Raw genomic sequence first — 72089 nt, 5'->3', positions numbered from 1 at the left:
GAGCTGAATCGAGTCGAATGGAGAGGAAAAGAGACAAATCGCGATGAATCGAGTCAATTCCAATAGATTAGAGTAGCGCAGAGTAGAACAGAATAGAATAGTGTAGAATGGAGTCGAACAGAGTAGACTGGTGTGAAATGGTGTTGAATGGAGCCAAATAGAGACGAATGAATTAGAAAAGTGTTGAATAGAGCCGAACAGGGCCGAATAAGGTTGGAACGAGCCTAATTAGGCTGAATCGAGCCAAATCGACCCAATTCAAGGCAAGTAGAGCTAAATCAAGCCGATTCAAGCCTAATGACAGGGAATTGCGTTCAAATGCATAGAATCGAATCGATTAGAGTAGAGTAGGCTAGGAGGGGTTAGAGTAGAACACAACAGAAACAATAGAATACAATTAAGTAGAGACGAGTACGATAGAATGGAGTCTAATAGAGTTGAATAGAGCCGAACAGAGCTGAATGCAGCTGAATCGACCAAATTCTAGGTGACTCGAGACGAATCATGTTGAATCGGATTGAAATGTGTCGAATCAAATCAAATAGATTCGTGTAGGGCAGGTAAGGTTAGGGTAGGGTAGGGTAGAGTAGAACAGAACAGAAGAGAAAGAATAGAGTAGACTAGAGTCAAATAGAATCGAATAGTGCTGAAAAGACAAAATAGAGCGGAAAAGAGCCGATCAGAACCGAATCGAGTTGATGGCCCAGAAACAAGCTGAATCGAGCTGATATGACCCAAGTCAGGTTGAATCCCGTTCAAGAGTGTTGAATAGAATAGAAGAGATTAGGGTAGGGTAAGTTTGGGCAGGGTAGGCTAGAATAGAATGCAGTAGCACAGAACAGCATAGAAGAGAACAGAACTGAAAGAATAGAATAGGGTCAAGTACTGTAGAGTAGAGAAGAGTAGAGAAGAAGAGAGTTGAATATTGCCAAATAGAGCCATATACAGCCATATAGAGCCAAAAAGAGCCGAAGCGATAGAAATCAGGACGAATCGCGCCGAATCCTGCGGAATCGTGCCATATCGCGTCGGATCCCATCGAATTGCATTCAATCCCATCGATTCAAGTCAAATCACATCCAATCGATTAGAATAGACTAGATTAGAGTACAATACAATAGAATAGAGAAGGATGGAGTAGAATGGTGTAGAATGGAGTTAATGGAGTCGAAAAGAGATAATAGAGTTGAGTAGAGTCTAGTAGAGCCGAATAGAGCTGACTAGAGCCGAATGGAGCCGATCAGAGCTGAATCGAAACGATTGGAGCTGAAGGGGGATGAATGGAGTGCCATGGAGCCGAGTTGAGCCGAATCACATTGAAATGCATGGAATCGAATCCAGTAGAATAGACCAGAATAGGGTAGGATAGAATAGAGTAAAATAGAATCGAAGGCAGTAGAAGAGACTAGAAAGAACACAACAGAATAGAGTAGAAAAGGGTAGAGCAGAGCAGAATAGTGTAGAGTAGAGTAGAACAGAGTCGAATCGAGCCAAATGGAGACGAAACGAGACAAACCACGTAGAATCCCATCGAATCAATTCCATGAAATTAGAGTAGGGAGGAGTAGAATGGGGTAGAATCCTGTGCAATGGAACCGAATGGAGTCCAATAGAGTAGAGAAGAGGTGAATAGAGCAGAATAGTGCTGAATAGGGCCGAGGAGGACCGAATCGAGCTGAATGCAGCCAAAAGGAGCCGAATCCAGTGAATCGAGCCTAATCGAGCCAAATCGAGCCTAATCGAGCCGGATCGACACGATTCGAGCCAAATGGAGCCGAGCGGACACGAATGGAACTGATTCGACCCGAATCGCGTCCAAATTCGTCGAATCGAAATGAACAGATTAGAGTAGGGGAGGTTCAGTAGGGTAGGGTAGGGTAGAATAGAGTAGAATGGAATAAAACAGAATAGAATAATAGAACAGAACAGAATAGAGCAATACAGAACAAAGAGAGAAGAGTAGGCTAGAGTAGAGTAGAGGGGAATAGAGTAGAGTCGAAGAGATTTGAACAGAGCCAAATCGAGGCGAATCGCGTCGAAATGGGTTGAATCGAATCCAGTCAAATGGGTTAGAATAGATTAGAGTTGGGCAGCATAGGGTAGGGTAGAATAGAGTAGAATAGAACAGAAACAATACAATAGAGAAGAGTAGACGAGAGTATAATAGAGTCGAATAGAGCCGAATGGAGAAATCGCGTCGAATCGCGTCGAATCAATTAGAGTAAATTAGAGTGGTGTAGGTTAGGGTAGAGCAGAATAGTGTAGAATGGTGTGAAATGCTTAGAATAGAGACGGAAAGAGTAGGAAAGAGTCGAATAGAGCAGAATAGGGCCAAATAGGGCCAAAGAAGGCCTAATCGAGCAGAATCCAGCAGAATCGACGCAATTCGGGCCAAATCGAGCCGAATGGAGTGAATTGGAGCCAAATGGAGCTGATTCGAAGTGAAGTGAGCTGATTCAAGGCCAATCGCGTCGAATCGCGTGGAAATGCGTGGAATCGAATCGAATGAAGTAGATTAGAGAAGGGGAGGGGAGGGGCTGGGAGGGTAGAATAGAATAGGATAGAACAGTACAGAATAGAAAGAACAGAATCTAGTACAGTAGGGTAGAGCAGAGAAAAGTAGAGAAGAGTAGAGTAGAATTGAGTCAATTAGAGTTGCAGAGTCAAATAGTGCAGGATATGGCTGAATAGAGCCAATTCTAGGTGAATCGAGCCAAATGGAAAGAAAACGAGAGGAATCGCGTCAAATTGTTTCGAATCGCGCCGAATGGAATCCATGAGAATAGATTAGAGTAAGGCAGGGTAGGGTAGAAGAGAATAGAGTAGAATGGAGTAGAAGGGAGTGAAAATGGAGTCGCATAGAGACAAATAGAGTAGAAAAGAGTCGAGTCGAGCCGAATAGGGCCGAATAAGGCTGAACCGAGCCGAATCGAGCCGAAACGAGCTGAATCGAAGCGATTTGAGCCAAATGGAGCTGAATCGAGCCGATGGTGCCGAATCGAGCCGAATCGAGCCGATTCAAGCGTCATCGCGTCCAAAAGCATCCAAATGCTTTGAACCGAATCAAATGGAATAGATTAGAAAAGGTTAGGGTGGGGTAGTTTATGATAGGGTAGACTAGGGTAGACGAAAGTAGACTACAGTATAGTAGACAAGAGAAGGCTAGAGTAGTAGCCTAGACTAGTCAGCTGGACTAGTCAGCAAGACTAGTGGCATATATCAGTAGCCTAGACAACTAGCCTTGAATGGTACCTTTGCCTTGACAAGTACCCTAAATTAGTCATCTGAACTAGTACCCTAGCCTGACTACTAACCTTAACTAGTAGCCTTGCCTTAACTAGCACCCTTAACTAGTTGCCTTGCCTGACCTAGCAGTCTTAACTAGTACCTCTGCCATACTAGTATGCTGAACTAGTAGGCTTGCCTTAGCCACTAGCCTTAACTAGCACCCTGGCCTTAACTAGTGCTATTAACTAGTACCCTTGCCTCAACTAGTAGCCTTAACTAGGACTCTTCCTGTAACCTGTACCCTTAACTAGTACCCTTGCCCTACCTATCGTCTTCACTAGTACCCTTGCCTTAACTAGTACTCTTCACTAGTCAAGTGGCTTTAAGTACTAGCCTGAACTAGTACCCTTGCCCAAACAAGTCCCCTTAATTAGTGCTCTTATTGAGTACCCCTACGTAGTAGGGTACGGTACGGTGGGGTAGCACAGGGTAGGGTCGCATACGGTGGAAGAGAGAAAATAGAATAAAATAGAATAGGACAGCATAGGTCAGGATAGGTTAGTTGAGTGTAGGGTATGGTAGAATAGCATAGGATGGAAAGGAGAAAATAGAAAATGAGAATAGAATAAAACAGAAGAGAAAAGAAGAGACTAGATTAGGATACAGCAGGGTGGGATAGGGTCGTGTAGAATAGAATAGTGTAGAACGGTGTGGAATGGAGCCAAATGGAATCGAAGAGAGATGAAGAGAGTAGAGAAGAGTTGACCAGAGCCAAATAGCACCGAATCGAACCGAATCGAGCCAAATCGAGTCCAATCGACCAGGTTCGAGCTGAATGGAGCCGAATGTGCTGGAACGAGCCAAATGGAGACAAACAAAATGAGCCGAGCTAAATCGAGCCAAATCGCACCTAATCACATCCTATTGCAGTGAATCTCGTCGAATTCCATCAAATCCTACCCAAACCCGTCGAATCTCATGGAATCTCACCAAATCCCGTCCAATGGGGTCGAACTGAATGGAATCGAATTCAATGGAACAGATTAGAGTAGTGTAAGTTAGGCTGGGATTCGGTAGGGGAGGGCACAGAAAACTAGAATAGAGTAGAAGAGAAGAGGATGCAAAGAGTAGAATGGAGTAGAGTTGAGTAGAGTCAAATAGTCAGAGTTGAATAGTGCAGAATAGAGATGAACAGATCCAATTCGAGCTGAATCGAGTCGAATGGAGAGGAAAAGAGACAAATCGCGATGAATCGAGTCAATTCCAATAGATTAGACTAGCGCAGAGTAGAACAGAATAGAATAGTGTAGAATGGAGTCGAACAGAGTAGAATGGTGTGAAACGGTGTTGAATGGAGCCAAATAGAGACGAAGGAATTAGAAAAGTGTTGAATAGAGCCGAACAGGGCCGAATAAGGTTGGAACGAGCCTAATTAGGCTGAATCGAGCCAAATCGACCCAATTCAAGGCAAGTAGAGCTAAATCAAGCCGATTCAAGCCTAATGACAGGGAATTGCGTTCAAATGCATAGAATCGAATCGATTAGAGTAGAGTAGGCTAGGAGGGGTTAGAGTAGAACACAACAGAAACAATAGAATACAATTAAGTAGAGACGAGTACGATAGAATGGAGTCTAATAGAGTTGAATAGAGCCGAACAGAGCTGAATGCAGCTGAATCGACCAAATTCTAGGTGACTCGAGACGAATCATGTTGAATCGGATTGAAATGTGTCGAATCAAATCAAATAGATTCGTGTAGGGCAGGTAAGGTTAGGGTAGGGTAGGGTAGAGTAGAACAGAACAGAAGAGAAAGAATAGAGTAGACTAGAGTCAAATAGAATCGAATAGTGCTGAAAAGACAAAATAGAGCGGAAAAGAGCCGATCAGAACCGAATCGAGTTGATGGCCCAGAAACGAGCTGAATCGAGCTGATATGACCCAAGTCAGGTTGAATCCCGTTCAAGAGTGTTGAATAGAATAGAAGAGATTAGGGTAGGGTAAGTTTGGGCAGGGTAGGCTAGAATAGAATGCAGTAGCACAGAACAGCATAGAAGAGAACAGAACTGAAAGAATAGAATAGGGTCAAGTACTGTAGAGTAGAGAAGAGTAGAGAAGAAGAGAGTTGAATATTGCCAAATAGAGCCATATACAGCCATATAGAGCCAAAAAGAGCCGAAGCGATAGAAATCAAGACGAATCGCGCCGAATCCTGCGGAATCGTGCCATATCGCGTCGGATCCCATCGAATTGCATTCAATCCCATCGATTCATGTCAAATCACATCCAATCGATTAGAATAGACTAGATTAGAGTACAATACAATAGAATAGAGAAGGATGGAGTAGAATGGTGTAGAATGGAGTTAATGGAGTCGAAAAGAGATAATAGAGTTGAGTAGAGTCTAGTAGAGCCGAATAGAGCTGACTAGAGCCGAATGGAGCCGATCAGAGCTGAATCGAAACGATTGGAGCTGAAGGGGGATGAATGGAGTGCAATGGAGCCGAGTTGAGCCGAATCACATTGAAATGCATGGGATCGAATCCAGTAGAATAGACCAGAATAGGGTAGGATAGAATAGAGTAAAATAGAATCGAAGGCAGTAGAAGAGACTAGAAAGAACACAACAGAATAGAGTAGAAAAGGGTAGAGCAGAGCAGAATAGTGTAGAGTAGAGTAGAACAGAGTCGAATCGAGCCAAATGGAGACGAAACAAGACAAACCACGTAGAATCCCATCGAATCAATTCCATGAAATTAGAGTAGGGAGGAGTAGAATGGGGTAGAATCCTGTGCAATGGAACCGAATGGAGTCCAATAGAGTAGAGAAGAGGTGAATAGAGCAGAATAGTGCTGAATAGGGCCGAGGAGGACCGAATCGAGCTGAATGCAGCCAAAAGGAGCCGAATCCAGTGAATCGAGCCTAATCGAGCCTAATCGAGCCTAATCGAGCCGGATCGACACGATTCGAGCCAAATGGAGCCGAGCGGACACGAATGGAACTGATTCGACCCGAATCGCGTCCAAATTCGTCGAATCCAAATGAACAGATTAGAGTAGGGGAGGTTCAGTAGGGTAGGGTAGGGTAGAATAGAGTAGAATGGAATAAAACAGAATAGAATAATAGAACAGAACAGAATAGAGCAATACAGAACAAAGAGAGAAGAGTAGGCTAGAGTAGAGTAGAGGGGAATAGAGTAGAGTCGAAGAGATTTGAACAGAGCCAAATCGAGGCGAATCGCGTCGAAATGGGTTGAATCGAATCCAGTCAAATGGGTTAGAATAGATTAGAGTTGGGCAGCATAGGGTAGGGTAGAATAGAGTAGAATAGAACAGAAACAATACAATAGAGAAGAGTAGACGAGAGTATAATAGAGTCGAATAGAGCCGAATGGAGAAATCGCGTCGAATCGCGTCGAATCAATTAGAGTAAATTAGAGTGGTGTAGGTTAGGGTAGAGCAGAATAGTGTAGAATGGTGTGAAATGCTTAGAATAGAGACGGAAAGAGTAGGAAAGAGTCGAATAGAGCAGAATAGGGCCAAATAGGGCCAAAGAAGGCCTAATCGAGCAGAATCCAGCAGAATCGACGCAATTCGGGCCAAATCGAGCCGAATGGAGTGAATTGGAGCCAAATGGAGCTGATTCGAAGTGAAGTGAGCTGATTCAAGGCCAATCGCGTCGAATCGCGTGGAAATGCGTGGAATCGAATCGAATGAAGTAGATTAGAGAAGGGGAGGGGAGGGGCTGGGAGGGTAGAATAGAATAGGATAGAACAGTACAGAATAGAAAGAACAGAATCTAGTACAGTAGGGTAGAGCAGAGAAAAGTAGAGAAGAGTAGAGTAGAATTGAGTCAATTAGAGTTGCAGAGTCAAATAGTGCAGGATATGGCTGAATAGAGCCAATTCTAGGCGAATCGAGCCAAATGGAAAGAAAACGAGAGGAATCGCGTCAAATTGTTTCGAATCGCGCCGAATGGAATCCATGAGAATAGATTAGAGTAAGGCAGGGTAGGGTAGAAGAGAATAGAGTAGAATGGAGTAGAAGGGAGTGAAAATGGAGTCGCATAGAGACAAATAGAGTAGAAAAGAGTCGAGTCGAGCTGAATAGGGCCGAATAAGGCTGAACCGAGCCGAATCGAGCCGAAACGAGCTGAATCGAAGCGATTTGAGCCAAATGGAGCTGAATCGAGCCGATGGTGCCGAATCGAGCCGAATCGAGCCGATTCAAGCGTCATCGCGTCCAAAAGCATCCAAATGCTTTGAACCGAATCAAATGGAATAGATTAGAAAAGGTTAGGGTGGGGTAGTTTATGATAGGGTAGACTAGGGTAGACGAAAGTAGACTACAGTATAGTAGACAAGAGAAGGCTAGAGTAGTAGCCTAGACTAGTCAGCTGGACTAGTCAGCAAGACTAGTGGCATATATCAGTAGCCTAGACAACTAGCCTTGAATGGTACCTTTGCCTTGACAAGTACCCTAAATTAGTCATCTGAACTAGTACCCTAGCCTGACTACTAACCTTAACTAGTAGCCTTGCCTTAACTAGCACCCTTAACTAGTTGCCTTGCCTGACCTAGCAGTCTTAACTAGTACCTCTGCCATACTAGTATGCTGAACTAGTAGGTTTGCCTTAGCCACTAGCCTTAACTAGCACCCTGGCCTTAACTAGTGCTATTAACTAGTACCCTTGCCTCAACTAGTAGCCTTAACTAGGACTCTTCCTGTAACCTGTACCCTTAACTAGTACCCTTGCCCTACCTATCGTCTTCACTAGTACCCTTGCCTTAACTAGTACTCTTCACTAGTCAAGTGGCTTTAAGTACTAGCCTGAACTAGTACCCTTGCCCAAACAAGTCCCCTTAATTAGTGCTCTTATTGAGTACCCCTACGTAGTAGGGTATGGTACGGTGGGGTAGCACAGGGTAGGGTCGCATACGGTGGAAGAGAGAAAATAGAATAAAATAGAATAGGACAGCATAGGTCAGGATAGGTTAGTTGAGTGTAGGGTATGGTAGAATAGCATAGGATGGAAAGGAGAAAATAGAAAATGAGAATAGAATAAAAGAGAATAGAAAAGAAGAGACTAGATTAGGATACAGCAGGGTGGGATAGGGTCGTGTAGAATAGAATAGTGTAGAACGGTGTGGAATGGAGCCAAATGGAATCGAAGAGAGATGAAGAGAGTAGAGAAGAGTTGACTAGAGCCAAATAGCACCGAATCGAACCGAATCGAGCCAAATCGAGTCCAATCGACCAGGTTCGAGCCGAATGGAACCGAATGTGCTGGAACGAGCCAAATAGAGACAAACAAAATGAGCCGAGCTAAATCGAGCCAAATCGCACCTAATCACATCCTATTGCAGTGAATCTCGTCGAATTCCATCAAATCCTACCCAAACCCGTCGAATCTCATGGAATCTCACCAAATCCCGTCCAATGGGGTCGAACTGAATGGAATCGAATTCAATGGAACAGATTAGAGTAGTGTAAGTTAGGCTGGGATTCGGTAGGGTAGGGCACAGAAAACTAGAATAGAGTAGAAGAGAAGAGGATGCAGAGTAGAATGGAGTAGAGTTGAGTAGAGTAAAATAGTCAGAGTTGAATAGTGCAGAATAGAGATGAACAGATCCAATTCGAGCTGAATCGAGTCGAATGGAGAGGAAAAGAGACAAATCGCGATGAATCGAGTCAATTCCAATAGATTAGAGTAGCGCAGAGTAGAACAGAATAGAATAGTGTAGAATGGAGTCGAACAGAGTAGACTGGTGTGAAATGGTGTTGAATGGAGCCAAATAGAGACGAATGAATTAGAAAAGTGTTGAATAGAGCCGAACAGGGCCGAATAAGGTTGGAACGAGCCTAATTAGGCTGAATCGAGCCAAATCGACCCAATTCAAGGCAAGTAGAGCTAAATCAAGCCGATTCAAGCCTAATGACAGGGAATTGCGTTCAAATGCATAGAATCGAATCGATTAGAGTAGAGTAGGCTAGGAGGGGTTAGAGTAGAACACAACAGAAACAATAGAATACAATTAAGTAGAGACGAGTACGATAGAATGGAGTCTAATAGAGTTGAATAGAGCCGAACAGAGCTGAATGCAGCTGAATCGACCAAATTCTAGGTGACTCGAGACGAATCATGTTGAATCGGATTGAAATGTGTCGAATCAAATCAAATAGATTCGTGTAGGGCAGGTAAGGTTAGGGTAGGGTAGGGTAGAGTAGAACAGAACAGAAGAGAAAGAATAGAGTAGACTAGAGTCAAATAGAATCGAATAGTGCTGAAAAGACAAAATAGAGCGGAAAAGAGCCGATCAGAACCGAATCGAGTTGATGGCCCAGAAACGAGCTGAATCGAGCTGATATGACCCAAGTCAGGTTGAATCCCGTTCAAGAGTGTTGAATAGAATAGAAGAGATTAGGGTAGGGTAAGTTTGGGCAGGGTAGGCTAGAATAGAATGCAGTAGCACAGAACAGCATAGAAGAGAACAGAACTGAAAGAATAGAATAGGGTCAAGTACTGTAGAGTAGAGAAGAGTAGAGAAGAAGAGAGTTGAATATTGCCAAATAGAGCCATATACAGCCATATAGAGCCAAAAAGAGCCGAAGCGATAGAAATCAAGACGAATCGCGCCGAATCCTGCGGAATCGTGCCATATCGCGTCGGATCCCATCGAATTGCATTCAATCCCATCGATTCAAGTCAAATCACATCCAATCGATTAGAATAGACTAGATTAGAGTACAATACAATAGAATAGAGAAGGATGGAGTAGAATGGTGTAGAATGGAGTTAATGGAGTCGAAAAGAGATAATAGAGTTGAGTAGAGTCTAGTAGAGCCGAATAGAGCTGACTAGAGCCGAATGGAGCCGATCAGAGCTGAATCGAAACGATTGGAGCTGAAGGGGGATGAATGGAGTGCAATGGAGCCGAGTTGAGCCGAATCACATTGAAATGCATGGAATCGAATCCAGTAGAATAGACCAGAATAGGGTAGGATAGAATAGAGTAAAATAGAATCGAAGGCAGTAGAAGAGACTAGAAAGAACACAACAGAATAGAGTAGAAAAGGGTAGAGCAGAGCAGACTAGTGTAGAGTAGAGTAGAACAGAGTCGAATCGAGCCAAATGGAGACGAAACGAGACAAACCACGTAGAATCCCATCGAATCAATTCCATGAAATTAGAGTAGGGAGGAGTAGAATGGGGTAGAATCCTGTGCAATGGAACCGAATGGAGTCCAATAGAGAAGAGGTGAATAGAGCAGAATAGTGCTGAATAGGGCCGAGGAGGACCGAATCGAGCTGAATGCAGCCAAAAGGAGCCGAATCCAGTGAATCGAGCCTAATCGAGCCTAATCGAGCCTAATCGAGCCGGATCGACACGATTCGAGCCAAATGGAGCCGAGCGGACACGAATGGAACTGATTCGACCCGAATCGCGTCCAAATTCGTCGAATCGAAATGAACAGATTAGAGTAGGGGAGGTTCAGTAGGGTAGGGTAGGGTAGAATAGAGTAGAATGGAATAAAACAGAATAGAATAATAGAACAGAACAGAATAGAGCAATACAGAACAAAGAGAGAAGAGTAGGCTAGAGTAGAGTAGAGGGGAATAGAGTAGAGTCGAAGAGATTTGAACAGAGCCAAATCGAGGCGAATCGCGTCGAAATGGGTTGAATCGAATCCAGTCAAATGGGTTAGAATAGATTAGAGTTGGGCAGCATAGGGTAGGGTAGAATAGAGTAGAATAGAACAGAAACAATACAATAGAGAAGAGTAGACGAGAGTATAATAGAGTCGAATAGAGCCGAATGGAGAAATCGCGTCGAATCGCGTCGAATCAATTAGAGTAAATTAGAGTGGTGTAGGTTAGGGTAGAGCAGAATAGTGTAGAATGGTGTGAAATGCTTAGAATAGAGACGGAAAGAGTAGGAAAGAGTCGAATAGAGCAGAATAGGGCCAAATAGGGCCAAAGAAGGCCTAATCGAGCAGAATCCAGCAGAATCGACGCAATTCGGGCCAAATCGAGCCGAATGGAGTGAATTGGAGCCAAATGGAGCTGATTCGAAGTGAAGTGAGCTGATTCAAGGCCAATCGCGTCGAATCGCGTGGAAATGCGTGGAATCGAATCGAATGAAGTAGATTAGAGAAGGGGAGGGGAGGGGCTGGGAGGGTAGAATAGAATAGGATAGAACAGTACAGAATAGAAAGAACAGAATCTAGTACAGTAGGGTAGAGCAGAGAAAAGTAGAGAAGAGTAGAGTAGAATTGAGTCAATTAGAGTTGCAGAGTCAAATAGTGCAGGATATGGCTGAATAGAGCCAATTCTAGGCGAATCGAGCCAAATGGAAAGAAAACGAGAGGAATCGCGTCAAATTGTTTTGAATCGCGCCGAATGGAATCCATGAGAATAGATTAGAGTAAGGCAGGGTAGGGTAGAAGAGAATAGAGTAGAATGGAGTAGAAGGGAGTGAAAATGGAGTCGCATAGAGACAAATAGAGTAGAAAAGAGTCGAGTCGAGCTGAATAGGGCCGAATAAGGCTGAACCGAGCCGAATCGAGCCGAAACGAGCTGAATCGAAGCGATTTGAGCCAAATGGAGCTGAATCGAGCCGATGGTGCCGAATCGAGCCGAATCGAGCCGATTCAAGCGTCATCGCGTCCAAAAGCATCCAAATGCTTTGAACCGAATCAAATGGAATAGATTAGAAAAGGTTAGGGTGGGGTAGTTTATGATAGGGTAGACTAGGGTAGACGAAAGTAGACTACAGTATAGTAGACAAGAGAAGGCTAGAGTAGTAGCCTAGACTAGTCAGCTGGACTAGTCAGCAAGACTAGTGGCATATATCAGTAGCCTAGACAACTAGCCTTGAATGGTACCTTTGCCTTGACAAGTACCCTAAATTAGTCATCTGAACTAGTACCCTAGCCTGACTACTAACCTTAACTAGTAGCCTTGCCTTAACTAGCACCCTTAACTAGTTGCCTTGCCTGACCTAGCAGTCTTAACTAGTACCTCTGCCATACTAGTATGCTGAACTAGTAGGTTTGCCTTAGCCACTAGCCTTAACTAGCACCCTGGCCTTAACTAGTGCTATTAACTAGTACCCTTGCCTCAACTAGTAGCCTTAACTAGGACTCTTCCTGTAACCTGTACCCTTAACTAGTACCCTTGCCCTACCTATCGTCTTCACTAGTACCCTTGCCTTAACTAGTACTCTTCACTAGTCAAGTGGCTTTAAGTACTAGCCTGAACTAGTACCCTTGCCCAAACAAGTCCCCTTAATTAGTGCTCTTATTGAGTACCCCTACGTAGTAGGGTATGGTACGGTGGGGTAGCACAGGGTAGGGTCGCATACGGTGGAAGAGAGAAAATAGAATAAAATAGAATAGGACAGCATAGGTCAGGATAGGTTAGTTGAGTGTAGGGTATGGTAGAATAGCATAGGATGGAAAGGAGAAAATAGAAAATGACAATAGAATAAAAGAGAATAGAAAAGAAGAGACTAGATTAGGATACAGCAGGGTGGGATAGGGTCGTGTAGAATAGAGTAGTGTAGAACGGTGTGGAATGGAGCCAAATGGAATCGAAGAGAGATGAAGAGAGTAGAGAAGAGTTGACTAGAGCCAAATAGCACCGAATCGAACCGAATCGAGCCAAATCGAGTCCAATCGACCAGGTTCGAGCCGAATGGAACCGAATGTGCTGGAACGAGCCAAATAGAGACAAACAAAATGAGCCGAGCTAAATCGAGCCAAATCGCACCTAATCACATCCTATTGCAGTGAATCTCGTCGAATTCCATCAAATCCTACCCAAACCCGTCGAATCTCATGGAATCTCACCAAATCCCGTCCAATGGGGTCGAACTGAATGGAATCGAATTCAATGGAACAGATTAGAGTAGTGTAAGTTAGGCTGGGATTCGGTAGGGTAGGGCACAGAAAACTAGAATAGAGTAGAAGAGAAGAGGATGCAGAGTAGAATGGAGTAGAGTTGAGTAGAGTAAAATAGTCAGAGTTGAATAGTGCAGAATAGAGATGAACAGATCCAATTCGAGCTGAATCGAGTCGAATGGAGAGGAAAAGAGACAAATCGCGATGAATCGAGTCAATTCCAATAGATTAGAGTAGCGCAGAGTAGAACAGAATAGAATAGTGTAGAATGGAGTCGAACAGAGTAGACTGGTGTGAAATGGTGTTGAATGGAGCCAAATAGAGACGAATGAATTAGAAAAGTGTTGAATAGAGCCGAACAGGGCCGAATAAGGTTGGAACGAGCCTAATTAGGCTGAATCGAGCCAAATCGACCCAATTCAAGGCAAGTAGAGCTAAATCAAGCCGATTCAAGCCTAATGACAGGGAATTGCGTTCAAATGCATAGAATCGAATCGATTAGAGTAGAGTAGGCTAGGAGGGGTTAGAGTAGAACACAACAGAAACAATAGAATACAATTAAGTAGAGACGAGTACGATAGAATGGAGTCTAATAGAGTTGAATAGAGCCGAACAGAGCTGAATGCAGCTGAATCGACCAAATTCTAGGTGAATCGAGACGAATCATGTTGAATCGGATTGAAATGTGTCGAATCAAATCAAATAGATTCGTGTAGGGCAGGTAAGGTTAGGGTAGGGTAGGGTAGAGTAGAACAGAACAGAAGAGAAAGAATAGAGTAGACTAGAGTCAAATAGAATCGAATAGTGCTGAAAAGACAAAATAGAGCGGAAAAGAGCCGATCAGAACCGAATCGAGTTGATGGCCCAGAAACGAGCTGAATCGAGCTGATATGACCCAAGTCAGGTTGAATCCCGTTCAAGAGTGTTGAATAGAATAGAAGAGATTAGGGTAGGGTAAGTTTGGGCAGGGTAGGCTAGAATAGAATGCAGTAGCACAGAACAGCATAGAAGAGAACAGAACTGAAAGAATAGAATAGGGTCAAGTACTGTAGAGTAGAGAAGAGTAGAGAAGAAGAGAGTTGAATATTGCCAAATAGAGCCATATACAGCCATATAGAGCCAAAAAGAGCCGAAGCGATAGAAATCAGGACGAATCGCGCCGAATCCTGCGGAATCGTGCCATATCGCGTCGGATCCCATCGAATTGCATTCAATCCCATCGATTCAAGTCAAATCACATCCAATCGATTAGAATAGACTAGATTAGAGTACAATACAATAGAATAGAGAAGGATGGAGTAGAATGGTGTAGAATGGAGTTAATGGAGTCGAAAAGAGATAATAGAGTTGAGTAGAGTCTAGTAGAGCCGAATAGAGCTGACTAGAGCCGAATGGAGCCGATCAGAGCTGAATCGAAACGATTGGAGCTGAAGGGGGATGAATGGAGTGCAATGGAGCCGAGTTGAGCCGAATCACATTGAAATGCATGGAATCGAATCCAGTAGAATAGACCAGAATAGGGTAGGATAGAATAGAGTAAAATAGAATCGAAGGCAGTAGAAGAGACTAGAAAGAACACAACAGAATAGAGTAGAAAAGGGTAGAGCAGAGCAGACTAGTGTAGAGTAGAGTAGAACAGAGTCGAATCGAGCCAAATGGAGACGAAACGAGACAAACCACGTAGAATCCCATCGAATCAATTCCATGAAATTAGAGTAGGGAGGAGTAGAATGGGGTAGAATCCTGTGCAATGGAACCGAATGGAGTCCAATAGAGAAGAGGTGAATAGAGCAGAATAGTGCTGAATAGGGCCGAGGAGGACCGAATCGAGCTGAATGCAGCCAAAAGGAGCCGAATCCAGTGAATCGAGCCTAATCGAGCCAAATCGAGCCTAATCGAGCCGGATCGACACGATTCGAGCCAAATGGAGCCGAGCGGACACGAATGGAACTGATTCGACCCGAATCGCGTCCAAATTCGTCGAATCGAAATGAACAGATTAGAGTAGGGGAGGTTCAGTAGGGTAGGGTAGGGTAGAATAGAGTAGAATGGAATAAAACAGAATAGAATAATAGAACAGAACAGAATAGAGCAATACAGAACAAAGAGAGAAGAGTAGGCTAGAGTAGAGTAGAGGGGAATAGAGTAGAGTCGAAGAGATTTGAACAGAGCCAAATCGAGGCGAATCGCGTCGAAATGGGTTGAATCGAATCCAGTCAAATGGGTTAGAATAGATTAGAGTTGGGCAGCATAGGGTAGGGTAGAATAGAGTAGAATAGAACAGAAACAATACAATAGAGAAGAGTAGACGAGAGTATAATAGAGTCGAATAGAGCCGAATGGAGAAATCGCGTCGAATCGCGTCGAATCAATTAGAGTAAATTAGAGTGGTGTAGGTTAGGGTAGAGCAGAATAGTGTAGAATGGTGTGAAATGCTTAGAATAGAGACGGAAAGAGTAGGAAAGAGTCGAATAGAGCAGAATAGGGCCAAATAGGGCCAAAGAAGGCCTAATCGAGCAGAATCCAGCAGAATCGATGCAATTCGGGCCAAATCGAGCCGAATGGAGTGAATTGGAGCCAAATGGAGCTGATTCGAAGTGAAGTGAGCTGATTCAAGGCCAATCGCGTCGAATCGCGTGGAAATGCGTGGAATCGAATCGAATGAAGTAGATTAGAGAAGGGGAGGGGAGGGGCTGGGAGGGTAGAATAGAATAGGATAGAACAGTACAGAATAGAAAGAACAGAATCTAGTACAGTAGGGTAGAGCAGAGAAAAGTAGAGAAGAGTAGAGTAGAATTGAGTCAATTAGAGTTGCAGAGTCAAATAGTGCAGGATATGGCTGAATAGAGCCAATTCTAGGCGAATCGAGCCAAATGGAAAGAAAACGAGAGGAATCGCGTCAAATTGTTTCGAATCGCGCCGAATGGAATCCATGAGAATAGATTAGAGTAAGGCAGGGTAGGGTAGAAGAGAATAGAGTAGAATGGAGTAGAAGGGAGTGAAAATGGAGTCGCATAGAGACAAATAGAGTAGAAAAGAGTCGAGTCGAGCCGAATAGGGCCGAATAAGGCTGAACCGAGCCGAATCGAGCCGAAACGAGCTGAATCGAAGCGATTTGAGCCAAATGGAGCTGAATCGAGCCGATGGTGCCGAATCGAGCCGAATCGAGCCGATTCAAGCGTCATCGCGTCCAAAAGCATCCAAATGCTTTGAACCGAATCAAATGGAATAGATTAGAAAAGGTTAGGGTGGGGTAGTTTATGATAGGGTAGACTAGGGTAGACGAAAGTAGACTACAGTATAGTAGACAAGAGAAGGCTAGAGTAGTAGCCTAGACTAGTCAGCTGGACTAGTCAGCAAGACTAGTGGCATATATCAGTAGCCTAGACAACTAGCCTTGAATGGTACCTTTGCCTTGACAAGTACCCTAAATTAGTCATCTGAACTAGTACCCTAGCCTGACTACTAACCTTAACTAGTAGCCTTGCCTTAACTAGCACCCTTAACTAGTTGCCTTGCCTGACCTAGCAGTCTTAACTAGTACCTCTGCCATACTAGTATGCTGAACTAGTAGGTTTGCCTTAGCCACTAGCCTTAACTAGCACCCTGGCCTTAACTAGTGCTATTAACTAGTACCCTTGCCTCAACTAGTAGCCTTAACTAGGACTCTTCCTGTAACCTGTACCCTTAACTAGTACCCTTGCCCTACCTATCGTCTTCACTAGTACCCTTGCCTTAACTAGTACTCTTCACTAGTCAAGTGGCTTTAAGTACTAGCCTGAACTAGTACCCTTGCCCAAACAAGTCCCCTTAATTAGTGCTCTTTTATTGAGTACCCCTACGTAGTAGGGTATGGTACGGTGGGGTAGCACAGGGTAGGGTCGCATACGGTGGAAGAGAGAAAATAGAATAAAATAGAATAGGACAGCATAGGTCAGGATAGGTTAGTTGAGTGTAGGGTATGGTAGAATAGCATAGGATGGAAAGGAGAAAATAGAAAATGAGAATAGAATAAAAGAGAATAGAAAAGAAGAGACTAGATTAGGATACAGCAGGGTGGGATAGGGTCGTGTAGAATAGAATAGTGTAGAACGGTGTGGAATGGAGCCAAATGGAATCGAAGAGAGATGAAGAGAGTAGAGAAGAGTTGACTAGAGCCAAATAGCACCGAATCGAACCGAATCGAGCCAAATCGAGTCCAATCAACCAGGTTCGAGCCGAATGGAACCGAATGTGCTGGAACGAGCCAAATAGAGACAAACAAAATGAGCCGAGCTAAATCGAGCCAAATCGCACCTAATCACATCCTATTGCAGTGAATCTCGTCGAATTCCATCAAATCCTACCCAAACCCGTCGAATCTCATGGAATCTCACCAAATCCCGTCCAATGGGGTCGAACTGAATGGAATCGAATTCAATGGAACAGATTAGAGTAGTGTAAGTTAGGCTGGGATTCGGTAGGGGAGGGCACAGAAAACTAGAATAGAGTAGAAGAGAAGAGGATGCAGAGTAGAATGGAGTAGAGTTGAGTAGAGTAAAATAGTCAGAGTTGAATAGTGCAGAATAGAGATGAACAGATCCAATTCGAGCTGAATCGAGTCGAATGGAGAGGAAAAGAGACAAATCGCGATGAATCGAGTCAATTCCAATAGATTAGAGTAGCGCAGAGTAGAACAGAATAGAATAGTGTAGAATGGAGTCGAACAGAGTAGACTGGTGTGAAATGGTGTTGAATGGAGCCAAATAGAGACGAATGAATTAGAAAAGTGTTGAATAGAGCCGAACAGGGCCGAATAAGGTTGGAACGAGCCTAATTAGGCTGAATCGAGCCAAATCGACCCAATTCAAGGCAAGTAGAGCTAAATCAAGCCGATTCAAGCCTAATGACAGGGAATTGCGTTCAAATGCATAGAATCGAATCGATTAGAGTAGAGTAGGCTAGGAGGGGTTAGAGTAGAACACAACAGAAACAATAGAATACAATTAAGTAGAGACGAGTACGATAGAATGGAGTCTAATAGAGTTGAATAGAGCCGAACAGAGCTGAATGCAGCTGAATCGACCAAATTCTAGGTGACTCGAGACGAATCATGTTGAATCGGATTGAAATGTGTCGAATCAAATCAAATAGATTCGTGTAGGGCAGGTAAGGTTAGGGTAGGGTAGGGTAGAGTAGAACAGAACAGAAGAGAAAGAATAGAGTAGACTAGAGTCAAATAGAATCGAATAGTGCTGAAAAGACAAAATAGAGCGGAAAAGAGCCGATCAGAACCGAATCGAGTTGATGGCCCAGAAACGAGCTGAATCGAGCTGATATGACCCAAGTCAGGTTGAATCCCGTTCAAGAGTGTTGAATAGAATAGAAGAGATTAGGGTAGGGTAAGTTTGGGCAGGGTAGGCTAGAATAGAATGCAGTAGCACAGAACAGCATAGAAGAGAACAGAACTGAAAGAATAGAATAGGGTCAAGTACTGTAGAGTAGAGAAGAGTAGAGAAGAAGAGAGTTGAATATTGCCAAATAGAGCCATATACAGCCATATAGAGCCAAAAAGAGCCGAAGCGATAGAAATCAGGACGAATCGCGCCGAATCCTGCGGAATCGTGCCATATCGCGTCGGATCCCATCGAATTGCATTCAATCCCATCGATTCAAGTCAAATCACATCCAATCGATTAGAATAGGCTAGATTAGAGTACAATACAATAGAATAGAGAAGGATGGAGTAGAATGGTGTAGAATGGAGTTAATGGAGTCGAAAAGAGATAATAGAGTTGAGTAGAGTCTAGTAGAGCCGAATAGAGCTGACTAGAGCCGAATGGAGCCGATCAGAGCTGAATCGAAACGATTGGAGCTGAAGGGGGATGAATGGAGTGCCATGGAGCCGAGTTGAGCCGAATCACATTGAAATGCATGGAATCGAATCCAGTAGAATAGACCAGAATAGGGTAGGATAGAATAGAGTAAAATAGAATCGAAGGCAGTAGAAGAGACTAGAAAGAACACAACAGAATAGAGTAGAAAAGGGTAGAGCAGAGCAGAATAGTGTAGAGTAGAGTAGAACAGAGTCGAATCGAGCCAAATGGAGACGAAACGAGACAAACCACGTAGAATCCCATCGAATCAATTCCATGAAATTAGAGTAGGGAGGAGTAGAATGGGGTAGAATCCTGTGCAATGGAACCGAATGGAGTCCAATAGAGTAGAGAAGAGGTGAATAGAGCAGAATAGTGCTGAATAGGGCCGAGGAGGACCGAATCGAGCTGAATGCAGCCAAAAGGAGCCGAATCCAGTGAATCGAGCCTAATCGAGCCAAATCGAGCCTAATCGAGCCGGATCGACACGATTCGAGCCAAATGGAGCCGAGCGGACACGAATGGAACTGATTCGACCCGAATCGCGTCCAAATTCGTCGAATCGAAATGAACAGATTAGAGTAGGGGAGGTTCAGTAGGGTAGGGTAGGGTAGAATAGAGTAGAATGGAATAAAACAGAATAGAATAATAGAACAGAACAGAATAGAGCAATACAGAACAAAGAGAGAAGAGTAGGCTAGAGTAGAGTAGAGGGGAATAGAGTAGAGTCGAAGAGATTTGAACAGAGCCAAATCGAGGCGAATCGCGTCGAAATGGGTTGAATCGAATCCAGTCAAATGGGTTAGAATAGATTAGAGTTGGGCAGCATAGGGTAGGGTAGAATAGAGTAGAATAGAACAGAAACAATACAATAGAGAAGAGTAGACGAGAGTATAATAGAGTCGAATAGAGCCGAATGGAGAAATCGCGTCGAATCGCGTCGAATCAATTAGAGTAAATTAGAGTGGTGTAGGTTAGGGTAGAGCAGAATAGTGTAGAATGGTGTGAAATGCTTAGAATAGAGACGGAAAGAGTAGGAAAGAGTCGAATAGAGCAGAATAGGGCCAAATAGGGCCAAAGAAGGCCTAATCGAGCAGAATCCAGCAGAATCGACGCAATTCGGGCCAAATCGAGCCGAATGGAGTGAATTGGAGCCAAATGGAGCTGATTCGAAGTGAAGTGAGCTGATTCAAGGCCAATCGCGTCGAATCGCGTGGAAATGCGTGGAATCGAATCGAATGAAGTAGATTAGAGAAGGGGAGGGGAGGGGCTGGGAGGGTAGAATAGAATAGGATAGAACAGTACAGAATAGAAAGAACAGAATCTAGTACAGTAGGGTAGAGCAGAGAAAAGTAGAGAAGAGTAGAGTAGAATTGAGTCAATTAGAGTTGCAGAGTCAAATAGTGCAGGATATGGCTGAATAGAGCCAATTCTAGGCGAATCGAGCCAAATGGAAAGAAAACGAGAGGAATCGCGTCAAATTGTTTCGAATCGCGCCGAATGGAATCCATGAGAATAGATTAGAGTAAGGCAGGGTAGGGTAGAAGAGAATAGAGTAGAATGGAGTAGAAGGGAGTGAAAATGGAGTCGCATAGAGACAAATAGAGTAGAAAAGAGTCGAGTCGAGCCGAATAGGGCCGAATAAGGCTGAACCGAGCCGAATCGAGCCGAAACGAGCTGAATCGAAGCGATTTGAGCCAAATGGAGCTGAATCGAGCCGATGGTGCCGAATCGAGCCGAATCGAGCCGATTCAAGCGTCATCGCGTCCAAAAGCATCCAAATGCTTTGAACCGAATCAAATGGAATAGATTAGAAAAGGTTAGGGTGGGGTAGTTTATGATAGGGTAGACTAGGGTAGACGAAAGTAGACTACAGTATAGTAGACAAGAGAAGGCTAGAGTAGTAGCCTAGACTAGTCAGCTGGACTAGTCAGCAAGACTAGTGGCATATATCAGTAGCCTAGACAACTAGCCTTGAATGGTACCTTTGCCTTGACAAGTACCCTAAATTAGTCATCTGAACTAGTACCCTAGCCTGACTACTAACCTTAACTAGTAGCCTTGCCTTAACTAGCACCCTTAACTAGTTGCCTTGCCTGACCTAGCAGTCTTAACTAGTACCTCTGCCATACTAGTATGCTGAACTAGTAGGTTTGCCTTAGCCACTAGCCTTAACTAGCACCCTGGCCTTAACTAGTGCTATTAACTAGTACCCTTGCCTCAACTAGTAGCCTTAACTAGGACTCTTCCTGTAACCTGTACCCTTAACTAGTACCCTTGCCCTACCTATCGTCTTCACTAGTACCCTTGCCTTAACTAGTACTCTTCACTAGTCAAGTGGCTTTAAGTACTAGCCTGAACTAGTACCCTTGCCCAAACAAGTCCCCTTAATTAGTGCTCTTTTATTGAGTACCCCTACGTAGTAGGGTATGGTACGGTGGGGTAGCACAGGGTAGGGTCGCATACGGTGGAAGAGAGAAAATAGAATAAAATAGAATAGGACAGCATAGGTCAGGATAGGTTAGTTGAGTGTAGGGTATGGTAGAATAGCATAGGATGGAAAGGAGAAAATAGAAAATGAGAATAGAATAAAAGAGAATAGAAAAGAAGAGACTAGATTAGGATACAGCAGGGTGGGATAGGGTCGTGTAGAATAGAATAGTGTAGAACGGTGTGGAATGGAGCCAAATGGAATCGAAGAGAGATGAAGAGAGTAGAGAAGAGTTGACTAGAGCCAAATAGCACCGAATCGAACCGAATCGAGCCAAATCGAGTCCAATCAACCAGGTTCGAGCCGAATGGAACCGAATGTGCTGGAACGAGCCAAATAGAGACAAACAAAATGAGCCGAGCTAAATCGAGCCAAATCGCACCTAATCACATCCTATTGCAGTGAATCTCGTCGAATTCCATCAAATCCTACCCAAACCCGTCGAATCTCATGGAATCTCACCAAATCCCGTCCAATGGGGTCGAACTGAATGGAATCGAATTCAATGGAACAGATTAGAGTAGTGTAAGTTAGGCTGGGATTCGGTAGGGGAGGGCACAGAAAACTAGAATAGAGTAGAAGAGAAGAGGATGCAGAGTAGAATGGAGTAGAGTTGAGTAGAGTAAAATAGTCAGAGTTGAATAGTGCAGAATAGAGATGAACAGATCCAATTCGAGCTGAATCGAGTCGAATGGAGAGGAAAAGGGACAAATCGCGATGAATCGAGTCAATTCCAATAGATTAGAGTAGCGCAGAGTAGAACAGAATAGAATAGTGTAGAATGGAGTCGAACAGAGTAGACTGGTGTGAAATGGTGTTGAATGGAGCCAAATAGAGACGAATGAATTAGAAAAGTGTTGAATAGAGCCGAACAGGGCCGAATAAGGTTGGAACGAGCCTAATTAGGCTGAATCGAGCCAAATCGACCCAATTCAAGGCAAGTAGAGCTAAATCAAGCCGATTCAAGCCTAATGACAGGGAATTGCGTTCAAATGCATAGAATCGAATCGATTAGAGTAGAGTAGGCTAGGAGGGGTTAGAGTAGAACACAACAGAAACAATAGAATACAATTAAGTAGAGACGAGTACGATAGAATGGAGTCTAATAGAGTTGAATAGAGCCGAACAGAGCTGAATGCAGCTGAATCGACCAAATTCTAGGTGACTCGAGACGAATCATGTTGAATCGGATTGAAATGTGTCGAATCAAATCAAATAGATTCGTGTAGGGCAGGTAAGGTTAGGGTAGGGTAGGGTAGAGTAGAACAGAACAGAAGAGAAAGAATAGAGTAGACTAGAGTCAAATAGAATCGAATAGTGCTGAAAAGACAAAATAGAGCGGAAAAGAGCCGATCAGAACCGAATCGAGTTGATGGCCCAGAAACGAGCTGAATCGAGCTGATATGACCCAAGTCAGGTTGAATCCCGTTCAAGAGTGTTGAATAGAATAGAAGAGATTAGGGTAGGGTAAGTTTGGGCAGGGTAGGCTAGAATAGAATGCAGTAGCACAGAACAGCATAGAAGAGAACAGAACTGAAAGAATAGAATAGGGTCAAGTACTGTAGAGTAGAGAAGAGTAGAGAAGAAGAGAGTTGAATATTGCCAAATAGAGCCATATACAGCCATATAGAGCCAAAAAGAGCCGAAGCGATAGAAATCAGGACGAATCGCGCCGAATCCTGCGGAATCGTGCCATATCGCGTCGGATCCCATCGAATTGCATTCAATCCCATCGATTCAAGTCAAATCACATCCAATCGATTAGAATAGACTAGATTAGAGTACAATACAATAGAATAGAGAAGGATGGAGTAGAATGGTGTAGAATGGAGTTAATGGAGTCGAAAAGAGATAATAGAGTTGAGTAGAGTCTAGTAGAGCCGAATAGAGCTGACTAGAGCCGAATGGAGCCGATCAGAGCTGAATCGAAACGATTGGAGCTGAAGGGGGATGAATGGAGTGCCATGGAGCCGAGTTGAGCCGAATCACATTGAAATGCATGGAATCGAATCCAGTAGAATAGACCAGAATAGGGTAGGATAGAATAGAGTAAAATAGAATCGAAGGCAGTAGAAGAGACTAGAAAGAACACAACAGAATAGAGTAGAAAAGGGTAGAGCAGAGCAGAATAGTGTAGAGTAGAGTAGAACAGAGTCGAATCGAGCCAAATGGAGACGAAACGAGACAAACCACGTAGAATCCCATCGAATCAATTCCATGAAATTAGAGTAGGGAGGAGTAGAATGGGGTAGAATCCTGTGCAATGGAACCGAATGGAGTCCAATAGAGTAGAGAAGAGGTGAATAGAGCAGAATAGTGCTGAATAGGGCCGAGGAGGACCGAATCGAGCTGAATGCAGCCAAAAGGAGCCGAATCCAGTGAATCGAGCCTAATCGAGCCAAATCGAGCCTAATCGAGCCGGATCGACACGATTCGAGCCAAATGGAGCCGAGCGGACACGAATGGAACTGATTTGACCCGAATCGCGTCCAAATTCGTCGAATCGAAATGAACAGATTAGAGTAGGGGAGGTTCAGTAGGGTAGGGTAGGGTAGAATAGAGTAGAATGGAATAAAACAGAATAGAATAATAGAACAGAACAGAATAGAGCAATACAGAACAAAGAGAGAAGAGTAGGCTAGAGTAGAGTAGAGGGGAATAGAGTAGAGTCGAAGAGATTTGAACAGAGCCAAATCGAGGCGAATCGCGTCGAAATGGGTTGAATCGAATCCAGTCAAATGGGTTAGAATAGATTAGAGTTGGGCAGCATAGGGTAGGGTAGAATAGAGTAGAATAGAACAGAAACAATACAATAGAGAAGAGTAGACGAGAGTATAATAGAGTCGAATAGAGCCGAATGGAGAAATCGCGTCGAATCGCGTCGAATCAATTAGAGTAAATTAGAGTGGTGTAGGTTAGGGTAGAGCAGAATAGTGTAGAATGGTGTGAAATGCTTAGAATAGAGACGGAAAGAGTAGGAAAGAGTCGAATAGAGCAGAATAGGGCCAAATAGGGCCAAAGAAGGCCTAATCGAGCAGAATCCAGCAGAATCGACGCAATTCGGGCCAAATCGAGCCGAATGGAGTGAATTGGAGCCAAATGGAGCTGATTCGAAGTGAAGTGAGCTGATTCAAGGCCAATCGCGTCGAATCGCGTGGAAATGCGTGGAATCGAATCGAATGAAGTAGATTAGAGAAGGGGAGGGGAGGGGCTGGGAGGGTAGAATAGAATAGGATAGAACAGTACAGAATAGAAAGAACAGAATCTAGTACAGTAGGGTAGAGCAGAGAAAAGTAGAGAAGAGTAGAGTAGAATTGAGTCAATTAGAGTTGCAGAGTCAAATAGTGCAGGATATGGCTGAATAGAGCCAATTCTAGGCGAATCGAGCCAAATGGAAAGAAAACGAGAGGAATCGCGTCAAATTGTTTCGAATCGCGCCGAATGGAATCCATGAGAATAGATTAGAGTAAGGCAGGGTAGGGTAGAAGAGAATAGAGTAGAATGGAGTAGAAGGGAGTGAAAATGGAGTCGCATAGAGACAAATAGAGTAGAAAAGAGTCGAGTCGAGCCGAATAGGGCCGAATAAGGCTGAACCGAGCCGAATCGAGCCAAAACGAGCTGAATCGAAGCGATTTGAGCCAAATGGAGCTGAATCGAGCCGATGGTGCCGAATCGAGCCGAATCGAGCCGATTCAAGCGTCATCGCGTCCAAAAGCATCCAAATGCTTTGAACCGAATCAAATGGAATAGATTAGAAAAGGTTAGGGTGGGGTAGTTTATGATAGGGTAGACTAGGGTAGACGAAAGTAGACTACAGTATAGTAGACAAGAGAAGGCTAGAGTAGTAGCCTAGACTAGTCAGCTGGACTAGTCAGCAAGACTAGTGGCATATATCAGTAGCCTAGACAACTAGCCTTGAATGGTACCTTTGCCTTGACAAGTACCCTAAATTAGTCATCTGAACTAGTACCCTAGCCTGACTACTAACCTTAACTAGTAGCCTTGCCTTAACTAGCACCCTTAACTAGTTGCCTTGCCTGACCTAGCAGTCTTAACTAGTACCTCTGCCATACTAGTATGCTGAACTAGTAGGTTTGCCTTAGCCACTAGCCTTAACTAGCACCCTGGCCTTAACTAGTGCTATTAACTAGTACCCTTGCCTCAACTAGTAGCCTTAACTAGGACTCTTCCTGTAACCTGTACCCTTAACTAGTACCCTTGCCCTACCTATCGTCTTCACTAGTACCCTTGCCTTAACTAGTACTCTTCACTAGTCAAGTGGCTTTAAGTACTAGCCTGAACTAGTACCCTTGCCCAAACAAGTCCCCTTAATTAGTGCTCTTATTGAGTACCCCTACGTAGTAGGGTATGGTACGGTGGGGTAGCACAGGGTAGGGTCGCATACGGTGGAAGAGAGAAAATAGAATAAAATAGAATAGGACAGCATAGGTCAGGATAGGTTAGTTGAGTGTAGGGTATGGTAGAATAGCATAGGATGGAAAGGAGAAAATAGAAAATGAGAATAGAATAAAAGAGAATAGAAAAGAAGAGACTAGATTAGGATACAGCAGGGTGGGATAGGGTCGTGTAGAATAGAATAGTGTAGAACGGTGTGGAATGGAGCCAAATGGAATCGAAGAGAGATGAAGAGAGTAGAGAAGAGTTGACTAGAGCCAAATAGCACCGAATCGAACCGAATCGAGCCAAATCGAGTCCAATCGACCAGGTTCGAGCCGAATGGAACCGAATGTGCTGGAACGAGCCAAATAGAGACAAACAAAATGAGCCGAGCTAAATCGAGCCAAATCGCACCTAATCACATCCTATTGCAGTGAATCTCGTCGAATTCCATCAAATCCTACCCAAACCCGTCGAATCTCATGGAATCTCACCAAATCCCGTCCAATGGGGTCGAACTGAATGGAATCGAATTCAATGGAACAGATTAGAGTAGTGTAAGTTAGGCTGGGATTCGGTAGGGTAGGGCACAGAAAACTAGAATAGAGTAGAAGAGAAGAGGATGCAGAGTAGAATGGAGTAGAGTTGAGTAGAGTAAAATAGTCAGAGTTGAATAGTGCAGAATAGAGATGAACAGATCCAATTCGAGCTGAATCGAGTCGAATGGAGAGGAAAAGAGACAAATCGCGATGAATCGAGTCAATTCCAATAGATTAGAGTAGCGCAGAGTAGAACAGAATAGAATAGTGTAGAATGGAGTCGAACAGAGTAGACTGGTGTGAAATGGTGTTGAATGGAGCCAAATAGAGACGAAGGAATTAGAAAAGTGTTGAATAGAGCCGAACAGGGCCGAATAAGGTTGGAACGAGCCTAATTAGGCTGAATCGAGCCAAATCGACCCAATTCAAGGCAAGTAGAGCTAAATCAAGCCGATTCAAGCCTAATGACAGGGAATTGCGTTCAAATGCATAGAATCGAATCGATTAGAGTAGAGTAGGCTAGGAGGGGTTAGAGTAGAACACAACAGAAACAATAGAATACAATTAAGTAGAGACGAGTACGATAGAATGGAGTCTAATAGAGTTGAATAGAGCCGAACAGAGCTGAATGCAGCTGACTCGACCAAATTCTAGGTGACTCGAGACGAATCATGTTGAATCGGATTGAAATGTGTCGAATCAAATCAAATAGATTCGTGTAGGGCAGGTAAGGTTAGGGTAGGGTAGGGTAGAGTAGAACAGAACAGAAGAGAAAGAATAGAGTAGACTAGAGTCAAATAGAATCGAATAGTGCTGAAAAGACAAAATAGAGCGGAAAAGAGCCGATCAGAACCGAATCGAGTTGATGGCCCAGAAACGAGCTGAATCGAGCTGATATGACCCAAGTCAGGTTGAATCCCGTTCAAGAGTGTTGAATAGAATAGAAGAGATTAGGGTAGGGTAAGTTTGGGCAGGGTAGGCTAGAATAGAATGCAGTAGCACAGAACAGCATAGAAGAGAACAGAACTGAAAGAACAGAATAGGGTCAAGTACTGTAGAGTAGAGAAGAGTAGAGAAGAAGAGAGTTGAATATTGCCAAATAGAGCCATATACAGCCATATAGAGCCAAAAAGAGCCGAAGCGATAGAAATCAAGACGAATCGCGCCGAATCCTGCGGAATCGTGCCATATCGCGTCGGATCCCATCGAATTGCATTCAATCCCATCGATTCATGTCAAATCACATCCAATCGATTAGAATAGACTAGATTAGAGTACAATACAATAGAATAGAGAAGGATGGAGTAGAATGGTGTAGAATGGAGTTAATGGAGTCGAAAAGAGATAATAGAGTTGAGTAGAGTCTAGTAGAGCCGAATAGAGCTGACTAGAGCCGAATGGAGCCGATCAGAGCTGAATCGAAACGATTGGAGCTGAAGGGGGATGAATGGAGTGCAATGGAGCCGAGTTGAGCCGAATCACATTGAAATGCATGGAATCGAATCCAGTAGAATAGACCAGAATAGGGTAGGATAGAATAGAGTAAAATAGAATCGAAGGCAGTAGAAGAGACTAGAAAGAACACAACAGAATAGAGTAGAAAAGGGTAGAGCAGAGCAGACTAGTGTAGAGTAGAGTAGAACAGAGTCGAATCGAGCCAAATGGAGACGAAACGAGACAAACCACGTAGAATCCCATCGAATCAATTCCATGAAATTAGAGTAGGGAGGAGTAGAATGGGGTAGAATCCTGTGCAATGGAACCGAATGGAGTCCAATAGAGAAGAGGTGAATAGAGCAGAATAGTGCTGAATAGGGCCGAGGAGGACCGAATCGAGCTGAATGCAGCCAAAAGGAGCCGAATCCAGTGAATCGAGCCTAATCGAGCCAAATCGAGCCTAATCGAGCCGGATCGACACGATTCGAGCCAAATGGAGCCGAGCGGACACGAATGGAACTGATTCGACCCGAATCGCGTCCAAATTCGTCGAATCGAAATGAACAGATTAGAGTAGGGGAGGTTCAGTAGGGTAGGGTAGGGTAGGGTAGAATAGAGTAGAATGGAATAAAACAGAATAGAATAATAGAACAGAACAGAATAGAGCAATACAGAACAAAGAGAGAAGAGTAGGCTAGAGTAGAGTAGAGGGGAATAGAGTAGAGTCGAAGAGATTTGAACAGAGCCAAATCGAGGCGAATCGCGTCGAAATGGGTTGAATCGAATCCAGTCAAATGGGTTAGAATAGATTAGAGTTGGGCAGCATAGGGTAGGGTAGAATAGAGTAGAATAGAACAGAAACAATACAATAGAGAAGAGTAGACGAGAGTATAATAGAGTCGAATAGAGCCGAATGGAGAAATCGCGTCGAATCGCGTCGAATCAATTAGAGTAAATTAGAGTGGTGTAGGTTAGGGTAGAGCAGAATAGTGTAGAATGGTGTGAAATGCTTAGAATAGAGACGGAAAGAGTAGGAAAGAGTCGAATAGAGCAGAATAGGGCCAAATAGGGCCAAAGAAGGCCTAATCGAGCAGAATCCAGCAGAATCGATGCAATTCGGGCCAAATCGAGCCGAATGGAGTGAATTGGAGCCAAATGGAGCTGATTCGAAGTGAAGTGAGCTGATTCAAGGCCAATCGCGTCGAATCGCGTGGAAATGCGTGGAATCGAATCGAATGAAGTAGATTAGAGAAGGGGAGGGGAGGGGCTGGGAGGGTAGAATAGAATAGGATAGAACAGTACAGAATAGAAAGAACAGAATCTAGTACAGTAGGGTAGAGCAGAGAAAAGTAGAGAAGAGTAGAGTAGAATTGAGTCAATTAGAGTTGCAGAGTCAAATAGTGCAGGATATGGCTGAATAGAGCCAATTCTAGGCGAATCGAGCCAAATGGAAAGAAAACGAGAGGAATCGCGTCAAATTGTTTCGAATCGCGCCGAATGGAATCCATGAGAATAGATTAGAGTAAGGCAGGGTAGGGTAGAAGAGAATAGAGTAGAATGGAGTAGAAGGGAGTGAAAATGGAGTCGCATAGAGACAAATAGAGTAGAAAAGAGTCGAGTCGAGCCGAATAGGGCCGAATAAGGCTGAACCGAGCCGAATCGAGCCGAAACGAGCTGAATCGAAGCGATTTGAGCCAAATGGAGCTGAATCGAGCCGATGGTGCCGAATCGAGCCGAATCGAGCCGATTCAAGCGTCATCGCGTCCAAAAGCATCCAAATGCTTTGAACCGAATCAAATGGAATAGATTAGAAAAGGTTAGGGTGGGGTAGTTTATGATAGGGTAGACTAGGGTAGACGAAAGTAGACTACAGTATAGTAGACAAGAGAAGGCTAGAGTAGTAGCCTAGACTAGTCAGCTGGACTAGTCAGCAAGACTAGTGGCATATATCAGTAGCCTAGACAACTAGCCTTGAATGGTACCTTTGCCTTGACAAGTACCCTAAATTAGTCATCTGAACTAGTACCCTAGCCTGACTACTAACCTTAACTAGTAGCCTTGCCTTAACTAGCACCCTTAACTAGTTGCCTTGCCTGACCTAGCAGTCTTAACTAGTACCTCTGCCATACTAGTATGCTGAACTAGTAGGTTTGCCTTAGCCACTAGCCTTAACTAGCACCCTGGCCTTAACTAGTGCTATTAACTAGTACCCTTGCCTCAACTAGTAGCCTTAACTAGGACTCTTCCTGTAACCTGTACCCTTAACTAGTACCCTTGCCCTACCTATCGTCTTCACTAGTACCCTTGCCTTAACTAGTACTCTTCACTAGTCAAGTGGCTTTAAGTACTAGCCTGAACTAGTACCCTTGCCCAAACAAGTCCCCTTAATTAGTGCTCTTTTATTGAGTACCCCTACGTAGTAGGGTATGGTACGGTGGGGTAGCACAGGGTAGGGTCGCATACGGTGGAAGAGAGAAAATAGAATAAAATAGAATAGGACAGCATAGGTCAGGATAGGTTAGTTGAGTGTAGGGTATGGTAGAATAGCATAGGATGGAAAGGAGAAAATAGAAAATGAGAATAGAATAAAAGAGAATAGAAAAGAAGAGACTAGATTAGGATACAGCAGGGTGGGATAGGGTCGTGTAGAATAGAATAGTGTAGAACGGTGTGGAATGGAGCCAAATGGAATCGAAGAGAGATGAAGAGAGTAGAGAAGAGTTGACTAGAGCCAAATAGCACCGAATCGAACCGAATCGAGCCAAATCGAGTCCAATCAACCAGGTTCGAGCCGAATGGAACCGAATGTGCTGGAACGAGCCAAATAGAGACAAACAAAATGAGCCGAGCTAAATCGAGCCAAATCGCACCTAATCACATCCTATTGCAGTGAATCTCGTCGAATTCCATCAAATCCTACCCAAACCCGTCGAATCTCATGGAATCTCACCAAATCCCGTCCAATGGGGTCGAACTGAATGGAATCGAATTCAATGGAACAGATTAGAGTAGTGTAAGTTAGGCTGGGATTCGGTAGGGGAGGGCACAGAAAACTAGAATAGAGTAGAAGAGAAGAGGATGCAGAGTAGAATGGAGTAGAGTTGAGTAGAGTAAAATAGTCAGAGTTGAATAGTGCAGAATAGAGATGAACAGATCCAATTCGAGCTGAATCGAGTCGAATGGAGAGGAAAAGGGACAAATCGCGATGAATCGAGTCAATTCCAATAGATTAGAGTAGCGCAGAGTAGAACAGAATAGAATAGTGTAGAATGGAGTCGAACAGAGTAGACTGGTGTGAAATGGTGTTGAATGGAGCCAAATAGAGACGAATGAATTAGAAAAGTGTTGAATAGAGCCGAACAGGGCCGAATAAGGTTGGAACGAGCCTAATTAGGCTGAATCGAGCCAAATCGACCCAATTCAAGGCAAGTAGAGCTAAATCAAGCCGATTCAAGCCTAATGACAGGGAATTGCGTTCAAATGCATAGAATCGAATCGATTAGAGTAGAGTAGGCTAGGAGGGGTTAGAGTAGAACACAACAGAAACAATAGAATACAATTAAGTAGAGACGAGTACGATAGAATGGAGTCTAATAGAGTTGAATAGAGCCGAACAGAGCTGAATGCAGCTGAATCGACCAAATTCTAGGTGACTCGAGACGAATCATGTTGAATCGGATTGAAATGTGTCGAATCAAATCAAATAGATTCGTGTAGGGCAGGTAAGGTTAGGGTAGGGTAGGGTAGAGTAGAACAGAACAGAAGAGAAAGAATAGAGTAGACTAGAGTCAAATAGAATCGAATAGTGCTGAAAAGACAAAATAGAGCGGAAAAGAGCCGATCAGAACCGAATCGAGTTGATGGCCCAGAAACGAGCTGAATCGAGCTGATATGACCCAAGTCAGGTTGAATCCCGTTCAAGAGTGTTGAATAGAATAGAAGAGATTAGGGTAGGGTAAGTTTGGGCAGGGTAGGCTAGAATAGAATGCAGTAGCACAGAACAGCATAGAAGAGAACAGAACTGAAAGAATAGAATAGGGTCAAGTACTGTAGAGTAGAGAAGAGTAGAGAAGAAGAGAGTTGAATATTGCCAAATAGAGCCATATACAGCCATATAGAGCCAAAAAGAGCCGAAGCGATAGAAATCAGGACGAATCGCGCCGAATCCTGCGGAATCGTGCCATATCGCGTCGGATCCCATCGAATTGCATTCAATCCCATCGATTCAAGTCAAATCACATCCAATCGATTAGAATAGACTAGATTAGAGTACAATACAATAGAATAGAGAAGGATGGAGTAGAATGGTGTAGAATGGAGTTAATGGAGTCGAAAAGAGATAATAGAGTTGAGTAGAGTCTAGTAGAGCCGAATAGAGCTGACTAGAGCCGAATGGAGCCGATCAGAGCTGAATCGAAACGATTGGAGCTGAAGGGGGATGAATGGAGTGCCATGGAGCCGAGTTGAGCCGAATCACATTGAAATGCATGGAATCGAATCCAGTAGAATAGACCAGAATAGGGTAGGATAGAATAGAGTAAAATAGAATCGAAGGCAGTAGAAGAGACTAGAAAGAACACAACAGAATAGAGTAGAAAAGGGTAGAGCAGAGCAGAATAGTGTAGAGTAGAGTAGAACAGAGTCGAATCGAGCCAAATGGAGACGAAACGAGACAAACCACGTAGAATCCCATCGAATCAATTCCATGAAATTAGAGTAGGGAGGAGTAGAATGGGGTAGAATCCTGTGCAATGGAACCGAATGGAGTCCAATAGAGTAGAGAAGAGGTGAATAGAGCAGAATAGTGCTGAATAGGGCCGAGGAGGACCGAATCGAGCTGAATGCAGCCAAAAGGAGCCGAATCCAGTGAATCGAGCCTAATCGAGCCAAATCGAGCCTAATCGAGCCGGATCGACACGATTCGAGCCAAATGGAGCCGAGCGGACACGAATGGAACTGATTTGACCCGAATCGCGTCCAAATTCGTCGAATCGAAATGAACAGATTAGAGTAGGGGAGGTTCAGTAGGGTAGGGTAGGGTAGAATAGAGTAGAATGGAATAAAACAGAATAGAATAATAGAACAGAACAGAATAGAGCAATACAGAACAAAGAGAGAAGAGTAGGCTAGAGTAGAGTAGAGGGGAATAGAGTAGAGTCGAAGAGATTTGAACAGAGCCAAATCGAGGCGAATCGCGTCGAAATGGGTTGAATCGAATCCAGTCAAATGGGTTAGAATAGATTAGAGTTGGGCAGCATAGGGTAGGGTAGAATAGAGTAGAATAGAACAGAAACAATACAATAGAGAAGAGTAGACGAGAGTATAATAGAGTCGAATAGAGCCGAATGGAGAAATCGCGTCGAATCGCGTCGAATCAATTAGAGTAAATTAGAGTGGTGTAGGTTAGGGTAGAGCAGAATAGTGTAGAATGGTGTGAAATGCTTAGAATAGAGACGGAAAGAGTAGGAAAGAGTCGAATAGAGCAGAATAGGGCCAAATAGGGCCAAAGAAGGCCTAATCGAGCAGAATCCAGCAGAATCGACGCAATTCGGGCCAAATCGAGCCGAATGGAGTGAATTGGAGCCAAATGGAGCTGATTCGAAGTGAAGTGAGCTGATTCAAGGCCAATCGCGTCGAATCGCGTGGAAATGCGTGGAATCGAATCGAATGAAGTAGATTAGAGAAGGGGAGGGGAGGGGCTGGGAGGGTAGAATAGAATAGGATAGAACAGTACAGAATAGAAAGAACAGAATCTAGTACAGTAGGGTAGAGCAGAGAAAAGTAGAGAAGAGTAGAGTAGAATTGAGTCAATTAGAGTTGCAGAGTCAAATAGTGCAGGATATGGCTGAATAGAGCCAATTCTAGGCGAATCGAGCCAAATGGAAAGAAAACGAGAGGAATCGCGTCAAATTGTTTCGAATCGCGCCGAATGGAATCCATGAGAATAGATTAGAGTAAGGCAGGGTAGGGTAGAAGAGAATAGAGTAGAATGGAGTAGAAGGGAGTGAAAATGGAGTCGCATAGAGACAAATAGAGTAGAAAAGAGTCGAGTCGAGCCGAATAGGGCCGAATAAGGCTGAACCGAGCCGAATCGAGCCGAAACGAGCTGAATCGAAGCGATTTGAGCCAAATGGAGCTGAATCGAGCCGATGGTGCCGAATCGAGCCGAATCGAGCCGATTCAAGCGTCATCGCGTCCAAAAGCATCCAAATGCTTTGAACCGAATCAAATGGAATAGATTAGAAAAGGTTAGGGTGGGGTAGTTTATGATAGGGTAGACTAGGGTAGACGAAAGTAGACTACAGTATAGTAGACAAGAGAAGGCTAGAGTAGTAGCCTAGACTAGTCAGCTGGACTAGTCAGCAAGACTAGTGGCATATATCAGTAGCCTAGACAACTAGCCTTGAATGGTACCTTTGCCTTGACAAGTACCCTAAATTAGTCATCTGAACTAGTACCCTAGCCTGACTACTAACCTTAACTAGTAGCCTTGCCTTAACTAGCACCCTTAACTAGTTGCCTTGCCTGACCTAGCAGTCTTAACTAGTACCTCTGCCATACTAGTATGCTGAACTAGTAGGTTTGCCTTAGCCACTAGCCTTAACTAGCACCCTGGCCTTAACTAGTGCTATTAACTAGTACCCTTGCCTCAACTAGTAGCCTTAACTAGGACTCTTCCTGTAACCTGTACCCTTAACTAGTACCCTTGCCCTACCTATCGTCTTCACTAGTACCCTTGCCTTAACTAGTACTCTTCACTAGTCAAGTGGCTTTAAGTACTAGCCTGAACTAGTACCCTTGCCCAAACAAGTCCCCTTAATTAGTGCTCTTATTGAGTACCCCTACGTAGTAGGGTATGGTACGGTGGGGTAGCACAGGGTAGGGTCGCATACGGTGGAAGAGAGAAAATAGAATAAAATAGAATAGGACAGCATAGGTCAGGATAGGTTAGTTGAGTGTAGGGTATGGTAGAATAGCATAGGATGGAAAGGAGAAAATAGAAAATGAGAATAGAATAAAAGAGAATAGAAAAGAAGAGACTAGATTAGGATACAGCAGGGTGGGATAGGGTCGTGTAGAATAGAATAGTGTAGAACGGTGTGGAATGGAGCCAAATGGAATCGAAGAGAGATGAAGAGAGTAGAGAAGAGTTGACTAGAGCCAAATAGCACCGAATCGAACCGAATCGAGCCAAATCGAGTCCAATCGACCAGGTTCGAGCCGAATGGAACCGAATGTGCTGGAACGAGCCAAATAGAGACAAACAAAATGAGCCGAGCTAAATCGAGCCAAATCGCACCTAATCACATCCTATTGCAGTGAATCTCGTCGAATTCCATCAAATCCTACCCAAACCCGTCGAATCTCATGGAATCTCACCAAATCCCGTCCAATGGGGTCGAACTGAATGGAATCGAATTCAATGGAACAGATTAGAGTAGTGTAAGTTAGGCTGGGATTCGGTAGGGTAGGGCACAGAAAACTAGAATAGAGTAGAAGAGAAGAGGATGCAGAGTAGAATGGAGTAGAGTTGAGTAGAGTAAAATAGTCAGAGTTGAATAGTGCAGAATAGAGATGAACAGATCCAATTCGAGCTGAATCGAGTCGAATGGAGAGGAAAAGAGACAAATCGCGATGAATCGAGTCAATTCCAATAGATTAGAGTAGCGCAGAGTAGAACAGAATAGAATAGTGTAGAATGGAGTCGAACAGAGTAGACTGGTGTGAAATGGTGTTGAATGGAGCCAAATAGAGACGAAGGAATTAGAAAAGTGTTGAATAGAGCCGAACAGGGCCGAATAAGGTTGGAACGAGCCTAATTAGGCTGAATCGAGCCAAATCGACCCAATTCAAGGCAAGTAGAGCTAAATCAAGCCGATTCAAGCCTAATGACAGGGAATTGCGTTCAAATGCATAGAATCGAATCGATTAGAGTAGAGTAGGCTAGGAGGGGTTAGAGTAGAACACAACAGAAACAATAGAATACAATTAAGTAGAGACGAGTACGATAGAATGGAGTCTAATAGAGTTGAATAGAGCCGAACAGAGCTGAATGCAGCTGACTCGACCAAATTCTAGGTGACTCGAGACGAATCATGTTGAATCGGATTGAAATGTGTCGAATCAAATCAAATAGATTCGTGTAGGGCAGGTAAGGTTAGGGTAGGGTAGGGTAGAGTAGAACAGAACAGAAGAGAAAGAATAGAGTAGACTAGAGTCAAATAGAATCGAATAGTGCTGAAAAGACAAAATAGAGCGGAAAAGAGCCGATCAGAACCGAATCGAGTTGATGGCCCAGAAACGAGCTGAATCGAGCTGATATGACCCAAGTCAGGTTGAATCCCGTTCAAGAGTGTTGAATAGAATAGAAGAGATTAGGGTAGGGTAAGTTTGGGCAGGGTAGGCTAGAATAGAATGCAGTAGCACAGAACAGCATAGAAGAGAACAGAACTGAAAGAACAGAATAGGGTCAAGTACTGTAGAGTAGAGAAGAGTAGAGAAGAAGAGAGTTGAATATTGCCAAATAGAGCCATATACAGCCATATAGAGCCAAAAAGAGCCGAAGCGATAGAAATCAAGACGAATCGCGCCGAATCCTGCGGAATCGTGCCATATCGCGTCGGATCCCATCGAATTGCATTCAATCCCATCGATTCATGTCAAATCACATCCAATCGATTAGAATAGACTAGATTAGAGTACAATACAATAGAATAGAGAAGGATGGAGTAGAATGGTGTAGAATGGAGTTAATGGAGTCGAAAAGAGATAATAGAGTTGAGTAGAGTCTAGTAGAGCCGAATAGAGCTGACTAGAGCCGAATGGAGCCGATCAGAGCTGAATCGAAACGATTGGAGCTGAAGGGGGATGAATGGAGTGCCATGGAGCCGAGTTGAGCCGAATCACATTGAAATGCATGGAATCGAATCCAGTAGAATAGACCAGAATAGGGTAGGATAGAATAGAGTAAAATAGAATCGAAGGCAGTAGAAGAGACTAGAAAGAACACAACAGAATAGAGTAGAAAAGGGTAGAGCAGAGCAGAATAGTGTAGAGTAGAGTAGAACAGAGTCGAATCGAGCCAAATGGAGACGAAACGAGACAAACCACGTAGAATCCCATCGAATCAATTCCATGAAATTAGAGTAGGGAGGAGTAGAATGGGGTAGAATCCTGTGCAATGGAACCGAATGGAGTCCAATAGAGTAGAGAAGAGGTGAATAGAGCAGAATAGTGCTGAATAGGGCCGAGGAGGACCGAATCGAGCTGAATGCAGCCAAAAGGAGCCGAATCCAGTGAATCGAGCCTAATCGAGCCAAATCGAGCCTAATCGAGCCGGATCGACACGATTCGAGCCAAATGGAGCCGAGCGGACACGAATGGAACTGATTTGACCCGAATCGCGTCCAAATTCGTCGAATCGAAATGAACAGATTAGAGTAGGGGAGGTTCAGTAGGGTAGGGTAGGGTAGAATAGAGTAGAATGGAATAAAACAGAATAGAATAATAGAACAGAACAGAATAGAGCAATACAGAACAAAGAGAGAAGAGTAGGCTAGAGTAGAGTAGAGGGGAATAGAGTAGAGTCGAAGAGATTTGAACAGAGCCAAATCGAGGCGAATCGCGTCGAAATGGGTTGAATCGAATCCAGTCAAATGGGTTAGAATAGATTAGAGTTGGGCAGCATAGGGTAGGGTAGAATAGAGTAGAATAGAACAGAAACAATACAATAGAGAAGAGTAGACGAGAGTATAATAGAGTCGAATAGAGCCGAATGGAGAAATCGCGTCGAATCGCGTCGAATCAATTAGAGTAAATTAGAGTGGTGTAGGTTAGGGTAGAGCAGAATAGTGTAGAATGGTGTGAAATGCTTAGAATAGAGACGGAAAGAGTAGGAAAGAGTCGAATAGAGCAGAATAGGGCCAAATAGGGCCAAAGAAGGCCTAATCGAGCAGAATCCAGCAGAATCGACGCAATTCGGGCCAAATCGAGCCGAATGGAGTGAATTGGAGCCAAATGGAGCTGATTCGAAGTGAAGTGAGCTGATTCAAGGCCAATCGCGTCGAATCGCGTGGAAATGCGTGGAATCGAATCGAATGAAGTAGATTAGAGAAGGGGAGGGGAGGGGCTGGGAGGGTAGAATAGAATAGGATAGAACAGTACAGAATAGAAAGAACAGAATCTAGTACAGTAGGGTAGAGCAGAGAAAAGTAGAGAAGAGTAGAGTAGAATTGAGTCAATTAGAGTTGCAGAGTCAAATAGTGCAGGATATGGCTGAATAGAGCCAATTCTAGGCGAATCGAGCCAAATGGAAAGAAAACGAGAGGAATCGCGTCAAATTGTTTCGAATCGCGCCGAATGGAATCCATGAGAATAGATTAGAGTAAGGCAGGGTAGGGTAGAAGAGAATAGAGTAGAATGGAGTAGAAGGGAGTGAAAATGGAGTCGCATAGAGACAAATAGAGTAGAAAAGAGTCGAGTCGAGCCGAATAGGGCCGAATAAGGCTGAACCGAGCCGAATCGAGCCGAAACGAGCTGAATCGAAGCGATTTGAGCCAAATGGAGCTGAATCGAGCCGATGGTGCCGAATCGAGCCGAATCGAGCCGATTCAAGCGTCATCGCGTCCAAAAGCATCCAAATGCTTTGAACCGAATCAAATGGAATAGATTAGAAAAGGTTAGGGTGGGGTAGTTTATGATAGGGTAGACTAGGGTAGACGAAAGTAGACTACAGTATAGTAGACAAGAGAAGGCTAGAGTAGTAGCCTAGACTAGTCAGCTGGACTAGTCAGCAAGACTAGTGGCATATATCAGTAGCCTAGACAACTAGCCTTGAATGGTACCTTTGCCTTGACAAGTACCCTAAATTAGTCATCTGAACTAGTACCCTAGCCTGACTACTAACCTTAACTAGTAGCCTTGCCTTAACTAGCACCCTTAACTAGTTGCCTTGCCTGACCTAGCAGTCTTAACTAGTACCTCTGCCATACTAGTATGCTGAACTAGTAGGTTTGCCTTAGCCACTAGCCTTAACTAGCACCCTGGCCTTAACTAGTGCTATTAACTAGTACCCTTGCCTCAACTAGTAGCCTTAACTAGGACTCTTCCTGTAACCTGTACCCTTAACTAGTACCCTTGCCCTACCTATCGTCTTCACTAGTACCCTTGCCTTAACTAGTACTCTTCACTAGTCAAGTGGCTTTAAGTACTAGCCTGAACTAGTACCCTTGCCCAAACAAGTCCCCTTAATTAGTGCTCTTATTGAGTACCCCTACGTAGTAGGGTATGGTACGGTGGGGTAGCACAGGGTAGGGTCGCATACGGTGGAAGAGAGAAAATAGAATAAAATAGAATAGGACAGCATAGGTCAGGATAGGTTAGTTGAGTGTAGGGTATGGTAGAATAGCATAGGATGGAAAGGAGAAAATAGAAAATGAGAATAGAATAAAAGAGAATAGAAAAGAAGAGACTAGATTAGGATACAGCAGGGTGGGATAGGGTCGTGTAGAATAGAATAGTGTAGAACGGTGTGGAATGGAGCCAAATGGAATCGAAGAGAGATGAAGAGAGTAGAGAAGAGTTGACTAGAGCCAAATAGCACCGAATCGAACCGAATCGAGCCAAATCGAGTCCAATCGACCAGGTTCGAGCCGAATGGAACCGAATGTGCTGGAACGAGCCAAATAGAGACAAACAAAATGAGCCGAGCTAAATCGAGCCAAATCGCACCTAATCACATCCTATTGCAGTGAATCTCGTCGAATTCCATCAAATCCTACCCAAACCCGTCGAATCTCATGGAATCTCACCAAATCCCGTCCAATGGGGTCGAACTGAATGGAATCGAATTCAATGGAACAGATTAGAGTAGTGTAAGTTAGGCTGGGATTCGGTAGGGTAGGGCACAGAAAACTAGAATAGAGTAGAAGAGAAGAGGATGCAGAGTAGAATGGAGTAGAGTTGAGTAGAGTAAAATAGTCAGAGTTGAATAGTGCAGAATAGAGATGAACAGATCCAATTCGAGCTGAATCGAGTCGAATGGAGAGGAAAAGAGACAAATCGCGATGAATCGAGTCAATTCCAATAGATTAGAGTAGCGCAGAGTAGAACAGAATAGAATAGTGTAGAATGGAGTCGAACAGAGTAGACTGGTGTGAAATGGTGTTGAATGGAGCCAAATAGAGACGAAGGAATTAGAAAAGTGTTGAATAGAGCCGAACAGGGCCGAATAAGGTTGGAACGAGCCTAATTAGGCTGAATCGAGCCAAATCGACCCAATTCAAGGCAAGTAGAGCTAAATCAAGCCGATTCAAGCCTAATGACAGGGAATTGCGTTCAAATGCATAGAATCGAATCGATTAGAGTAGAGTAGGCTAGGAGGGGTTAGAGTAGAACACAACAGAAACAATAGAATACAATTAAGTAGAGACGAGTACGATAGAATGGAGTCTAATAGAGTTGAATAGAGCCGAACAGAGCTGAATGCAGCTGACTCGACCAAATTCTAGGTGACTCGAGACGAATCATGTTGAATCGGATTGAAATGTGTCGAATCAAATCAAATAGATTCGTGTAGGGCAGGTAAGGTTAGGGTAGGGTAGGGTAGAGTAGAACAGAACAGAAGAGAAAGAATAGAGTAGACTAGAGTCAAATAGAATCGAATAGTGCTGAAAAGACAAAATAGAGCGGAAAAGAGCCGATCAGAACCGAATCGAGTTGATGGCCCAGAAACGAGCTGAATCGAGCTGATATGACCCAAGTCAGGTTGAATCCCGTTCAAGAGTGTTGAATAGAATAGAAGAGATTAGGGTAGGGTAAGTTTGGGCAGGGTAGGCTAGAATAGAATGCAGTAGCACAGAACAGCATAGAAGAGAACAGAACTGAAAGAACAGAATAGGGTCAAGTACTGTAGAGTAGAGAAGAGTAGAGAAGAAGAGAGTTGAATATTGCCAAATAGAGCCATATACAGCCATATAGAGCCAAAAAGAGCCGAAGCGATAGAAATCAAGACGAATCGCGCCGAATCCTGCGGAATCGTGCCATATCGCGTCGGATCCCATCGAATTGCATTCAATCCCATCGATTCATGTCAAATCACATCCAATCGATTAGAATAGACTAGATTAGAGTACAATACAATAGAATAGAGAAGGATGGAGTAGAATGGTGTAGAATGGAGTTAATGGAGTCGAAAAGAGATAATAGAGTTGAGTAGAGTCTAGTAGAGCCGAATAGAGCTGACTAGAGCCGAATGGAGCCGATCAGAGCTGAATCGAAACGATTGGAGCTGAAGGGGGATGAATGGAGTGCAATGGAGCCGAGTTGAGCCGAATCACATTGAAATGCATGGAATCGAATCCAGTAGAATAGACCAGAATAGGGTAGGATAGAATAGAGTAAAATAGAATCGAAGGCAGTAGAAGAGACTAGAAAGAACACAACAGAATAGAGTAGAAAAGGGTAGAGCAGAGCAGACTAGTGTAGAGTAGAGTAGAACAGAGTCGAATCGAGCCAAATGGAGACGAAACGAGACAAACCACGTAGAATCCCATCGAATCAATTCCATGAAATTAGAGTAGGGAGGAGTAGAATGGGGTAGAATCCTGTGCAATGGAACCGAATGGAGTCCAATAGAGAAGAGGTGAATAGAGCAGAATAGTGCTGAATAGGGCCGAGGAGGACCGAATCGAGCTGAATGCAGCCAAAAGGAGCCGAATCCAGTGAATCGAGCCTAATCGAGCCAAATCGAGCCTAATCGAGCCGGATCGACACGATTCGAGCCAAATGGAGCCGAGCGGACACGAATGGAACTGATTCGACCCGAATCGCGTCCAAATTCGTCGAATCGAAATGAACAGATTAGAGTAGGGGAGGTTCAGTAGGGTAGGGTAGGGTAGAATAGAGTAGAATGGAATAAAACAGAATAGAATAATAGAACAGAACAGAATAGAGCAATACAGAACAAAGAGAGAAGAGTAGGCTAGAGTAGAGTAGAGGGGAATAGAGTAGAGTCGAAGAGATTTGAACAGAGCCAAATCGAGGCGAATCGCGTCGAAATGGGTTGAATCGAATCCAGTCAAATGGGTTAGAATAGATTAGAGTTGGGCAGCATAGGGTAGGGTAGAATAGAGTAGAATAGAACAGAAACAATACAATAGAGAAGAGTAGACGAGAGTATAATAGAGTCGAATAGAGCCGAATGGAGAAATCGCGTCGAATCGCGTCGAATCAATTAGAGTAAATTAGAGTGGTGTAGGTTAGGGTAGAGCAGAATAGTGTAGAATGGTGTGAAATGCTTAGAATAGAGACGGAAAGAGTAGGAAAGAGTCGAATAGAGCAGAATAGGGCCAAATAGGGCCAAAGAAGGCCTAATCGAGCAGAATCCAGCAGAATCGACGCAATTCGGGCCAAATCGAGCCGAATGGAGTGAATTGGAGCCAAATGGAGCTGATTCGAAGTGAAGTGAGCTGATTCAAGGCCAATCGCGTCGAATCGCGTGGAAATGCGTGGAATCGAATCGAATGAAGTAGATTAGAGAAGGGGAGGGGAGGGGCTGGGAGGGTAGAATAGAATAGGATAGAACAGTACAGAATAGAAAGAACAGAATCTAGTACAGTAGGGTAGAGCAGAGAAAAGTAGAGAAGAGTAGAGTAGAATTGAGTCAATTAGAGTTGCAGAGTCAAATAGTGCAGGATATGGCTGAATAGAGCCAATTCTAGGCGAATCGAGCCAAATGGAAAGAAAACGAGAGGAATCGCGTCAAATTGTTTCGAATCGCGCCGAATGGAATCCATGAGAATAGATTAGAGTAAGGCAGGGTAGGGTAGAAGAGAATAGAGTAGAATGGAGTAGAAGGGAGTGAAAATGGAGTCGCATAGAGACAAATAGAGTAGAAAAGAGTCGAGTCGAGCCGAATAGGGCCGAATAAGGCTGAACCGAGCCGAATCGAGCCGAAACGAGCTGAATCGAAGCGATTTGAGCCAAATGGAGCTGAATCGAGCCGATGGTGCCGAATCGAGCCGAATCGAGCCGATTCAAGCGTCATCGCGTCCAAAAGCATCCAAATGCTTTGAACCGAATCAAATGGAATAGATTAGAAAAGGTTAGGGTGGGGTAGTTTATGATAGGGTAGACTAGGGTAGACGAAAGTAGACTACAGTATAGTAGACAAGAGAAGGCTAGAGTAGTAGCCTAGACTAGTCAGCTGGACTAGTCAGCAAGACTAGTGGCATATATCAGTAGCCTAGACAACTAGCCTTGAATGGTACCTTTGCCTTGACAAGTACCCTAAATTAGTCATCTGAACTAGTACCCTAGCCTGACTACTAACCTTAACTAGTAGCCTTGCCTTAACTAGCACCCTTAACTAGTTGCCTTGCCTGACCTAGCAGTCTTAACTAGTACCTCTGCCATACTAGTATGCTGAACTAGTAGGTTTGCCTTAGCCACTAGCCTTAACTAGCACCCTGGCCTTAACTAGTGCTATTAACTAGTACCCTTGCCTCAACTAGTAGCCTTAACTAGGACTCTTCCTGTAACCTGTACCCTTAACTAGTACCCTTGCCCTACCTATCGTCTTCACTAGTACCCTTGCCTTAACTAGTACTCTTCACTAGTCAAGTGGCTTTAAGTACTAGCCTGAACTAGTACCCTTGCCCAAACAAGTCCCCTTAATTAGTGCTCTTATTGAGTACCCCTACGTAGTAGGGTATGGTACGGTGGGGTAGCACAGGGTAGGGTCGCATACGGTGGAAGAGAGAAAATAGAATAAAATAGAATAGGACAGCATAGGTCAGGATAGGTTAGTTGAGTGTAGGGTATGGTAGAATAGCATAGGATGGAAAGGAGAAAATAGAAAATGAGAATAGAATAAAAGAGAATAGAAAAGAAGAGACTAGATTAGGATACAGCAGGGTGGGATAGGGTCGTGTAGAATAGAATAGTGTAGAACGGTGTGGAATGGAGCCAAATGGAATCGAAGAGAGATGAAGAGAGTAGAGAAGAGTTGACTAGAGCCAAATAGCACCGAATCGAACCGAATCGAGCCAAATCGAGTCCAATCGACCAGGTTCGAGCCGAATGGAACCGAATGTGCTGGAACGAGCCAAATAGAGACAAACAAAATGAGCCGAGCTAAATCGAGCCAAATCGCACCTAATCACATCCTATTGCAGTGAATCTCGTCGAATTCCATCAAATCCTACCCAAACCCGTCGAATCTCATGGAATCTCACCAAATCCCGTCCAATGGGGTCGAACTGAATGGAATCGAATTCAATGGAACAGATTAGAGTAGTGTAAGTTAGGCTGGGATTCGGTAGGGTAGGGCACAGAAAACTAGAATAGAGTAGAAGAGAAGAGGATGCAGAGTAGAATGGAGTAGAGTTGAGTAGAGTAAAATAGTCAGAGTTGAATAGTGCAGAATAGAGATGAACAGATCCAATTCGAGGTGAATCGAGTCGAATGGAGAGGAAAAGAGACAAATCGCGATGAATCGAGTCAATTCCAATAGATTAGAGTAGCGCAGAGTAGAACAGAATAGAATAGTGTAGAATGGAGTCGAACAGAGTAGACTGGTGTGAAATGGTGTTGAATGGAGCCAAATAGAGACGAAGGAATTAGAAAAGTGTTGAATAGAGCCGAACAGGGCCGAATAAGGTTGGAACGAGCCTAATTAGGCTGAATCGAGCCAAATCGACCCAATTCAAGGCAAGTAGAGCTAAATCAAGCCGATTCAAGCCTAATGACAGGGAATTGCGTTCAAATGCATAGAATCGAATCGATTAGAGTAGAGTAGGCTAGGAGGGGTTAGAGTAGAACACAACAGAAACAATAGAATACAATTAAGTAGAGACGAGTACGATAGAATGGAGTCTAATAGAGTTGAATAGAGCCGAACAGAGCTGAATGCAGCTGACTCGACCAAATTCTAGGTGACTCGAGACGAATCATGTTGAATCGGATTGAAATGTGTCGAATCAAATCAAATAGATTCGTGTAGGGCAGGTAAGGTTAGGGTAGGGTAGGGTAGAGTAGAACAGAACAGAAGAGAAAGAATAGAGTAGACTAGAGTCAAATAGAATCGAATAGTGCTGAAAAGACAAAATAGAGCGGAAAAGAGCCGATCAGAACCGAATCGAGTTGATGGCCCAGAAACGAGCTGAATCGAGCTGATATGACCCAAGTCAGGTTGAATCCCGTTCAAGAGTGTTGAATAGAATAGAAGAGATTAGGGTAGGGTAAGTTTGGGCAGGGTAGGCTAGAATAGAATGCAGTAGCACAGAACAGCATAGAAGAGAACAGAACTGAAAGAACAGAATAGGGTCAAGTACTGTAGAGTAGAGAAGAGTAGAGAAGAAGAGAGTTGAATATTGCCAAATAGAGCCATATACAGCCATATAGAGCCAAAAAGAGCCGAAGCGATAGAAATCAAGACGAATCGCGCCGAATCCTGCGGAATCGTGCCATATCGCGTCGGATCCCATCGAATTGCATTCAATCCCATCGATTCATGTCAAATCACATCCAATCGATTAGAATAGACTAGATTAGAGTACAATACAATAGAATAGAGAAGGATGGAGTAGAATGGTGTAGAATGGAGTTAATGGAGTCGAAAAGAGATAATAGAGTTGAGTAGAGTCTAGTAGAGCCGAATAGAGCTGACTAGAGCCGAATGGAGCCGATCAGAGCTGAATCGAAACGATTGGAGCTGAAGGGGGATGAATGGAGTGCAATGGAGCCGAGTTGAGCCGAATCACATTGAAATGCATGGAATCGAATCCAGTAGAATAGACCAGAATAGGGTAGGATAGAATAGAGTAAAATAGAATCGAAGGCAGTAGAAGAGACTAGAAAGAACACAACAGAATAGAGTAGAAAAGGGTAGAGCAGAGCAGACTAGTGTAGAGTAGAGTAGAACAGAGTCGAATCGAGCCAAATGGAGACGAAACGAGACAAACCACGTAGAATCCCATCGAATCAATTCCATGAAATTAGAGTAGGGAGGAGTAGAATGGGGTAGAATCCTGTGCAATGGAACCGAATGGAGTCCAATAGAGAAGAGGTGAATAGAGCAGAATAGTGCTGAATAGGGCCGAGGAGGACCGAATCGAGCTGAATGCAGCCAAAAGGAGCCGAATCCAGTGAATCGAGCCTAATCGAGCCAAATCGAGCCTAATCGAGCCGGATCGACACGATTCGAGCCAAATGGAGCCGAGCGGACACGAATGGAACTGATTCGACCCGAATCGCGTCCAAATTCGTCGAATCGAAATGAACAGATTAGAGTAGGGGAGGTTCAGTAGGGTAGGGTAGGGTAGAATAGAGTAGAATGGAATAAAACAGAATAGAATAATAGAACAGAACAGAATAGAGCAATACAGAACAAAGAGAGAAGAGTAGGCTAGAGTAGAGTAGAGGGGAATAGAGTAGAGTCGAAGAGATTTGAACAGAGCCAAATCGAGGCGAATCGCGTCGAAATGGGTTGAATCGAATCCAGTCAAATGGGTTAGAATAGATTAGAGTTGGGCAGCATAGGGTAGGGTAGAATAGAGTAGAATAGAACAGAAACAATACAATAGAGAAGAGTAGACGAGAGTATAATAGAGTCGAATAGAGCCGAATGGAGAAATCGCGTCGAATCGCGTCGAATCAATTAGAGTAAATTAGAGTGGTGTAGGTTAGGGTAGAGCAGAATAGTGTAGAATGGTGTGAAATGCTTAGAATAGAGACGGAAAGAGTAGAAAAGAGTCGAATAGAGCAGAATAGGGCCAAATAGGGCCAAAGAAGGCCTAATCGAGCAGAATCCAGCAGAATCGACGCAATTCGGGCCAAATCGAGCCGAATGGAGTGAATTGGAGCCAAATGGAGCTGATTCGAAGTGAAGTGAGCTGATTCAAGGCCAATCGCGTCGACTCGCGTGGAAATGCGTGGAATCGAATCGAATGAAGTAGATTAGAGAAGGGGAGGGGAGGGGCTGGGAGGGTAGAATAGAATAGGATAGAACAGTACAGAATAGAAAGAACAGAATCTAGTACAGTAGGGTAGAGCAGAGAAAAGTAGAGAAGAGTAGAGTAGAATTGAGTCAATTAGAGTTGCAGAGTCAAATAGTGCAGGATATGGCTGAATAGAGCCAATTCTAGGCGAATCGAGCCAAATGGAAAGAAAACGAGAGGAATCGCGTCAAATTGTTTCGAATCGCGCCGAATGGAATCCATGAGAATAGATTAGAGTAAGGCAGGGTAGGGTAGAAGAGAATAGAGTAGAATGGAGTAGAAGGGAGTGAAAATGGAGTCGCATAGAGACAAATAGAGTAGAAAAGAGTCGAGTCGAGCCGAATAGGGCCGAATAAGGCTGAACCGAGCCGAATCGAGCCGAAACGAGCTGAATCGAAGCGATTTGAGCCAAATGGAGCTGAATCGAGCCGATGGTGCCGAATCGAGCCGAATCGAGCCGATTCAAGCGTCATCGCGTCCAAAAGCATCCAAATGCTTTGAACCGAATCAAATGGAATAGATTAGAAAAGGTTAGGGTGGGGTAGTTTATGATAGGGTAGACTAGGGTAGACGAAAGTAGACTACAGTATAGTAGACAAGAGAAGGCTAGAGTAGTAGCCTAGACTAGTCAGCTGGACTAGTCAGCAAGACTAGTGGCATATATCAGTAGCCTAGAAAACTAGCCTTGAATGGTACCTTTGCCTTGACAAGTACCCTAAATTAGTCATCTGAACTAGTACCCTAGCCTGACTACTAACCTTAACTAGTAGCCTTGCCTTAACTAGCACCCTTAACTAGTTGCCTTGCCTGACCTAGCAGTCTTAACTAGTACCTCTGCCATACTAGTATGCTGAACTAGTAGGCTTGCCTTAGCCACTAGCCTTAACTAGCACCCTGGCCTTAACTAGTGCTATTAACTAGTACCCTTGCCTCAACTAGTAGCCTTAACTAGGACTCTTCCTGTAACCTGTACCCTTAACTAGTACCCTTGCCCTACCTATCGTCTTCACTAGTACCCTTGCCTTAACTAGTACTCTTCACTAGTCAAGTGGCTTTAAGTACTAGCCTGAACTAGTACCCTTGCCCAAACAAGTCCCCTTAATTAGTGCTCTTATTGAGTACCCCTACGTAGTAGGGTACGGTACGGTGGGGTAGCATAGGGTAGGGTCGCATACGGTGGAAGAGAGAAAATAGAATAAAATAGAATAGGACAGCATAGGTCAGGATAGGTTAGTTGAGTGTAGGGTATGGTAGAATAGCATAGGATGGAAAGGAGAAAATAGAAAATGAGAATAGAATAAAACAGAAGAGAAAAGAAGAGACTAGATTAGGATACAGCAGGGTGGGATAGGGTCGTGTAGAATAGAATAGTGTAGAACGGTGTGGAATGGAGCCAAATGGAATCGAAGAGAGATGAAGAGAGTAGAGAAGAGTTGACCAGAGCCAAATAGCACCGAATCGAACCGAATCGAGCCAAATCGAGTCCAATCGACCAGGTTCGAGCTGAATGGAGCCGAATGTGCTGGAACGAGCCAAATGGAGACAAACAAAATGAGCCGAGCTAAATCGAGCCAAATCGCACCTAATCACATCCTATTGCAGTGAATCTCGTCGAATTCCATCAAATCCTACCCAAACCCGTCGAATCTCATGGAATCTCACCAAATCCCGTCCAATGGGGTCGAACTGAATGGAATCGAATTCAATGGAACAGATTAGAGTAGTGTAAGTTAGGCTGGGATTCGGTAGGGGAGGGCACAGAAAACTAGAATAGAGTAGAAGAGAAGAGGATGCAAAGAGTAGAATGGAGTAGAGTTGAGTAGAGTCAAATAGTCAGAGTTGAATAGTGCAGAATAGAGATGAACAGATCCAATTCGAGCTGAATCGAGTCGAATGGAGAGGAAAAGAGACAAATCGCGATGAATCGAGTCAATTCCAATAGATTAGACTAGCGCAGAGTAGAACAGAATAGAATAGTGTAGAATGGAGTCGAACAGAGTAGAATGGTGTGAAACGGTGTTGAATGGAGCCAAATAGAGACGAAGGAATTAGAAAAGTGTTGAATAGAGCCGAACAGGGCCGAATAAGGTTGGAACGAGCCTAATTAGGCTGAATCGAGCCAAATCGACCCAATTCAAGGCAAGTAGAGCTAAATCAAGCCGATTCAAGCCTAATGACAGGGAATTGCGTTCAAATGCATAGAATCGAATCGATTAGAGTAGAGTAGGCTAGGAGGGGTTAGAGTAGAACACAACAGAAACAATAGAATACAATTAAGTAGAGACGAGTACGATAGAATGGAGTCTAATAGAGTTGAATAGAGCCGAACAGAGCTGAATGCAGCTGAATCGACCAAATTCTAGGTGACTCGAGACGAATCATGTTGAATCGGATTGAAATGTGTCGAATCAAATCAAATAGATTCGTGTAGGGCAGGTAAGGTTAGGGTAGGGTAGGGTAGAGTAGAACAGAACAGAAGAGAAAGAATAGAGTAGACTAGAGTCAAATAGAATCGAATAGTGCTGAAAAGACAAAATAGAGCGGAAAAGAGCCGATCAGAACCGAATCGAGTTGATGGCCCAGAAACGAGCTGAATCGAGCTGATATGACCCAAGTCAGGTTGAATCCCGTTCAAGAGTGTTGAATAGAATAGAAGAGATTAGGGTAGGGTAAGTTTGGGCAGGGTAGGCTAGAATAGAATGCAGTAGCACAGAACAGCATAGAAGAGAACAGAACTGAAAGAATAGAATAGGGTCAAGTACTGTAGAGTAGAGAAGAGTAGAGAAGAAGAGAGTTGAATATTGCCAAATAGAGCCATATACAGCCATATAGAGCCAAAAAGAGCCGAAGCGATAGAAATCAGGACGAATCGCGCCGAATCCTGCGGAATCGTGCCATATCGCGTCGGATCCCATCGAATTGCATTCAATCCCATCGATTCATGTCAAATCACATCCAATCGATTAGAATAGACTAGATTAGAGTACAATACAATAGAATAGAGAAGGATGGAGTAGAATGGTGTAGAATGGAGTTAATGGAGTCGAAAAGAGATAATAGAGTTGAGTAGAGTCTAGTAGAGCCGAATAGAGCTGACTAGAGCCGAATGGAGCCGATCAGAGCTGAATCGAAACGATTGGAGCTGAAGGGGGATGAATGGAGTGCAATGGAGCCGAGTTGAGCCGAATCACATTGAAATGCATGGGATCGAATCCAGTAGAATAGACCAGAATAGGGTAGGATAGAATAGAGTAAAATAGAATCGAAGGCAGTAGAAGAGACTAGAAAGAACACAACAGAATAGAGTAGAAAAGGGTAGAGCAGAGCAGAATAGTGTAGAGTAGAGTAGAACAGAGTCGAATCGAGCCAAATGGAGACGAAACAAGACAAACCACGTAGAATCCCATCGAATCAATTCCATGAAATTAGAGTAGGGAGGAGTAGAATGGGGTAGGATCCTGTGCAATGGAACCGAATGGAGTCCAATAGAGTAGAGAAGAGGTGAATAGAGCAGAATAGTGCTGAATAGGGCCGAGGAGGACCGAATCGAGCTGAATGCAGTCAAAAGGAGCCGAATCCAGTGAATCGAGCCTAATCGAGCCTAATCGAGCCTAATCGAGCCGGATCGACACGATTCGAGCCAAATGGAGCCGAGCGGACACGAATGGAACTGATTCGACCCGAATCGCGTCCAAATTCGTCGAATCGAAATGAACAGATTAGAGTAGGGGAGGTTCAGTAGGGTAGGGTAGGGTAGAATAGAGTAGAATGGAATAAAACAGAATAGAATAATAGAACAGAACAGAATAGAGCAATACAGAACAAAGAGAGAAGAGTAGGCTAGAGTAGAGTAGAGGGGAATAGAGTAGAGTCGAAGAGATTTGAACAGAGCCAAATCGAGGCGAATCGCGTCGAAATGGGTTGAATCGAATCCAGTCAAATGGGTTAGAATAGATTAGAGTTGGGCAGCATAGGGTAGGGTAGAATAGAGTAGAATAGAACAGAAACAATACAATAGAGAAGAGTAGACGAGAGTATAATAGAGTCGAATAGAGCCGAATGGAGAAATCGCGTCGAATCGCGTCGAATCAATTAGAGTAAATTAGAGTGGTGTAGGTTAGGGTAGAGCAGAATAGTGTAGAATGGTGTGAAATGCTTAGAATAGAGACGGAAAGAGTAGGAAAGAGTCGAATAGAGCAGAATAGGGCCAAATAGGGCCAAAGAAGGCCTAATCGAGCAGAATCCAGCAGAATCGACGCAATTCGGGCCAAATCGAGCCGAATGGAGTGAATTGGAGCCAAATGGAGCTGATTCGAAGTGAAGTGAGCTGATTCAAGGCCAATCGCGTCGAATCGCGTGGAAATGCGTGGAATCGAATCGAATGAAGTAGATTAGAGAAGGGGAGGGGAGGGGCTGGGAGGGTAGAATAGAATAGGATAGAACAGTACAGAATAGAAAGAACAGAATCTAGTACAGTAGGGTAGAGCAGAGAAGAGTAGAGTAGAATTGAGTCAATTAGAGTTGCAGAGTCAAATAGTGCAGGATATGGCTGAATAGAGCCAATTCTAGGCGAATCGAGCCAAATGGAAAGAAAACGAGAGGAATCGCGTCAAATTGTTTCGAATCGCGCCGAATGGAATCCATGAGAATAGATTAGAGTAAGGCAGGGTAGGGTAGAAGAGAATAGAGTAGAATGGAGTAGAAGGGAGTGAAAATGGAGTCGCATAGAGACAAATAGAGTAGAAAAGAGTCGAGTCGAGCTGAATAGGGCCGAATAAGGCTGAACCGAGCCGAATCGAGCCGAAACGAGCTGAATCGAAGCGATTTGAGCCAAATGGAGCTGAATCGAGCCGATGGTGCCGAATCGAGCCGAATCGAGCCGATTCAAGCGTCATCGCGTCCAAAAGCATCCAAATGCTTTGAACCGAATCAAATGGAATAGATTAGAAAAGGTTAGGGTGGGGTAGTTTATGATAGGGTAGACTAGGGTAGACGAAAGTAGACTACAGTATAGTAGACAAGAGAAGGCTAGAGTAGTAGCCTAGACTAGTCAGCTGGACTAGTCAGCAAGACTAGTGGCATATATCAGTAGCCTAGACAACTAGCCTTGAATGGTACCTTTGCCTTGACAAGTACCCTAAATTAGTCATCTGAACTAGTACCCTAGCCTGACTACTAACCTTAACTAGTAGCCTTGCCTTAACTAGCACCCTTAACTAGTTGCCTTGCCTGACCTAGCAGTCTTAACTAGTACCTCTGCCATACTAGTATGCTGAACTAGTAGGTTTGCCTTAGCCACTAGCCTTAACTAGCACCCTGGCCTTAACTAGTGCTATTAACTAGTACCCTTGCCTCAACTAGTAGCCTTAACTAGGACTCTTCCTGTAACCTGTACCCTTAACTAGTACCCTTGCCCTACCTATCGTCTTCACTAGTACCCTTGCCTTAACTAGTACTCTTCACTAGTCAAGTGGCTTTAAGTACTAGCCTGAACTAGTACCCTTGCCCAAACAAGTCCCCTTAATTAGTGCTCTTATTGAGTACCCCTACGTAGTAGGGTATGGTACGGTGGGGTAGCACAGGGTAGGGTCGCATACGGTGGAAGAGAGAAAATAGAATAAAATAGAATAGGACAGCATAGGTCAGGATAGGTTAGTTGAGTGTAGGGTATGGTAGAATAGCATAGGATGGAAAGGAGAAAATAGAAAATGACAATAGAATAAAAGAGAATAGAAAAGAAGAGACTAGATTAGGATACAGCAGGGTGGGATAGGGTCGTGTAGAATAGAATAGTGTAGAACGGTGTGGAATGGAGCCAAATGGAATCGAAGAGAGATGAAGAGAGTAGAGAAGAGTTGACTAGAGCCAAATAGCACCGAATCGAACCGAATCGAGCCAAATCGAGTCCAATCGACCAGGTTCGAGCCGAATGGAACCGAATGTGCTGGAACGAGCCAAATAGAGACAAACAAAATGAGCCGAGCTAAATCGAGCCAAATCGCACCTAATCACATCCTATTGCAGTGAATCTCGTCGAATTCCATCAAATCCTACCCAAACCCGTCGAATCTCATGGAATCTCACCAAATCCCGTCCAATGGGGTCGAACTGAATGGAATCGAATTCAATGGAACAGATTAGAGTAGTGTAAGTTAGGCTGGGATTCGGTAGGGTAGGGCACAGAAAACTAGAATAGAGTAGAAGAGAAGAGGATGCAGAGTAGAATGGAGTAGAGTTGAGTAGAGTAAAATAGTCAGAGTTGAATAGTGCAGAATAGAGATGAACAGATCCAATTCGAGCTGAATCGAGTCGAATGGAGAGGAAAAGAGACAAATCGCGATGAATCGAGTCAATTCCAATAGATTAGACTAGCGCAGAGTAGAACAGAATAGAATAGTGTAGAATGGAGTCGAACAGAGTAGAATGGTGTGAAACGGTGTTGAATGGAGCCAAATAGAGACGAAGGAATTAGAAAAGTGTTGAATAGAGCCGAACAGGGCCGAATAAGGTTGGAACGAGCCTAATTAGGCTGAATCGAGCCAAATCGACCCAATTCAAGGCAAGTAGAGCTAAATCAAGCCGATTCAAGCCTAATGACAGGGAATTGCGTTCAAATGCATAGAATCGAATCGATTAGAGTAGAGTAGGCTAGGAGGGGTTAGAGTAGAACACAACAGAAACAATAGAATACAATTAAGTAGAGACGAGTACGATAGAATGGAGTCTAATAGAGTTGAATAGAGCCGAACAGAGCTGAATGCAGCTGAATCGACCAAATTCTAGGTGAATCGAGACGAATCATGTTGAATCGGATTGAAATGTGTCGAATCAAATCAAATAGATTCGTGTAGGGCAGGTAAGGTTAGGGTAGGGTAGGGTAGAGTAGAACAGAACAGAAGAGAAAGAATAGAGTAGACTAGAGTCAAATAGAATCGAATAGTGCTGAAAAGACAAAATAGAGCGGAAAAGAGCCGATCAGAACCGAATCGAGTTGATGGCCCAGAAACGAGCTGAATCGAGCTGATATGACCCAAGTCAGGTTGAATCCCGTTCAAGAGTGTTGAATAGAATAGAAGAGATTAGGGTAGGGTAAGTTTGGGCAGGGTAGGCTAGAATAGAATGCAGTAGCACAGAACAGCATAGAAGAGAACAGAACTGAAAGAATAGAATAGGGTCAAGTACTGTAGAGTAGAGAAGAGTAGAGAAGAAGAGAGTTGAATATTGCCAAATAGAGCCATATACAGCCATATAGAGCCAAAAAGAGCCGAAGCGATAGAAATCAAGACGAATCGCGCCGAATCCTGCGGAATCGTGCCATATCGCGTCGGATCCCATCGAATTGCATTCAATCCCATCGATTCAAGTCAAATCACATCCAATCGATTAGAATAGACTAGATTAGAGTACAATACAATAGAATAGAGAAGGATGGAGTAGAATGGTGTAGAATGGAGTTAATGGAGTCGAAAAGAGATAATAGAGTTGAGTCTAGTAGAGCCGAATAGAGCTGACTAGAGCCGAATGGAGCCGATCAGAGCTGAATCGAAACGATTGGAGCTGAAGGGGGATGAATGGAGTGCAATGGAGCCGAGTTGAGCCGAATCACATTGAAATGCATGGAATCGAATCCAGTAGAATAGACCAGAATAGGGTAGGATAGAATAGAGTAAAATAGAATCGAAGGCAGTAGAAGAGACTAGAAAGAACACAACAGAATAGAGTAGAAAAGGGTAGAGCAGAGCAGACTAGTGTAGAGTAGAGTAGAACAGAGTCGAATCGAGCCAAATGGAGACGAAACGAGACAAACCACGTAGAATCCCATCGAATCAATTCCATGAAATTAGAGTAGGGAGGAGTAGAATGGGGTAGAATCCTGTGCAATGGAACCGAATGGAGTCCAATAGAGAAGAGGTGAATAGAGCAGAATAGTGCTGAATAGGGCCGAGGAGGACCGAATCGAGCTGAATGCAGCCAAAAGGAGCCGAATCCAGTGAATCGAGCCTAATCGAGCCAAATCGAGCCTAATCGAGCCGGATCGACACGATTCGAGCCAAATGGAGCCGAGCGGACACGAATGGAACTGATTCGACCCGAATCGCGTCCAAATTCGTCGAATCGAAATGAACAGATTAGAGTAGGGGAGGTTCAGTAGGGTAGGGTAGGGTAGAATAGAGTAGAATGGAATAAAACAGAATAGAATAATAGAACAGAACAGAATAGAGCAATACAGAACAAAGAGAGAAGAGTAGGCTAGAGTAGAGTAGAGGGGAATAGAGTAGAGTCGAAGAGATTTGAACAGAGCCAAATCGAGGCGAATCGCGTCGAAATGGGTTGAATCGAATCCAGTCAAATGGGTTAGAATAGATTAGAGTTGGGCAGCATAGGGTAGGGTAGAATAGAGTAGAATAGAACAGAAACAATACAATAGAGAAGAGTAGACGAGAGTATAATAGAGTCGAATAGAGCCGAATGGAGAAATCGCGTCGAATCGCGTCGAATCAATTAGAGTAAATTAGAGTGGTGTAGGTTAGGGTAGAGCAGAATAGTGTAGAATGGTGTGAAATGCTTAGAATAGAGACGGAAAGAGTAGGAAAGAGTCGAATAGAGCAGAATAGGGCCAAATAGGGCCAAAGAAGGCCTAATCGAGCAGAATCCAGCAGAATCGATGCAATTCGGGCCAAATCGAGCCGAATGGAGTGAATTGGAGCCAAATGGAGCTGATTCGAAGTGAAGTGAGCTGATTCAAGGCCAATCGCGTCGAATCGCGTGGAAATGCGTGGAATCGAATCGAATGAAGTAGATTAGAGAAGGGGAGGGGAGGGGCTGGGAGGGTAGAATAGAATAGGATAGAACAGTACAGAATAGAAAGAACAGAATCTAGTACAGTAGGGTAGAGCAGAGAAAAGTAGAGAAGAGTAGAGTAGAATTGAGTCAATTAGAGTTGCAGAGTCAAATAGTGCAGGATATGGCTGAATAGAGCCAATTCTAGGCGAATCGAGCCAAATGGAAAGAAAACGAGAGGAATCGCGTCAAATTGTTTCGAATCGCGCCGAATGGAATCCATGAGAATAGATTAGAGTAAGGCAGGGTAGGGTAGAAGAGAATAGAGTAGAATGGAGTAGAAGGGAGTGAAAATGGAGTCGCATAGAGACAAATAGAGTAGAAAAGAGTCGAGTCGAGCCGAATAGGGCCGAATAAGGCTGAACCGAGCCGAATCGAGCCGAAACGAGCTGAATCGAAGCGATTTGAGCCAAATGGAGCTGAATCGAGCCGATGGTGCCGAATCGAGCCGAATCGAGCCGATTCAAGCGTCATCGCGTCCAAAAGCATCCAAATGCTTTGAACCGAATCAAATGGAATAGATTAGAAAAGGTTAGGGTGGGGTAGTTTATGATAGGGTAGACTAGGGTAGACGAAAGTAGACTACAGTATAGTAGACAAGAGAAGGCTAGAGTAGTAGCCTAGACTAGTCAGCTGGACTAGTCAGCAAGACTAGTGGCATATATCAGTAGCCTAGACAACTAGCCTTGAATGGTACCTTTGCCTTGACAAGTACCCTAAATTAGTCATCTGAACTAGTACCCTAGCCTGACTACTAACCTTAACTAGTAGCCTTGCCTTAACTAGCACCCTTAACTAGTTGCCTTGCCTGACCTAGCAGTCTTAACTAGTACCTCTGCCATACTAGTATGCTGAACTAGTAGGTTTGCCTTAGCCACTAGCCTTAACTAGCACCCTGGCCTTAACTAGTGCTATTAACTAGTACCCTTGCCTCAACTAGTAGCCTTAACTAGGACTCTTCCTGTAACCTGTACCCTTAACTAGTACCCTTGCCCTACCTATCGTCTTCACTAGTACCCTTGCCTTAACTAGTACTCTTCACTAGTCAAGTGGCTTTAAGTACTAGCCTGAACTAGTACCCTTGCCCAAACAAGTCCCCTTAATTAGTGCTCTTATTGAGTACCCCTACGTAGTAGGGTATGGTACGGTGGGGTAGCACAGGGTAGGGTCGCATACGGTGGAAGAGAGAAAATAGAATAAAATAGAATAGGACAGCATAGGTCAGGATAGGTTAGTTGAGTGTAGGGTATGGTAGAATAGCATAGGATGGAAAGGAGAAAATAGAAAATGAGAATAGAATAAAAGAGAATAGAAAAGAAGAGACTAGATTAGGATACAGCAGGGTGGGATAGGGTCGTGTAGAATAGAATAGTGTAGAACGGTGTGGAATGGAGCCAAATGGAATCGAAGAGAGATGAAGAGAGTAGAGAAGAGTTGACTAGAGCCAAATAGCACCGAATCGAACCGAATCGAGCCAAATCGAGTCCAATCGACCAGGTTCGAGCCGAATGGAACCGAATGTGCTGGAACGAGCCAAATAGAGACAAACAAAATGAGCCGAGCTAAATCGAGCCAAATCGCACCTAATCACATCCTATTGCAGTGAATCTCGTCGAATTCCATCAAATCCTACCCAAACCCGTCGAATCTCATGGAATCTCACCAAATCCCGTCCAATGGGGTCGAACTGAATGGAATCGAATTCAATGGAACAGATTAGAGTAGTGTAAGTTAGGCTGGGATTCGGTAGGGTAGGGCACAGAAAACTAGAATAGAGTAGAAGAGAAGAGGATGCAGAGTAGAATGGAGTAGAGTTGAGTAGAGTAAAATAGTCAGAGTTGAATAGTGCAGAATAGAGATGAACAGATCCAATTCGAGCTGAATCGAGTCGAATGGAGAGGAAAAGAGACAAATCGCGATGAATCGAGTCAATTCCAATAGATTAGAGTAGCGCAGAGTAGAACAGAATAGAATAGTGTAGAATGGAGTCGAACAGAGTAGACTGGTGTGAAATGGTGTTGAATGGAGCCAAATAGAGACGAATGAATTAGAAAAGTGTTGAATAGAGCCGAACAGGGCCGAATAAGGTTGGAACGAGCCTAATTAGGCTGAATCGAGCCAAATCGACCCAATTCAAGGCAAGTAGAGCTAAATCAAGCCGATTCAAGCCTAATGACAGGGAATTGCGTTCAAATGCATAGAATCGAATCGATTAGAGTAGAGTAGGCTAGGAGGGGTTAGAGTAGAACACAACAGAAACAATAGAATACAATTAAGTAGAGACGAGTACGATAGAATGGAGTCTAATAGAGTTGAATAGAGCCGAACAGAGCTGAATGCAGCTGAATCGACCAAATTCTAGGTGAATCGAGACGAATCATGTTGAATCGGATTGAAATGTGTCGAATCAAATCAAATAGATTCGTGTAGGGCAGGTAAGGTTAGGGTAGGGTAGGGTAGAGTAGAACAGAACAGAAGAGAAAGAATAGAGTAGACTAGAGTCAAATAGAATCGAATAGTGCTGAAAAGACAAAATAGAGCGGAAAAGAGCCGATCAGAACCGAATCGAGTTGATGGCCCAGAAACGAGCTGAATCGAGCTGATATGACCCAAGTCAGGTTGAATCCCGTTCAAGAGTGTTGAATAGAATAGAAGAGATTAGGGTAGGGTAAGTTTGGGCAGGGTAGGCTAGAATAGAATGCAGTAGCACAGAACAGCATAGAAGAGAACAGAACTGAAAGAACAGAATAGGGTCAAGTACTGTAGAGTAGAGAAGAGTAGAGAAGAAGAGAGTTGAATATTGCCAAATAGAGCCATATACAGCCATATAGAGCCAAAAAGAGCCGAAGCGATAGAAATCAAGACGAATCGCGCCGAATCCTGCGGAATCGTGCCATATCGCGTCGGATCCCATCGAATTGCATTCAATCCCATCGATTCAAGTCAAATCACATCCAATCGATTAGAATAGACTAGATTAGAGTACAATACAATAGAATAGAGAAGGATGGAGTAGAATGGTGTAGAATGGAGTTAATGGAGTCGAAAAGAGATAATAGAGTTGAGTAGAGTCTAGTAGAGCCGAATAGAGCTGACTAGAGCCGAATGGAGCCGATCAGAGCTGAATCGAAACGATTGGCGCTGAAGGGGGATGAATGGAGTGCAATGGAGCCGAGTTGAGCCGAATCACATTGAAATGCATGGGATCGAATCCAGTAGAATAGACCAGAATAGGGTAGGATAGAATAGAGTAAAATAGAATCGAAGGCAGTAGAAGAGACTAGAAAGAACACAACAGAATAGAGTAGAAAAGGGTAGAGCAGAGCAGAATAGTGTAGAGTAGAGTAGAACAGAGTCGAATCGAGCCAAATGGAGACGAAACAAGACAAACCACGTAGAATCCCATCGAATCAATTCCATGAAATTAGAGTAGGGAGGAGTAGAATGGGGTAGAATCCTGTGCAATGGAACCGAATGGAGTCCAATAGAGTAGAGAAGAGGTGAATAGAGCAGAATAGTGCTGAATAGGGCCGAGGAGGACCGAATCGAGCTGAATGCAGCCAAAAGGAGCCGAATCCAGTGAATCGAGCCTAATCGAGCCTAATCGAGCCTAATCGAGCCGGATCGACACGATTCGAGCCAAATGGAGCCGAGCGGACACGAATGGAACTGATTCGACCCGAATCGCGTCCAAATTCGTCGAATCGAAATGAACAGATTAGAGTAGGGGAGGTTCAGTAGGGTAGGGTAGGGTAGAATAGAGTAGAATGGAATAAAACAGAATAGAATAATAGAACAGAACAGAATAGAGCAATACAGAACAAAGAGAGAAGAGTAGGCTAGAGTAGAGTAGAGGGGAATAGAGTAGAGTCGAAGAGATTTGAACAGAGCCAAATCGAGGCGAATCGCGTCGAAATGGGTTGAATCGAATCCAGTCAAATGGGTTAGAATAGATTAGAGTTGGGCAGCATAGGGTAGGGTAGAATAGAGTAGAATAGAACAGAAACAATACAATAGAGAAGAGTAGACGAGAGTATAATAGAGTCGAATAGAGCCGAATGGAGAAATCGCGTCGAATCGCGTCGAATCAATTAGAGTAAATTAGAGTGGTGTAGGTTAGGGTAGAGCAGAATAGTGTAGAATGGTGTGAAATGCTTAGAATAGAGACGGAAAGAGTAGGAAAGAGTCGAATAGAGCAGAATAGGGCCAAATAGGGCCAAAGAAGGCCTAATCGAGCAGAATCCAGCAGAATCGACGCAATTCGGGCCAAATCGAGCCGAATGGAGTGAATTGGAGCCAAATGGAGCTGATTCAAAGTGAAGTGAGCTGATTCAAGGCCAATCGCGTCGAATCGCGTGGAAATGCGTGGAATCGAATCGAATGAAGTAGATTAGAGAAGGGGAGGGGAGGGGCTGGGAGGGTAGAATAGAATAGGATAGAACAGTACAGAATAGAAAGAACAGAATCTAGTACAGTAGGGTAGAGCAGAGAAAAGTAGAGAAGAGTAGAGTAGAATTGAGTCAATTAGAGTTGCAGAGTCAAATAGTGCAGGATATGGCTGAATAGAGCCAATTCTAGGCGAATCGAGCCAAATGGAAAGAAAACGAGAGGAATCGCGTCAAATTGTTTCGAATCGCGCCGAATGGAATCCATGAGAATAGATTAGAGTAAGGCAGGGTAGGGTAGAAGAGAATAGAGTAGAATGGAGTAGAAGGGAGTGAAAATGGAGTCGCATAGAGACAAATAGAGTAGAAAAGAGTCGAGTCGAGCCGAATAGGGCCGAATAAGGCTGAACCGAGCCGAATCGAGCCGAAACGAGCTGAATCGAAGCGATTTGAGCCAAATGGAGCTGAATCGAGCCGATGGTGCCGAATCGAGCCGAATCGAGCCGATTCAAGCGTCATCGCGTCCAAAAGCATCCAAATGCTTTGAACCGAATCAAATGGAATAGATTAGAAAAGGTTAGGGTGGGGTAGTTTATGATAGGGTAGACTAGGGTAGACGAAAGTAGACTACAGTATAGTAGACAAGAGAAGGCTAGAGTAGTAGCCTAGACTAGTCAGCTGGACTAGTCAGCAAGACTAGTGGCATATATCAGTAGCCTAGACAACTAGCCTTGAATGGTACCTTTGCCTTGACAAGTACCCTAAATTAGTCATCTGAACTAGTACCCTAGCCTGACTACTAACCTTAACTAGTAGCCTTGCCTTAACTAGCACCCTTAACTAGTTGCCTTGCCTGACCTAGCAGTCTTAACTAGTACCTCTGCCATACTAGTATGCTGAACTAGTAGGTTTGCCTTAGCCACTAGCCTTAACTAGCACCCTGGCCTTAACTAGTGCTATTAACTAGTACCCTTGCCTCAACTAGTAGCCTTAACTAGGACTCTTCCTGTAACCTGTACCCTTAACTAGTACCCTTGCCCTACCTATCGTCTTCACTAGTACCCTTGCCTTAACTAGTACTCTTCACTAGTCAAGTGGCTTTAAGTACTAGCCTGAACTAGTACCCTTGCCCAAACAAGTCCCCTTAATTAGTGCTCTTATTGAGTACCCCTACGTAGTAGGGTATGGTACGGTGGGGTAGCACAGGGTAGGGTCGCATACGGTGGAAGAGAGAAAATAGAATAAAATAGAATAGGACAGCATAGGTCAGGATAGGTTAGTTGAGTGTAGGGTATGGTAGAATAGCATAGGATGGAAAGGAGAAAATAGAAAATGACAATAGAATAAAAGAGAATAGAAAAGAAGAGACTAGATTAGGATACAGCAGGGTGGGATAGGGTCGTGTAGAATAGAATAGTGTAGAACGGTGTGGAATGGAGCCAAATGGAATCGAAGAGAGATGAAGAGAGTAGAGAAGAGTTGACTAGAGCCAAATAGCACCGAATCGAACCGAATCGAGCCAAATCGAGTCCAATCGACCAGGTTCGAGCCGAATGGAACCGAATGTGCTGGAACGAGCCAAATAGAGACAAACAAAATGAGCCGAGCTAAATCGAGCCAAATCGCACCTAATCACATCCTATTGCAGTGAATCTCGTCGAATTCCATCAAATCCTACCCAAACCCGTCGAATCTCATGGAATCTCACCAAATCCCGTCCAATGGGGTCGAACTGAATGGAATCGAATTCAATGGAACAGATTAGAGTAGTGTAAGTTAGGCTGGGATTCGGTAGGGTAGGGCACAGAAAACTAGAATAGAGTAGAAGAGAAGAGGATGCAGAGTAGAATGGAGTAGAGTTGAGTAGAGTAAAATAGTCAGAGTTGAATAGTGCAGAATAGAGATGAACAGATCCAATTCGAGCTGAATCGAGTCGAATGGAGAGGAAAAGAGACAAATCGCGATGAATCGAGTCAATTCCAATAGATTAGAGTAGCGCAGAGTAGAACAGAATAGAATAGTGTAGAATGGAGTCGAACAGAGTAGACTGGTGTGAAATGGTGTTGAATGGAGCCAAATAGAGACGAATGAATTAGAAAAGTGTTGAATAGAGCCGAACAGGGCCGAATAAGGTTGGAACGAGCCTAATTAGGCTGAATCGAGCCAAATCGACCCAATTCAAGGCAAGTAGAGCTAAATCAAGCCGATTCAAGCCTAATGACAGGGAATTGCGTTCAAATGCATAGAATCGAATCGATTAGAGTAGAGTAGGCTAGGAGGGGTTAGAGTAGAACACAACAGAAACAATAGAATACAATTAAGTAGAGACGAGTACGATAGAATGGAGTCTAATAGAGTTGAATAGAGCCGAACAGAGCTGAATGCAGCTGACTCGACCAAATTCTAGGTGACTCGAGACGAATCATGTTGAATCGGATTGAAATGTGTCGAATCAAATCAAATAGATTCGTGTAGGGCAGGTAAGGTTAGGGTAGGGTAGGGTAGAGTAGAACAGAAGAGAAAGAATAGAGTAGACTAGAGTCAAATAGAATCGAATAGTGCTGAAAAGACAAAATAGAGCGGAAAAGAGCCGATCAGAACCGAATCGAGTTGATGGCCCAGAAACGAGCTGAATCGAGCTGATATGACCCAAGTCAGGTTGAATCCCGTTCAAGAGTGTTGAATAGAATAGAAGAGATTAGGGTAGGGTAAGTTTGGGCAGGGTAGGCTAGAATAGAATGCAGTAGCACAGAACAGCATAGAAGAGAACAGAACTGAAAGAACAGAATAGGGTCAAGTACTGTAGAGTAGAGAAGAGTAGAGAAGAAGAGAGTTGAATATTGCCAAATAGAGCCATATACAGCCATATAGAGCCAAAAAGAGCCGAAGCGATAGAAATCAAGACGAATCGCGCCGAATCCTGCGGAATCGTGCCATATCGCGTCGGATCCCATCGAATTGCATTCAATCCCATCGATTCAAGTCAAATCACATCCAATCGATTAGAATAGACTAGATTAGAGTACAATACAATAGAATAGAGAAGGATGGAGTAGAATGGTGTAGAATGGAGTTAATGGAGTCGAAAAGAGATAATAGAGTTGAGTCTAGTAGAGCCGAATAGAGCTGACTAGAGCCGAATGGAGCCGATCAGAGCTGAATCGAAACGATTGGAGCTGAAGGGGGATGAATGGAGTGCAATGGAGCCGAGTTGAGCCGAATCACATTGAAATGCATGGAATCGAATCCAGTAGAATAGACCAGAATAGGGTAGGATAGAATAGAGTAAAATAGAATCGAAGGCAGTAGAAGAGACTAGAAAGAACACAACAGAATAGAGTAGAAAAGGGTAGAGCAGAGCAGACTAGTGTAGAGTAGAGTAGAACAGAGTCGAATCGAGCCAAATGGAGACGAAACGAGACAAACCACGTAGAATCCCATCGAATCAATTCCATGAAATTAGAGTAGGGAGGAGTAGAATGGGGTAGAATCCTGTGCAATGGAACCGAATGGAGTCCAATAGAGAAGAGGTGAATAGAGCAGAATAGTGCTGAATAGGGCCGAGGAGGACCGAATCGAGCTGAATGCAGCCAAAAGGAGCCGAATCCAGTGAATCGAGCCTAATCGAGCCAAATCGAGCCTAATCGAGCCGGATCGACACGATTCGAGCCAAATGGAGCCGAGCGGACACGAATGGAACTGATTCGACCCGAATCGCGTCCAAATTCGTCGAATCGAAATGAACAGATTAGAGTAGGGGAGGTTCAGTAGGGTAGGGTAGGGTAGAATAGAGTAGAATGGAATAAAACAGAATAGAATAATAGAACAGAACAGAATAGAGCAATACAGAACAAAGAGAGAAGAGTAGGCTAGAGTAGAGTAGAGGGGAATAGAGTAGAGTCGAAGAGATTTGAACAGAGCCAAATCGAGGCGAATCGCGTCGAAATGGGTTGAATCGAATCCAGTCAAATGGGTTAGAATAGATTAGAGTTGGGCAGCATAGGGTAGGGTAGAATAGAGTAGAATAGAACAGAAACAATACAATAGAGAAGAGTAGACGAGAGTATAATAGAGTCGAATAGAGCCGAATGGAGAAATCGCGTCGAATCGCGTCGAATCAATTAGAGTAAATTAGAGTGGTGTAGGTTAGGGTAGAGCAGAATAGTGTAGAATGGTGTGAAATGCTTAGAATAGAGACGGAAAGAGTAGAAAAGAGTCGAATAGAGCAGAATAGGGCCAAATAGGGCCAAAGAAGGCCTAATCGAGCAGAATCCAGCAGAATCGACGCAATTCGGGCCAAATCGAGCCGAATGGAGTGAATTGGAGCCAAATGGAGCTGATTCGAAGTGAAGTGAGCTGATTCAAGGCCAATCGCGTCGACTCGCGTGGAAATGCGTGGAATCGAATCGAATGAAGTAGATTAGAGAAGGGGAGGGGAGGGGCTGGGAGGGTAGAATAGAATAGGATAGAACAGTACAGAATAGAAAGAACAGAATCTAGTACAGTAGGGTAGAGCAGAGAAAAGTAGAGAAGAGTAGAGTAGAATTGAGTCAATTAGAGTTGCAGAGTCAAATAGTGCAGGATATGGCTGAATAGAGCCAATTCTAGGCGAATCGAGCCAAATGGAAAGAAAACGAGAGGAATCGCGTCAAATTGTTTCGAATCGCGCCGAATGGAATCCATGAGAATAGATTAGAGTAAGGCAGGGTAGGGTAGAAGAGAATAGAGTAGAATGGAGTAGAAGGGAGTGAAAATGGAGTCGCATAGAGACAAATAGAGTAGAAAAGAGTCGAGTCGAGCCGAATAGGGCCGAATAAGGCTGAACCGAGCCGAATCGAGCCGAAACAAGCTGAATCGAAGCGATTTGAGCCAAATGGAGCTGAATCGAGCCGATGGTGCCGAATCGAGCCGAATCGAGCCGATTCAAGCGTCATCGCGTCCAAAAGCATCCAAATGCTTTGAACCGAATCAAATGGAATAGATTAGAAAAGGTTAGGGTGGGGTAGTTTATGATAGGGTAGACTAGGGTAGACGAAAGTAGACTACAGTATAGTAGACAAGAGAAGGCTAGAGTAGTAGCCTAGACTAGTCAGCTGGACTAGTCAGCAAGACTAGTGGCATATATCAGTAGCCTAGACAACTAGCCTTGAATGGTACCTTTGCCTTGACAAGTACCCTAAATTAGTCATCTGAACTAGTACCCTAGCCTGACTACTAACCTTAACTAGTAGCCTTGCCTTAACTAGCACCCTTAACTAGTTGCCTTGCCTGACCTAGCAGTCTTAACTAGTACCTCTGCCATACTAGTATGCTGAACTAGTAGGCTTGCCTTAGCCACTAGCCTTAACTAGCACCCTGGCCTTAACTAGTGCTATTAACTAGTACCCTTGCCTCAACTAGTAGCCTTAACTAGGACTCTTCCTGTAACCTGTACCCTTAACTAGTACCCTTGCCCTACCTATCGTCTTCACTAGTACCCTTGCCTTAACTAGTACTCTTCACTAGTCAAGTGGCTTTAAGTACTAGCCTGAACTAGTACCCTTGCCCAAACAAGTCCCCTTAATTAGTGCTCTTATTGAGTACCCCTACGTAGTAGGGTACGGTACGGTGGGGTAGCATAGGGTAGGGTCGCATACGGTGGAAGAGAGAAAATAGAATAAAATAGAATAGGACAGCATAGGTCAGGATAGGTTAGTTGAGTGTAGGGTATGGTAGAATAGCATAGGATGGAAAGGAGAAAATAGAAAATGAGAATAGAATAAAACAGAAGAGAAAAGAAGAGACTAGATTAGGATACAGCAGGGTGGGATAGGGTCGTGTAGAATAGAATAGTGTAGAACGGTGTGGAATGGAGCCAAATGGAATCGAAGAGAGATGAAGAGAGTAGAGAAGAGTTGACCAGAGCCAAATAGCACCGAATCGAACCGAATCGAGCCAAATCGAGTCCAATCGACCAGGTTCGAGCTGAATGGAGCCGAATGTGCTGGAACGAGCCAAATGGAGACAAACAAAATGAGCCGAGCTAAATCGAGCCAAATCGCACCTAATCACATCCTATTGCAGTGAATCTCGTCGAATTCCATCAAATCCTACCCAAACCCGTCGAATCTCATGGAATCTCACCAAATCCCGTCCAATGGGGTCGAACTGAATGGAATCGAATTCAATGGAACAGATTAGAGTAGTGTAAGTTAGGCTGGGATTCGGTAGGGGAGGGCACAGAAAACTAGAATAGAGTAGAAGAGAAGAGGATGCAAAGAGTAGAATGGAGTAGAGTTGAGTAGAGTCAAATAGTCAGAGTTGAATAGTGCAGAATAGAGATGAACAGATCCAATTCGAGCTGAATCGAGTCGAATGGAGAGGAAAAGAGACAAATCGCGATGAATCGAGTCAATTCCAATAGATTAGACTAGCGCAGAGTAGAACAGAATAGAATAGTGTAGAATGGAGTCGAACAGAGTAGAATGGTGTGAAACGGTGTTGAATGAAGCCAAATAGAGACGAAGGAATTAGAAAAGTGTTGAATAGAGCCGAACAGGGCCGAATAAGGTTGGAACGAGCCTAATTAGGCTGAATCGAGCCAAATCGACCCAATTCAAGGCAAGTAGAGCTAAATCAAGCCGATTCAAGCCTAATGACAGGGAATTGCGTTCAAATGCATAGAATCGAATCGATTAGAGTAGAGTAGGCTAGGAGGGGTTAGAGTAGAACACAACAGAAACAATAGAATACAATTAAGTAGAGACGAGTACGATAGAATGGAGTCTAATAGAGTTGAATAGAGCCGAACAGAGCTGAATGCAGCTGAATCGACCAAATTCTAGGTGACTCGAGACGAATCATGTTGAATCGGATTGAAATGTGTCGAATCAAATCAAATAGATTCGTGTAGGGCAGGTAAGGTTAGGGTAGGGTAGGGTAGAGTAGAACAGAACAGAAGAGAAAGAATAGAGTAGACTAGAGTCAAATAGAATCGAATAGTGCTGAAAAGACAAAATAGAGCGGAAAAGAGCCGATCAGAACCGAATCGAGTTGATGGCCCAGAAACGAGCTGAATCGAGCCGATATGACCCAAGTCAGGTTGAATCCCGTTCAAGAGTGTTGAATAGAATAGAAGAGATTAGGGTAGGGTAAGTTTGGGCAGGGTAGGCTAGAATAGAATGCAGTAGCACAGAACAGCATAGAAGAGAACAGAACTGAAAGAATAGAATAGGGTCAAGTACTGTAGAGTAGAGAAGAGTAGAGAAGAAGAGAGTTGAATATTGCCAAATAGAGCCATATACAGCCATATAGAGCCAAAAAGAGCCGAAGCGATAGAAATCAGGACGAATCGCGCCGAATCCTGCGGAATCGTGCCATATCGCGTCGGATCCCATCGAATTGCATTCAATCCCATCGATTCATGTCAAATCACATCCAATCGATTAGAATAGACTAGATTAGAGTACAATACAATAGAATAGAGAAGGATGGAGTAGAATGGTGTAGAATGGAGTTAATGGAGTCGAAAAGAGATAATAGAGTTGAGTAGAGTCTAGTAGAGCCGAATAGAGCTGACTAGAGCCGAATGGAGCCGATCAGAGCTGAATCGAAACGATTGGAGCTGAAGGGGGATGAATGGAGTGCAATGGAGCCGAGTTGAGCCGAATCACATTGAAATGCATGGGATCGAATCCAGTAGAATAGACCAGAATAGGGTAGGATAGAATAGAGTAAAATAGAATCGAAGGCAGTAGAAGAGACTAGAAAGAACACAACAGAATAGAGTAGAAAAGGGTAGAGCAGAGCAGAATAGTGTAGAGTAGAGTAGAACAGAGTCGAATCGAGCCAAATGGAGACGAAACAAGACAAACCACGTAGAATCCCATCGAATCAATTCCATGAAATTAGAGTAGGGAGGAGTAGAATGGGGTAGAATCCTGTGCAATGGAACCGAATGGAGTCCAATAGAGTAGAGAAGAGGTGAATAGAGCAGAATAGTGCTGAATAGGGCCGAGGAGGACCGAATCGAGCTGAATGCAGCCAAAAGGAGCCGAATCCAGTGAATCGAGCCTAATCGAGCCTAATCGAGCCTAATCGAGCCGGATCGACACGATTCGAGCCAAATGGAGCCGAGCGGACACGAATGGAACTGATTCGACCCGAATCGCGTCCAAATTCGTCGAATCGAAATGAACAGATTAGAGTAGGGGAGGTTCAGTAGGGTAGGGTAGGGTAGAATAGAGTAGAATGGAATAAAACAGAATAGAATAATAGAACAGAACAGAATAGAGCAATACAGAACAAAGAGAGAAGAGTAGGCTAGAGTAGAGTAGAGGGGAATAGAGTAGAGTCGAAGAGATTTGAACAGAGCCAAATCGAGGCGAATCGCGTCGAAATGGGTTGAATCGAATCCAGTCAAATGGGTTAGAATAGATTAGAGTTGGGCAGCATAGGGTAGGGTAGAATAGAGTAGAATAGAACAGAAACAATACAATAGAGAAGAGTAGACGAGAGTATAATAGAGTCGAATAGAGCCGAATGGAGAAATCGCGTCGAATCGCGTCGAATCAATTAGAGTAAATTAGAGTGGTGTAGGTTAGGGTAGAGCAGAATAGTGTAGAATGGTGTGAAATGCTTAGAATAGAGACGGAAAGAGTAGGAAAGAGTCGAATAGAGCAGAATAGGGCCAAATAGGGCCAAAGAAGGCCTAATCGAGCAGAATCCAGCAGAATCGACGCAATTCGGGCCAAATCGAGCCGAATGGAGTGAATTGGAGCCAAATGGAGCTGATTCGAAGTGAAGTGAGCTGATTCAAGGCCAATCGCGTCGAATCGCGTGGAAATGCGTGGAATCGAATCGAATGAAGTAGATTAGAGAAGGGGAGGGGAGGGGCTGGGAGGGTAGAATAGAATAGGATAGAACAGTACAGAATAGAAAGAACAGAATCTAGTACAGTAGGGTAGAGCAGAGAAGAGTAGAGTAGAATTGAGTCAATTAGAGTTGCAGAGTCAAATAGTGCAGGATATGGCTGAATAGAGCCAATTCTAGGCGAATCGAGCCAAATGGAAAGAAAACGAGAGGAATCGCGTCAAATTGTTTCGAATCGCGCCGAATGGAATCCATGAGAATAGATTAGAGTAAGGCAGGGTAGGGTAGAAGAGAATAGAGTAGAATGGAGTAGAAGGGAGTGAAAATGGAGTCGCATAGAGACAAATAGAGTAGAAAAGAGTCGAGTCGAGCCGAATAGGGCCGAATAAGGCTGAACCGAGCCGAATCGAGCCGAAACGAGCTGAATCGAAGCGATTTGAGCCAAATGGAGCTGAATCGAGCCGATGGTGCCGAATCGAGCCGAATCGAGCCGATTCAAGCGTCATCGCGTCCAAAAGCATCCAAATGCTTTGAACCGAATCAAATGGAATAGATTAGAAAAGGTTAGGGTGGGGTAGTTTATGATAGGGTAGACTAGGGTAGACGAAAGTAGACTACAGTATAGTAGACAAGAGAAGGCTAGAGTAGTAGCCTAGACTAGTCAGCTGGACTAGTCAGCAAGACTAGTGGCATATATCAGTAGCCTAGACAACTAGCCTTGAATGGTACCTTTGCCTTGACAAGTACCCTAAATTAGTCATCTGAACTAGTACCCTAGCCTGACTACTAACCTTAACTAGTAGCCTTGCCTTAACTAGCACCCTTAACTAGTTGCCTTGCCTGACCTAGCAGTCTTAACTAGTACCTCTGCCATACTAGTATGCTGAACTAGTAGGTTTGCCTTAGCCACTAGCCTTAACTAGCACCCTGGCCTTAACTAGTGCTATTAACTAGTACCCTTGCCTCAACTAGTAGCCTTAACTAGGACTCTTCCTGTAACCTGTACCCTTAACTAGTACCCTTGCCCTACCTATCGTCTTCACTAGTACCCTTGCCTTAACTAGTACTCTTCACTAGTCAAGTGGCTTTAAGTACTAGCCTGAACTAGTACCCTTGCCCAAACAAGTCCCCTTAATTAGTGCTCTTATTGAGTACCCCTACGTAGTAGGGTATGGTACGGTGGGGTAGCACAGGGTAGGGTCGCATACGGTGGAAGAGAGAAAATAGAATAAAATAGAATAGGACAGCATAGGTCAGGATAGGTTAGTTGAGTGTAGGGTATGGTAGAATAGCATAGGATGGAAAGGAGAAAATAGAAAATGACAATAGAATAAAAGAGAATAGAAAAGAAGAGACTAGATTAGGATACAGCAGGGTGGGATAGGGTCGTGTAGAATAGAATAGTGTAGAACGGTGTGGAATGGAGCCAAATGGAATCGAAGAGAGATGAAGAGAGTAGAGAAGAGTTGACTAGAGCCAAATAGCACCGAATCGAACCGAATCGAGCCAAATCGAGTCCAATCGACCAGGTTCGAGCCGAATGGAACCGAATGTGCTGGAACGAGCCAAATAGAGACAAACAAAATGAGCCGAGCTAAATCGAGCCAAATCGCACCTAATCACATCCTATTGCAGTGAATCTCGTCGAATTCCATCAAATCCTACCCAAACCCGTCGAATCTCATGGAATCTCACCAAATCCCGTCCAATGGGGTCGAACTGAATGGAATCGAATTCAATGGAACAGATTAGAGTAGTGTAAGTTAGGCTGGGATTCGGTAGGGTAGGGCACAGAAAACTAGAATAGAGTAGAAGAGAAGAGGATGCAGAGTAGAATGGAGTAGAGTTGAGTAGAGTAAAATAGTCAGAGTTGAATAGTGCAGAATAGAGATGAACAGATCCAATTCGAGCTGAATCGAGTCGAATGGAGAGGAAAAGAGACAAATCGCGATGAATCGAGTCAATTCCAATAGATTAGAGTAGCGCAGAGTAGAACAGAATAGAATAGTGTAGAATGGAGTCGAACAGAGTAGACTGGTGTGAAATGGTGTTGAATGGAGCCAAATAGAGACGAATGAATTAGAAAAGTGTTGAATAGAGCCGAACAGGGCCGAATAAGGTTGGAACGAGCCTAATTAGGCTGAATCGAGCCAAATCGACCCAATTCAAGGCAAGTAGAGCTAAATCAAGCCGATTCAAGCCTAATGACAGGGAATTGCGTTCAAATGCATAGAATCGAATCGATTAGAGTAGAGTAGGCTAGGAGGGGTTAGAGTAGAACACAACAGAAACAATAGAATACAATTAAGTAGAGACGAGTACGATAGAATGGAGTCTAATAGAGTTGAATAGAGCCGAACAGAGCTGAATGCAGCTGAATCGACCAAATTCTAGGTGACTCGAGACGAATCATGTTGAATCGGATTGAAATGTGTCGAATCAAATCAAATAGATTCGTGTAGGGCAGGTAAGGTTAGGGTAGGGTAGGGTAGAGTAGAACAGAACAGAAGAGAAAGAATAGAGTAGACTAGAGTCAAATAGAATCGAATAGTGCTGAAAAGACAAAATAGAGCGGAAAAGAGCCGATCAGAACCGAATCGAGTTGATGGCCCAGAAACGAGCTGAATCGAGCTGATATGACCCAAGTCAGGTTGAATCCCGTTCAAGAGTGTTGAATAGAATAGAAGAGATTAGGGTAGGGTAAGTTTGGGCAGGGTAGGCTAGAATAGAATGCAGTAGCACAGAACAGCATAGAAGAGAACAGAACTGAAAGAATAGAATAGGGTCAAGTACTGTAGAGTAGAGAAGAGTAGAGAAGAAGAGAGTTGAATATTGCCAAATAGAGCCATATACAGCCATATAGAGCCAAAAAGAGCCGAAGCGATAGAAATCAAGACGAATCGCGCCGAATCCTGCGGAATCGTGCCATATCGCGTCGGATCCCATCGAATTGCATTCAATCCCATCGATTCAAGTCAAATCACATCCAATCGATTAGAATAGACTAGATTAGAGTACAATACAATAGAATAGAGAAGGATGGAGTAGAATGGTGTAGAATGGAGTTAATGGAGTCGAAAAGAGATAATAGAGTTGAGTAGAGTCTAGTAGAGCCGAATAGAGCTGACTAGAGCCGAATGGAGCCGATCAGAGCTGAATCGAAACGATT

This window comes from Elephas maximus, chromosome 17 (genome assembly GCF_024166365.1).
Source record: "Elephas maximus indicus isolate mEleMax1 chromosome 17, mEleMax1 primary haplotype, whole genome shotgun sequence".
In the NCBI taxonomy this organism is placed as follows: domain Eukaryota; kingdom Metazoa; phylum Chordata; class Mammalia; order Proboscidea; family Elephantidae; genus Elephas; species Elephas maximus.
This window is presented reverse-complemented; position numbering follows the sequence as displayed.